The sequence below is a fragment of the Podarcis raffonei genome, chromosome 2, assembly GCF_027172205.1.
Source record: "Podarcis raffonei isolate rPodRaf1 chromosome 2, rPodRaf1.pri, whole genome shotgun sequence".
Classification (NCBI taxonomy): domain Eukaryota; kingdom Metazoa; phylum Chordata; class Lepidosauria; order Squamata; family Lacertidae; genus Podarcis; species Podarcis raffonei.
The window spans coordinates 66,099,706-66,170,428 of record NC_070603.1 but is presented as its reverse complement, the minus strand read 5'-3'; the positions used below and the strand labels follow the sequence as shown (position 1 = coordinate 66,170,428).

The following is a 70,723-nucleotide window of genomic DNA, read 5'->3' as shown; positions in this document are numbered from 1 at the left end:
AAAGGACTTCTATACGCTCACAGAGGTCTCTGGGACATCCTCTCATTTAGCACGGGAAATGTTTGTCATCCTGAGGCATCATCGGGGTTTATATGTGACTAGTGAGATTTTGGTCAGGAAGGAATCTGGTCCCCAAACAGGTTGGCTGAGGAGTATCAGTTGTAAAAACCCAGCATCAGCTTAGATAGTGCTAGTTCATTCATCTGGAATAAATACATTTCAAAAAGGAACTTTCATGCCACACTCCTGAATCCAATTGCCTGGAAGTCTAATTCCATTTTGAAAGGGTCTATTTTTTTACTTGAAGCATAACATTGTTCTGCAAAAAATATTATTATTATTAAAAACACCTTTTTATTCTAAAAAAGACAAATTTGTATCCACTGTCTCTGATGTGCGGAGTGCACTTGAAATTGGGTCTTAGAAAATTAATCTCGAGGTACTAGACCTTAGTCTTTTTAAAAGAACAGATTGATTGTGCCATTGGATCATAAAATCTCATTCACGCTATATTGACAGATGTCCTATTTATCTTCTTGCAGCACAGCTTCCCATGAACTATGCTCTATGGAGGCGGCAGAGAGCAAATTCATTTCTGCGATCAACGCACCACTTTGTTTTTGTTTTCTACGCACAACACCAGACTAACTGTAGCATTACAGATGGATTGGCTGGTTGCCAGCTTCCCACCTTACCATTGTGTGGGCCATGCTAGAGGAAGAAATGAGTGCTATTTACAACTATGTCATCATTTTGGCTAGTGAGGGCTTTTTTTTAAAAAAGTGATTTGTTACCGACTTGGGCTGACCTAAATATACCAAGTGCTTTAGCCAGCAAAATTGAGCTGGAAATGTCCCCAGAATCGACTTCTGATTTTCTGTCTTGCCAGCATCAGCCAGAAGCACTGTGAAATCAACTTTAGAGATGCATCCTTAATAATGAATAGGTGGATGATGTGGTGATGATAAGAAGAGGAGAAAGAGGAGGGAAAAGATTGTGAAACATTTCAGCTTTCTGGAATATATTCAATAAGAGAATATGGTTCTAAATCTGGAGAGTTCTATGTGCATACCTTATTGTGCCCAGTCTGCACTGCCAAGTTAAGGAGGATGGGGTCAAACAAACTGGCTTGAGTTTGACAAAGGAGACAACTTTTTCTACTTCTGTAGGGGTCCATTGTCCATCTAAATAAACCCCTTGGAGAGGTAGCATTTTGATTAGTACATCCCATCTTGTATCCCTCACATACATTGAAAGAAAACCCTAATGCAGAAAGTGAAACTGCTTTGTGGTAACTGCAGACCATGTCTTGAGGGTCCTTTAATGAAATAGAGTTGCTCTGGTCTGATTTGTTTTTCATTTTTTAATTTAGAGGCCAGAGGGGCAATGCTGTTGCTTTTGCTATTTCCCATGGGAGAGTGGCTTGAGGTACGCTGTATGGAATAAATCAAAATAGGGAAGGTGGAAGATATTTTCTGCTGTCTTAGCAAAGTAAACACACACACACATTTTAAAGTCATTAGGTAGCACAGGGAATGACTGAATTATTAAAGGACTCAGGGACAAACCCAATCCACACCTGTTATCAAAAATGGCCTTGTTTCCAATGCACCCTTCCTTGCATAGGAAGCTGCCTTATACAGTCCACCTAGCTCAGGTTTGTCTGATGGGCAGCTGCTCTCCAGGGATTCAAGCAAGTGTCTTTCCCAGCTGTCCCTGAAGTTGCCAGGGACCAGCAAAGCTAATGCCACCAAACAAGCTATGCCCCCTCCTCATCCTTGATATCACATAGGCATGATATCAGAATGTTTTGCATTTCCCTCTATCCCATTTCAGCAGTTCTCAGTGCTTTGTATCGCTGAGTATCAAAGGGTTTTGATCAGTACCAATAAAGGGTTTTGAACAAGATACACCTGTTTGGGCAAGCATTCCCCTCAACTGAAATTGTGATTTGATTATTTCAACTGTTCCAATTGTTATCATAGAATTGCAGAACTGGGTGGGATCTCAAGGGTCATCTTGAAATGTAGGAATCCCAACTAAAGCATCCATGGCAGATGGCCACCCAACGCCTGCTTTATAAACTAAAATGAAGGAGAATCCACCACCTTTCGAGGGAGTCCGTTCCACTGTTTCTAAACTGCTTGTTTTAATGTATAGTTTAATTAAATGGTGTTTTAATATTATTCTGTATTTCAACTGTAGATTGATTTGTAAACTGCTAAGAAGTCATTTTGACATAAGTGGTAAATAATAATAATATGCTCAAAACCTAAGCCCAGAGCCAAATATAAGATTGATGGTGTGACCCAATACAATTTACATACAGTCATACCTTGGATCCCAAACGCCTTGCGAGTTGAAGGTTTTGGATCCCGAACGCCGCAAACCCGGAAGTGAGAGTTCCAGTTTGCGAACGTTCTTTGGAACCCAAAAGTCTGACATGACTTCCGCGGCTTCCGATTGGCTGCAGGAGCTTGGTTTCTGCACATTTCAGAAGTTGAATGGACTTCCAGAATGGATTCCATTCGACTTTCGAGGTACTAATGTACTAGTAAACCCAAATGGGGGTGTAGTTAAATATGCATTTGGCAGCATTACATATTTTAGTGGGAGGAAGGAGGGCAAGGTGAAAGATCCTTTTTCTTATAAAGAACGCCTTTGGAGCATGCATCTAGCCCAGTTTATAAAATATTCAATGTCCACAGCCATGGGGTTGGCTATTAAACTAACAGGTCCAGGATGGAGCCATTATGAGTCCTCTGCTTCATGGACTGGAGTGTAATTATGCAGTGTACCAAGTCACCATGGTTCATGCATATATCTGGATGTTCAGTCAACCCCCCCCCTCCATCTGTTTGCAGGGTTGGGGGAACCAGTAGCAGAACTAATGTGGGATTGTCCACATAATCCAGGATGCAGTGCCAGCTTTGGTTTCTGGAAGCAGGAGAAGCTCCCAATCAGGTACCCTGTAGCTTTCATCCTAACTTAAAAGCAACAGATTCTAAAGACTTGCCTCCCAGGATGATGGTGTGAGAATGTAGAAGAGGCAAAGATTTCCATAGCCCAGCATAAAAGGGTAGCTGTATGCTGATATTTAAAAAAAGGTTACCAAAAGCTCTAGGATTTTCGATTTCTTCATGTAATTCTGCCTGGTTTGGTTCCAAGGAATGTTGAGACCTAAACATAAGAGTGTAAAGGGTCCTGAATGGTTTCTATTGCGTTTAATAACCACTTCATCTCTGTCACAGGAAGGAAGTAGTACATCAGGCTGTTTTGCTGCTGACAGCACTGGGGAGCTGGAGGACAGTCTTCAATTAGGAAGATAATGCCATTTCCTTTCCCGGTTGAGGAAGGATGGATTATGCGAGTCAAACGGGAACAGAGCTAGGCAGTTCTCAAGGACCTCTCAGTTATATGCTTGTCAGTTCCAAGAGGGCAGGGATGGGGAACCTCTCCCTGCAGCCCTCCAGATATGTAGATATATATATTCATCCATTCATTGATTCATTCATATCTTGCTTTTTAGCCCCCAAGTGGTTAACAGATTAATATGAAAGAAATGCAATAAAAACACAGCCACTACAAGTAGAGAAGTCCAGTAAATAAATACAACAGATCAATAAAAATATGGCATAGCAAAAAACAAACAAAAAACAGATTTGCCATCAATCACATACATTTGTGAACTAAATTTGTGCTGTCCCGCAAACACACCTCTAGCACTGACTTGGAAATCAGATTGAATCAAATTTGTCTTCACCCACCCCGACTTCTCCCATTTCTTATCTAGGAGCAAGCCGACCCACAAATAATTGTCCAAGGGGGGTGCCCTCACTCTGGTTACACACAGCCTCCAAGTAAATAGGCTTCTCCCTGGAAACAGCCGCAACTGTGGCAAAGTTCAAACGGACTCCTCAACAGGCTGCTGTCATTTACGTCTACCCAGAGAAAGGTCTCTAATGATGAATTAATCTTGCTGGCCCTCAACACACTGAAGCCTCTTACTTTTGCAATAAGGAAAGTGATGGCGGAAAGTGCTGGATAAGACTTGCTCTTGAAGCAGTGTTGTCTAGTCTCCCTGCAAACAAATCAGAAGAAATCCTCCTCAAATAGTCACCATCCACTAATCTCCCTGCATACAAATCTGGGTGAATGCTCAATAAACAGGCTGCCTGAAAGAGCCCCAAGAATGTTTTCACAGAAAACATTAAATAGGAGTGATTTTCCATCTATTTCCCATTACTTGAGCCATGCAATTATATAGAACACCGGTTCCCAGTCTTTTTGGTATGGTGACCCAGAAGTCCAAATTCACTTGGTATGATGACTTAACATTTTATTGTCCCATGAATTTGGATTTAAGTCTTCAGCAGCCATTGGTTTTGTGCATTTTAACTTCAAGATTACCTATTTTATAGCCGCTACATGAGGCGAAAAAACTGTCTGCGGACAAATGTCGGCTCCCTCAGCCAGTAAAGCGAGATGAGCACCACAACCCCAGAGTCATTCGCGACTGGACTTAACTGTCGGGGTCCTTTACCTTTACCTTTTACATGAGGCATCCAAGCAAATAATGTCCTTAACACCCTTATTAAAAATGAAATTTGTTGAAATAGTTATAGTACTTACAAAGTTATTCATTGTTCTGTTAATTATAATATGCCAGTTTGTAAAAGGGATTCATCACTCCAGTTAAAGATTGCAAGCCATTATTTTGGGTTTACTTACAAAGTGGGATTACCCACCTGCAGGGGCTCTGAGATTCACTTGTAGGCTGCAGCCCACAGATTGAGAAATGCTGGCATAGAACGTAAGAAAGGGAAAGGGAATGTATGTTGTTGCCAGTGCTTTGTGTTTGTACAGTATTACACAGGTGGATTTAAGTCCTACTTGTGAAAACGCCCCAACCATAGCAAAGAGAAGCAACAGATACCATCACAATCTATTAAGACACTTCCTCCAAGAATGATGAAGTGACAATCCTACAAATGCTATGCGCCTAATTTGAAAGCATTTGCACAGTGACCCACACCGGCTGGCAGGGCACTCAGAGCCACATCACACTGATCTCTGCTAACAATCTGATCAAAACCCTCCACCGAAAGAAGGATGAAAATCCCTGTGCTCTCCATCAAGACAAGATGCAAAAGCTGGCTAAGTTGCGGGGAGATTACAGCTATCAAATGAATAAGTCTAGCATGTGATAGATAAAACAAATACTCATTAAAATATAAATCTCTCCACACTGAAAAGAGGGGGGAAATATCCCCAGTCTACGCGCAGAAGGCCCCTAAGACGCAAATATCTGGCAGAAGAACAGATGGGGAGAGACAAGCAAAGTAATTTGTTCAAATCCAACTACCCCCACAGAATAAAGAAATATGGGACCTGATGTGACACTGATATGCTCCAAAAAACGGTACAGAGAAAAAATAGCTCATCTCGTTGCTGCTGGAAACAGGCAGCAATTTCCAATTTTCAGTGTAATTCATAGAAAAGTAAACCAGACTGGTGAAGTCAACCTCCCTTTCTCCCCCTTTTATTCATTTCTTCTTTTCCTTTTCTTTTTTCTCTCTGCATGCTTAGACCATAATTTAGATCCACATGACCAGCCAAGTTTAAAACTATGGACAAGAGGCTACAAATCCATTCAAGGTGCAGATTGGAAGGAGGCAGAGGGTTGCAATAGCCAGAGAAAACCCAGGATAAAACCCAGGTCATCCTTTAGGCATAAGTAAATGGGATCACCGGATTTTGGTCTGTTGGCAGTTTTCTTTCTCAGAGAGGAAAGGAACATGACAGAAATGTGATTGGATATGATGTATATACTCCAGGCCCCTCTCCTCTCACTATTGTCTCTGGAACTACATGGTGGAAATTAGCATGGGCAAATCATAGAAGTTATTGATGTCTCCCATCACAGCAGTTTTCAAACTGTGCTCCCAGGAACCTCTGGAGCTTGTCAGAGGTCTTATATAAAAGGGTTGGTGATGGTAAACAAGCAGCCGTAAACATCTTCCTCTGCAATGCACAGCTGCCAGACCCAAAAGCCTCCTCATGATTTGGCTCCCAAATCGTCTCTAACATACAGGACTTCCATGTCAGATGTTCAGGAGTTTCTTCTTTGAAAGGCGTTCCTTCTTTGATGTGAAAAGGTTTCCATAAGGATAGAAAGTTAGAAAGCCAGGTGCTTTAAATGTATGGTGACGATTTTCCTGTTACAAAGCAAGGTAGGAAGGATGTTTGAATAAGTATGCTACCCCTAGGGCCCTTCCCCTTTTTATGAAGATTACTCGCTGTGGGATCCTCACTGGCCCTGGTCTCCTCGCTGGCCCAAATAGGACTAATTTAGCCAGCTATCCCTGGTGATCATCTAATGTTTCTTGGATAGATTTTACCCCTAAACTGATTTTTGAATTCTGAATTTGTTATTCACGTTTTATGCTGTATTTTAAGTTGTTTTTCGTTGCATCAATGAAGTGTTTTAAATTGGTTGTTAGCCGCCCTAAGCCCAGTTTTCTGAACAGGGAAGGGCGGGGTACAAATAAAAAATTATTTATTTATTATTTAGAGCAGGGGTCAGCAACCTTTTTCAGCCATGGGCCAGTCCTCTGTCCCTCAGACTATGTGGTGGGCCGGACTATATATTTTTTTGGGGTGGGGATGAACAAATTCCTATGCCCCACAAATAACCCAGAGATGCATTTTAAATAAAAGCGCACATTCTACTCATGTAAAAACACGCTGATTCCTGGACCGTCCTCAGGCCGGATTGAGAAGGCGATTGGGCAGCATCCGGCCCCTGGGCCTTAGATTGCCTACCCCTGGCCAAGAGGCAAGGAGGGACCATTATCGGCATAATACAAAAGTTACTCATTTCTGGTCAGAGAATCAAGGCATGCTAATATAAAAACGGCACTGATTTTGGACCTCCGGTTGTCCATTGGTAAACCAAGATGAAAGGTTCTAGACCTCACACGATGTTAAGCTGCAAACACTGCATTTCACAATACATTACAATTTAAAAAATCAGAGCATTGGAGCTGGGCTTGTTAATGCCTCCTCCGTCTTGAGAAATCTAGCACAGCATGAAGCACTATGGCTCATGCTCTCAAGCTGTTCTATTATGCTTGATTTATGGCATGACAGCCCTTGTCCTAACCCATAACCTTGAGCTTGTAAAATGCACAGGGGGGAATTTACTAACTACAGCATTCATCTTAATGCCCTATTGGGAATTACTGTAGAGAAGAAGAAAAAGCAGAGAGAGGCACAAGGTGTGCGGACACCTTAACCAGTAAATTATGAAGAGCAGTCCTCTAACAGCCAGTGTCGTAGATCATGCAGTCCATTCTATTTTTCATTTAATTCAATCTTTATTTATGCAGGCAGTTTACTGAAAGAAGGGATTGCATTTGCCATCTTCTGAAGCAAATAATTAATGAGAAAATGTTACACTCGGGGACTAATCACGCAGGTACAGAAATACTTTCAATGCTTTTTATCTCGTTTTTAGCAGTGTCGTTGAAATATATGTGTGCATGCATATTTATACACATAGCCACTTATGAGTTGGCTTTCTAAAAATAATAATATTCAAAATGGATAAAATATGAACTAATTTAAGTTAAAGCATTCAAAAATATATAGAATGAAACAAGATATGTGGTGTTCAGTCTCGGGCAGCCATGTACAGGATTGTATCCAAATCACTGAAATAGCCAAATAGCTAAAATGAAAGCACAAAATAAACAGATGTAAAAGCATGCTTAGCAACATGCCATCAGTTATTTAACAGATAACCAGCTGAAACGCAACCCGAAATAAAAATGCTTTAAACTGGTTAGCAATAAAGATCAAGGGAAGAGAATGAGTGGACTTCTCAAGGGCTCCTGAGTCTAGAAATTGGGTAAATGGTTGGTGCTGGATGAAGGTTCACATGAAGGAGCAGGTATGTAGTTTGGGAGTCCACCTCAATTCAAAGTGGTCAGAAAGTAGCAGGTGTAGGGGTGGGAATGGAGGCACTTACCTAACCTCCCAGCAGGTGAATAACTACTGCTTAATGGGAAGGGCAAGGTGGGAATGAGGTTGGTGTGGTGTGAACACACAAGTGGAGACAATGCAACTGACCTCTGTACCACCTCATTCCTCTCCCTTGTGGTTAGCAGCAGAGGCTCCTCTGCTAGGAGGTCTCCCCCCCCCCCGGCATCTGCTACCGGCTGCCAATGAAGGTGCAGGTGTGCACTGCCCATTTCCTCTTGCCATTCCATAGTGAGACAAGACCAGGGCTTCAGCAGGACCATCAGCTTTCTGGGAAATCTCCCAGAGCGTTCAGCAATCCACCAGTCTCTGGGGGCAGCCCATCTGAACAGGTCTACTGCCCTTGCAAAGCGGAATAGCCGCCGCCAATCCAAACTTCAACAGAAGTTGGTCAGAGCACGACAACAGGATGCACTACACACACACGCCAACCTTCAGGCCACCCCTCATATCACTTGGGGCAAAGACTATATGAATTGTATGCCCTACCTGGGCTGTTGACCATTTGAGATAGACCCTGTATGGTTATCATACAGGCCATTAAGTCCCAACCCAGCTACAGTGGAAGTTATGGAACTCTCTCCCTTTAGAAATCCATATTTCTCCCACTGTACATGCCTTTCAGTGGTCTGTAAAGACCATTTTAGTTCATGGGGCTTTTGGTTTGGAATTATTTGTCCCCTAGTTCTTTATTGTCTTCTTCTTTTTTAACATTCTATCTTGTGTTGTATGCTTCAATTTTACTTCCTCGCTGCCAACCCCCCCCCCCCGCCACCCACCATGGATTCTGTTTTGTTTCAAGTTGATTTTAAATTGTTTACTTTGTAAGCGACTTGGCAGGCCCTCAGGTTGAAAAGCAGCCTAGAAATATTAATATAAACCAACACAGACTTTTTGTGTAGTGTACAAATGTGGCGACAAACAGAAACTCAAGCTGGCAGCACCATTTCCAGTCCCACAGACTGACGCATCAGGTCTGGGGTAAATCAGCAAAGAGGTGCTTAGACAGAGATTATTTTTCTCAGTGAGAGTCCTCTGAGGTGGATGGCAGACCATCGAGGAGAAAGCACAGCTGTCCTGTGCCTGCTCCAGTCAATGGCAGCCTGCCCTTTGTATCTGGGCTTGAATTCTTGAAACAAGAAGAGATTGTTGATGTTGTCCACAGAATATAAAATCAGTCCTGTTGATGCAGCTCATGCCTTTGAGATATTCCGGTTCTTATTTGAGTGTTAATGTTCAACAAATCAGTCTCTGGCACCAGCTCCAAAGATTTACATTTTGTTGTTGTTGTTGTTCCCTTTCTTTTAAGTTATTTTCCCCAGGAAAGTCTCCAAGCAGTGACTTGGGTAATAACCAAAAGCTGCACTGATTATTATTGTTGTTATTATAGGCTCACTTTTATTTCTGTTTAATTAGTAATTATTTTAAATTACATGTGGTTGAAGTGCAGCTGGATTAATGTGGCTCAGCCATCAGGATTTTGTTCTTGAGCGAGCCAACATTACAGGAGGATATATTTCTGAGGCTTGTGGACTGTGTGGTGACAGTTGCCATGCTTGATTTCTGTTGTTCATTATGGATATTTGAATTGTATTAACCTTAGTTCTCTAGTATGAGGAGAGAAGCAAATGTTGCCGGCCCATGAGGGGCTGAAAGAGTAGAAGTATTATAGTAATTATAATAAATATATGCAGTATTTATAAGTAAATAAACCAGCTATGCTGGTTGCCAACTGCTTTGCAGGACCAATTCAAGGTGCTTATTTTGATGTTTAAAGCCCTAAATGGTTTGGGACCCTAATATATTATAACCTAAATAACTGACTTTGCGTACATGTGTAAATAAACACACTACCACATGATTTGCATAAGGCCTCTTTTCTGTAGATGTACTAGCTCCCATTACTAGGAACACAGGGAGCTGCTTTCTATCATGTCAGACCATTGATCGCTGTAGCTTGGTAGATTCTGGCAGTGCCTCCCCAGATTTTTGAATCAAGATCTTTCCCAACCCTACCTGGAGGTGCCAGATGGAACAAGTGAGCTTCTGCATGCAGAGCATGTGATCTACCACAATTTGGCCCTTCACAAAATTGTGCTCAACAAGCCAGTGATTATTACATTCTATGTACGTGAACGGCTGTGTATTAATACCTAGTGGGGAGAAGAATTTACACTTGATCTACAATAATCAGTGCTGAAACTGTTGAACATCTGGTAACCACCCACTAGAGTAGTTGTGGAGATATGACCTCTTTCTCTCTCTATGGCTGAACTTTTGCTTTTCCTTTCCAGACACTAATGCTTTATATCCTTGGATCTTACTACTGTCAGTCACAGATACGAGCTGTAATCAAGGAAGCCAAAGACAACTCTTAAGGCCAGTGCATTTAACAAAAAAAACCAGCCCTGGCTGCTGAGAGAATTCACTGTGCATTAGAGCTTGCTGCACAGCCAAGTAGTTATCTGATTGCTCTTTTGTGGGGCCAAATTGATTTTCAGCCCATGACGAAGTGTGTGGGAAATACAATCAGTATCATTAGCAACTGAAAATAAATCTGGCCATGTGTTGTACTATAATGTGCATTAGGCTCTCTCTGTAGCCAAGCCCACTTTTCAGCTACTCTGCATGTTGGCCCTTAATTAGACAGGCTCACTAAACTTGAACAGGAGTCAATCCCAGCGTGCCACTCATTTCTAGCTAATTTGGGTTGCAATGATGAGAAGCAATGGAACCACCAGGAAAGCAAACTAAAATGCCAGTATGTTGTGGCCCATCAGTACCTTCTAGGGCACCCATGGAAGGTCACAGAAGGTCACCAATGGAAGGCCAGTGTGAGAACAGGAAGCTGGACTTGATGGGCCATTGGCCTGATCCAGCAGGCTCTTGTTATATGTTCTTAATATGCCCTCAAAAATCCACAGTACAAGAGAGACTGTTTGTTCTTCCTCCTTGGTTCATGTTTGCATGGACTCATACACCCCATAAACATGACCACATTTCACTGGGTGCCATGACTGAAAGCCCACCTTCCCATCTAGTCTGAACAGAGGAAAGGTGCAAAGAGCACTTTGGGTGTGAGCATGGTGGTGGCTTATGCAAGTGCCCTTTTCCTACTGATGGGCTCCATGCTCACTCCGTTTTATTCTCCTCTTTTTCTGCTATTTTAGATGTGCCACCTGTTGGAGAAAAGTAAATACATTTCCTTCTCCTGAGTTTGTAGTCTATGCATATGTTACTTTAACCCACAAGAGGGCACTGTTGGTCTAGTGATCTAGTCACCCCGTTTGTAGCTTTTCTGTCTGTTAACTTCATCCCTAAATGTTGAGCCATTTTGTTATTCTCTCCAGACAAGATGTCTGCTATTCCTCTTTCTCATCTCTACCCATCCTATAAACAGCTTCTGCATGAGTAAAGCCTTTGAGCCCCAGAAACTCTTTTCAATCCAATTTACCCAAGCTGCAAAGTCTGCTAAAACCACCTCTTGGTGGCAGCCAATTTGTTTTATGTCATGCCTCACAGAAGCCATTTTGTAATACAGTGGTACCTCAGGTTACATACGCTTCAGGTTACAGACTCTGCTAACCCAGAAATAGTGCTTCAGGTTAAGAACTTTGCTTCAGGATGAGAACAGAAATCATGCTCTGGCGGCGCAGCGGCAGCAGGAGGCCCCATTAGCTAAAGCGGTGCTTCAGGTTAAGAACAGTTTCAGGTTAAGAACGGACCTCCGGAACGAATTAAGTACTTAACCTGAGGCACCACTGTATGCTATTCCCCTGTGGCAACCAAGTTATGACTGGCACCCACAGCACTTTTTCAAATTTTCAAATGTGTCCACTGACCCAAAAGGTTTTGTGCCCAAGCTACCTCACTGGGCTGTTTTGAGGATAAAATGTATATTAAGGTGATAAGTAACAATGATTACCAGTTAAGAATTGAAAATTGAGATGAGATCCAACTAAGTCCTACACTGAGTTGTTTAGTCATCTTAGTCATGTTCGACTCTCCGTGACCCCATGAACCAGAGCATACCTTGGAAATCTCACTTTCTTCTCAAAGCTTCTCCTTTTTTATGTCCATGGAGTTATTTTGGCATAATACTGGAGTGGTTTGCCAGTTCCTTCTCCAGGTGGATCACATTTAGTCTAAACTCTCGGCTATGACCTGTCTGTCTTGGGTAGCCCTGCATGGCATAGACCATAGCTTCTTGGAGTCATTCGAGTCCCTTTGCCATGACAAGGCAGTGATCCATGAAGGGGCCTACAGTGAGTAGACCCGCTGAAATCAATGGATTTATGTTTTGTGTTGGTAAGTGGTTAACAGTGTAATCTTGTAATAGCTATGCAGAAGTAAGCACCATTTAGTTTGTTGGAGGAAGAAGAAGAAGAAGAAGAAGAAGAAGAAGAAGAAGAAGAAGAAGAAGAAGAAGAAGAATTTATTATTTATATCCTGCCCATCTGGCTGGGTTTCCCCAGCCACTCTGGGCGGTTTCCAACAAAATATTAAAATACAATACTCTATTAAAGATTAAAAGCTTCCCTAAACAGGGCTGCCTTCAGATGTCTTCTAAAAGTCTGGTAGTTGTTTTTCTCTTTGACATCTGGTAGGAGGGCATTCCACAGGACGGGTGCTACTACCGAGAAGGCCCTCTGCCTGGTTCCCTGTAACTTGGCTTCTTGCAGCGAGGGAACTTCCATATAGTTGTGCACACTACAATTCTGTATCAGTTTACTTGGGATTATCCTTCAATGGGACTTCTAAACAGACTTGCATAACATTGCATTGTAAAGGACCCTGATTTTTTTACTGGAGCATTTAAGAATGTTAGAGTTAGAGTAGATGGATGGCGGCTAATAGATTGAGGTTGAATCCTGACAAGACAGAAGTACTGTTTTTGGGGGACAGGAGGCGGGCAGGTGTGGAGGATTCCCTGGTCCTGAATGGGGTAACTGTGCCCCTGAAGGACCAGGTGCGCAGCCTGGGAGTCATTTTGGACTCACAGCTGTCCATGGAGGCACAGGTCAAATCTGTATCCAGGGCAGCTGTTTACCAGCTCCATCTGGTACGTAGGCTGAGACCCTATCTGCCTGCAGACTGTCTCACCAGAGTGGTACATGCTCTGGTTATCTCCCGCTTGGACTACTGCAATGCGCTCTACGTGGGGCTACCTTTGAAGGTGACTCGGAAACTACAACTAATCCAGAATGCGGCAGCTAGACTGGTGACTGGGGGCGGCCGCCGAGACCATATAACACCGGTCTTGAAAGACCTACATTGGCTCCCAGTACGTTTCCGAGCACAATTCAAAGTGTTGGTGCTGACCTTTAAAGCCCTAAACGGCCTCGGTCCAGTATACCTGAAGGAGCGTCTCCACCCCCATCATTCTGCCCGGACGCTGAGGTCCAGCGCCGAGGGCCTTCTGGCGGTTCCCTCATTGCGAGAAGCAAAGCTACAGGGAACCAGGCAGAGGGCCTTCTCGGTAGTGGCGCCCGCCCTGTGGAACGCCCTTCCAGCAGATGTCAAAGCGATAAACAACTACCTGACATTCAGAAGACATCTTAAGGCAGCCCTGTTCAGGGAAGTTTTTAGCGTGTGATAATTTACTGTATTTTTGGTTTCTATGGAAGCCGCCCAGAGTGGCTGGGGAGGCCCAGCCAGATGGGCGGGGTATAAATAATAAATTATTATTATTATTATAGAGTTGGAAACAGACTTGAATGGAAGTTTCATTGAAGTTTCGTTTTTCCTTCCATTAAACTTTATTATACCAAGCACAGTTTACAGCTTTAATCTGTCTCTTCTCAAAGCCTAGTCTGCCTTCATGCATGCTTGCTCTTCAATTTTTGTATGATCAGCAGATATACATAATGCTGAATCTACGTTGTACTCTGCGTCTGATTAATACAATTAGTAGGCAGTAGAGACCCAAAACACTGACCCCAGTAGGATCCTTCTTAAAATAACTCCTTTATTGGAGGTCACACTATTAATGATCACCCTCCGCTAAAGGTCTGCTACCATTCTTAGCAGAGGATTTTCTTCCATAATTAGGACTCAGATACTCAACTCAGATACAGGCATGTTAATGACTGAGAAATTAGAACATCAGGAAACCTATCTCTGTGTTATCAGCTAAAGTATATCACAAGGGGATAAAATATCTACAACAAGATTCAAGATAACTTGTTCCCTTGTCAGTTTAAAGTCTTCCCCACTGACACTCCTGCTGAACAAGCTATGCTTTGTCATTGTAGGTTAAGAGCCATATGTTCTGTAGTTCAGGTTTGAACATGATACACAGGAGCGTATTCATCAGGAGGGTAGACCGGTCATGTATACAAGACGTGTTGATTATGATTTTCCTAAATGCAGCTGCAAGGCTTTGGACCAAGACCAAAAGGTGGGAACACATCTCACAGATGCACTTGGAGTGCCATCTTAAAACCTCATAATCACATTTATGTTTGCACCACTGAGAATCCAAGCTTTGCATTTTTCAACATTTCAACTCAGGGCAAGATGGCAAAATTGCTTTTACACCGCTTGGTTATTTTAAGCTTTTTATCCCATCCACGATCTATTTACATTGGCTTTGAGATTGGAATACATTTCACAGATTCTTAAACTTTAGCCACTGGTGCACTTTAGTGCACAATTTATCATCCTCATCATTTCATTTTGTATGCTGCCTTTCCATAGTTAAAACTATGCTCCATAGTTCAGTTGGTTAGAGTGTGAGGCTAATAACGCCAAGCTGTATGGGAACAGCTATATATTCTTTCGTTGAACTAGATGGTCCTCAGGGTCCCTTCCAACTCTACGATTCCATGATTCTATAACAATTTAGAGTGGTGATGCCCACATGGGTTGGGAACAGGGTATCTGAAGGTATGCCTGCCTCCACATCAGCCTGCTCATATGCTGAGATAATAAACTGAGGCTTCCGCTGTTAGAAGTGAGTTAGGGTGGCAGTCGTAGAGAGGACTTTCTCCATGATGGAATACAGAATACTCTACCCAAGAAGGCTTACCTACTAGCAACTTTGCTATCTTTTTAGGAAAGAACTTTTTTCTGAGGCTTTTGATAGTTAAGACTGTGGTAATTTCATTCCTGCTAGTTTTTATTCACTCTTTTTATGTTTTTTTTATTTTTGTTGCCTTATTTTACTTGTGTAAGCCTCTCTCTCTCTATATATATATATATGATTATACATGCTTTTATTTAGAAATAGAAAAATTTGAAATAATAGGCCAAAAAAAAATCTAATAAGAGATGCCTCCAAAAGCTATGAGGTTCTCATCCTACCACATGCAAGATTTTGGAAAGCTTTACCACCCAAGTGGTATTCCATTTATCTGAACCTCGTCCTCATTTGCAGGTTGCTTTTCATATTACCATTACGAATACCCTTTTCACACCATGTATATGCAGGCAAACACATATTCTGGAAAAGCATGGGCGTAGCTACAGGGAGGAGGGGGCAGCTGCCCCCTATCAATAAACGAAAATAACTAACTGAGCAATTGTGTCACAGATAACTCAGTTCTGTCGCCCTCCCCCCCAACATAAAGTCTGCCCTCCCTCACAAAAAATAAATCCTGGCTACACCCATGTGGCAAGCTCATATAATTTAGAAAACAATCATATTGTGTGATATAAACAACTTTTCAATGTTGAAGTGAACTACGAGCAATAAACTACAGTACTGGTTAATCAAAGCTTATCTGCCTGACCAGTGACTAAAACTGTGCTTTTTAGTTGCATAAGAAGCACTTTAGACAACTTTCTTCCCTTGACTAGAGGATGCTAATAAACGCCTTAGGCTAAATGGGCTGGGTAATTTGATGGAATGTGATCCTCTTCCTCTGAAGTCTCATCATGCCGAAATCTCTCTGAGGTATGGCAATGCAAAATGACACAAGGAAGCTTGGCACTTCACGTTTTTCCATTTTTAAAAATGTAAGTAAGAATACAATTTGGGGCAGAGATGTGCTTGTTAAATATAAACTAATCACATTCAGAGGAAAGATATTGCATGCTTAAGCATCTCTCAGATGGAATCAGCAGCCCTGACGATGAAAAAGTGAAATATACATGCCTCATCCAGATAGAACCTACCCATGTGGCAAGAACATTATAAAAAATATTGACCACTATTGAAGATAAGCTCAATGTATGTCAATATCAAAGAAAAATAGCTGAACCTTCTGAAAATGACTTTGAAAAACTGGATGATCAAAGAAAATTATGGATATTGATTGACAAGCAATTCCTTGCCGGAGCTGTACTCATTAGGGAGTTTTTGCCACACGTGCACAGAAAATACGAACAAATTGCCTTTGCTTTCTGGCAAAATTGCTTTAAATAAAACATAGCCTAGTTTGTGGGTGATTATTAGAATAAGAATGCAGGAAGGAAGGGATCTGTGAAAATCCATGGGTGGTACTTTCCACCACGATTAGCCTTGGGCTGGAAAGGAGAAATTGCTTTTTGGGGAAAGGATTTGGGCTCTAAGGATGCAGCCAATTATTCCCATCTTCACTTTACTGCTTGGAAGGCTCTTTGACACCAAAGTGATATTTTGGTGGAGGTGATGGGAGACTTTGGATTCTTAAGGATATGCATCAGATGGCACAAATCCTCAAACACCAAACTCCTCAAACCTGCCCAATCCTTTTTGTATGAAAAGGGTCAGGTCCCCAAAGCAGCAGTGGTTAATCTGTGGCCCTCCAGAGGTTGTTGGCCTCCAGCTCCCATCAGCCCTAGCCAGCATGGCCAATGGTTAGGGAGGATGGGAACTGGGAGTTCAACATCTAGAAGGCAGCAGGCTAGCCTCCCTCCCGCACCCCACTGTATAGGATCCTTTTGCAGCAAAACAGGTGAGAGAATGCAGAGTCCTCGTGGCTGGTTGTATTAGCGGAGTGCAAAATCAGCACCAGACAGCACACTTCTCCTCTCACTGTAGTCTTGAAGGTTTTTGAAAAGTATTTGTTTTCCCAGTAACAACACAAGCAAGCAAGATGATGCAACATTATGCCTTATGTGTGCTTACTGCCTTCTGCTGCTGGGGATATTTTGAAGAGGTGGAGAGCTTGTTTTTACCTATTTTTCTGCAAGGATAACAGGTCTCAGTTGAACCAGGTGAGTCTCAGTTGAACCAGGAATGTAGATCAGGTCCCGGCAGTCTGTAACTGACTAGATGATAGCTAATAAGCTCAGCCCAGTCAAGATGAAGGTACCGTTGATGATGGGCTTTAGAGATTGTCTTCAATCTGCTCTTGAGCAATGAACTCTCCCTAGAATCAAGTATGCTGTTTGCAGATGCTGTTAGATCCAGTGCTTCACTTATATTACCAAATAATATCCATGGCACAAATTGCCTCATGGACAGAAGTCTTGCTATGGGTATCTATGATCTAGTAAACATTTGAACTAGGTTGCTTCAGTATATTGGAACAGAGGGGAGGAGTGGACCTTAAAAGCTATTTAGAAACTTAGGTTGGTTCAAAACACAACAGCCAGGTTGCTAACCACCACTGGCTATTTTGAACAGAGCTTGCCAGTACTAAAAAATCTTGACAAATTCTAAGTTTGTTTCCACATTCAAAATGTTGGTATTAACTTTTAAAGCCCTACGCATCCATATAATCACCTAGCCCATATAAGCCCACCAGTTTGTCAAGATCTACATCAGAAGCCCTATTTCAGAGATGGGACCTTTTCAGTGATGGTACCTCAGTTGTAGATTGTTCTCCAGAGAGACACTTGGCTGGCAATGATTTTGCCTTCTGGCACTGTGTAAAGAGGTCTCTACCTTTCCATGGATAAATTTTACTTCTACCATTTGTGTTTTATTGCTTGTGTTTTGCCATTTTAAAATTATTGCATTGTCTTGTCAGCTTCCTTGGAAGCCATCAGATGAAATCAGCCTACCAACGATTAGCAAATCAAAAAACCACCAAAGATTCTATTTTTTCTGCCTCATGTTTAGGCAGCAGCAAAACTACAGACACCCCACTTTAATAATAAAGGAGAGCTATTTACAAAAGGGAGGGATTTTTTCAGTGGTCTAGTAGGCACTTGGCGAGGAGCGATGGAATAAATTCTTTTCCCTCAGACTTTGAGAAGCTGGGTTGTTTACGAAAAATGAAGGCAACATGGAGCAATCTACAACTTTGTTGGAAACCAGTATTTAGCTTATGGTAGCTGGAAGGAAGGAGGTGGGGAGAAGAGTGTGGTTCTAGCACTGGATATAAAGGCTTTCTGTGGAGGATTCTAGCTAAAGGCCCGGAAGGTTCCATGGGAACACAGTGAAACTATCTTTGCTTACTCTCCCTGAAGCCCCTTCCACATGTTGCCTTTGGTGGACGCCAAAATCCAGCGGCCTCCCCCCTCTGAGCCGTCAATTGGAGTAATAGTGTTGGCGCCTGCTCCAGTGCCCCAGAAGCTCTGTACCTGGTGCGACTCCCCTAGAACTGTCTCTGTTTGAGGAAGTTTTAAATCCTCAAAAATCAAGTTACCCGAGCCAACTTTTGAGGATTTCAAGCTTGCTCTAGACTAATAAAGGTCACTCAATAATATATAGGTCACACAAATTTCAGTTCCTACAGCTATACGTTTTCTTTAAGCCAGCTGGTTACAATTAAACAAAAAGCTAAAAGTAGAGTAGATTACCTCACCATCCAAAACAGGAGTTGGAAAACTTTTTCAGACTGAAACCCACATTCCCGTCAGCGTGGTTGGAGCCCATGGCAGTTGTGGGTGAAGCCAGAGGCAAAAGTAGGAAGAGCAACAATTGTAACCTTTGTGTATTAGGTTAGTTTTACACACGCCCTGCTCTATCCTCCATCCAGATAAGCAAGAGGATTTGTCAGAGTTCCAGGATAGATTCCAGCCAGGCAAACACTCAAAAGTAGGGCTGGTAGGAAGTGGGACCTAGACAGACAGGTGTGGCTAAGGAAGTGTAGCCTAGGGAGAGTCACAGGGGCCCGATAGGCAAGCTTGGTGGGTTGCATTCGATCCCTAAGCCTCCTCACCCCTGACCTTAAGCAAAATGCATCATTATCCGACTTTGGAGCTGGAAGAGAAGGCTGCTCTGTAATATGCAGCTAAGAGCACAAAATGCAGAGTAAGTTGCTTCCCATCAAAAATAAAGAACTGTATAATCACTGACAATTTCCTTTTGTAATCTAGGTGCACATGCTCTATTACTGCTAAGCATGTCATTTCCTCAGAGATTAACTGGCTTCTGCACATATCAGGGACTTCTTAGTGCAACTGAGTGCCAAGAGGCAACTAAGAAGGGCTGCAAGTTTTCCATATTTCTTTATGTACCCCCAGAAAATGAACAGTAGCATCATCTGCAGTTACATTGTACTAAACTGAAATTTCTGCTCATTACTTGTTTACTGTGCAGCTGCTCGGAAACACCCCCCCCCCTTCTGTGATGCATGAGAAGATATCAAAAGCAATCATCAAACCAAATGCATATTCTCTGCCAATTCTTGTCAGTGAACAAAACTGACTGCCCGTTCCATATTCTTTAATGAATTATTATGCAAAAGAAAAGAATGAAGAAAAGGCAGTTGCACTCACAGAGCTTTGCCTGCTAGCTGAACACAAACAGTTGGCGTTTTTGTGTTTTTTATTCCCTGCATTTCCTGTTGGAATTCAAATCGTGTGTACATACAGTTCCTAGGCAAGTCTCTCATCCAGGTGCTGACAATAACCAAAGCTCCTTGCCTACAGCATGGCAGCTGAATCATGTGCCTTCAGAAAATATTGTAATTTGAAACATTCACCCCTCACAAATTTGTAACTAGAGTTAAGCATATGCCCCATGTTCAGGCTGGGACGCTTTAATGAAGTAGATCTATAATGCTTTAACAGTGTTTCAACTACAGGGCGGAAATCTAAAATAGCTACAAACCCAAAACACCATTAATTGAACTAGGGCAGAATCCATTTACTATCATTCCAGTAGCTAAAAGCACTTCTGTCGATGCAAGCCCCCTTTAGATTGGATATCCCATTAAATCTTTTTTGCATTCTCAGCATGTGCTAAAGCATACTTGCAGACTAAAAGATCAAGAAAGGCAATACTCCCAGTGAAAGTGCTACTGGGAAAGATCCAAACTGAAAAATCAGATTGTAGCTTCCTCATTTGGGACCACTCCCTACCACTTTTCTCAAGTATCATCTAGATCTGAGGCACTGTACTTGCCTAGTGCTTGGTATGCTTTCCTAGTCACCGTACACATTTTTGTGTCTATAGGAGACACCTGAGCCTAATTAGAAACTGATTTTTAAAATGTACTTTATTTACATGGTTATCACAAAAAAGGGAACAACGCAGTGGGGAATATTACAATGTGTTAGTAATAGTTCGGCTACGCAGCTGCTGCACATATTCCTTTGCGTGATCTAAAGCAGTCTTTGGTTTCTCTGGAGGTGGAGGTGGGCCTTCGACTAATTTCACAAAGTAATGGCACTTGACTTTGTCCATAATGCCAAAAAAGCCTTTGCCATGGTAACGGATCCTTTTCAGGTAGTGCCCTTTTCCAGAGAAGGATTCAGCTAGAAGACATAAAATAGACGTTAAAAGAAAGGGAGAATGCAGGCCATAACATAAATTCTATTAAAAAAAAAAATCTGGCTCACTCAACGCCTTGACAGACCTGGATTTCTCTTTTTAATGTGCCACATCAAAAATTACAAAACAAACCACAGAAAAATGTACCGGTCCTGTTTATTTATCTGGGCCTACAATAAAGATATATGCAAATCCTTTACCTTCAGAATGCCCCAACCTCCATTTAGGCAGGCCACTAACTTTATTAAAGAAGTGTGGTAACAACATGGCATAGAAGAAATTAGTACACAAGAAAATATATATTTTTTAAAAATGGGTGAAAAAACAGGACCTGTGACAACCAGCAGCAAAAACATTAAACAAATTAATGAAAACTACTACTGTTACTCATTTTTCACCAAGTATTTCACTAAGTATTTCTTCTATAACTCTGAGTTTCATCTATCAAAGGTTTTTGTGAAGCCAAAACCCACCCCACCCATTTTAAGCCTTCCCCTAGGAAAGCATAATTCACTAAGCTGGTCAGTCACTTTGCCCTAGAACGTCCACTCGAGGCGTTATGAATCATGACGAAGTGACATTTTATTTCCCCCTTTGCTAGAAGCCATTTCTATACTGCTTTTTGTCATCATATGTTTAAAAGAGAAATGAGCTTCCTATGACAGCAGCATTATAAAGGTAAGTTAAAAGGGTCCATTTGATATGGAGAACTCAGAGGGCTATACCTAAATGCCAGATCTAAATGCACTTAATTTAGAACCTTTTTACCTCAATTAAAGGTTGAAAGATGACCAGTTGCTGGGAAGTGAAGTATGAACTGCTGGCTAACCTGCCACAGCAAAATGAATTACAAACCAACAGAAATGGGCTGATGATGAAAAATGGATTATTGTGTTTAAGACCTATATGGAATAATGCACTTTTCATGTATACAAATGCTAGGGCAAGTAATGTCAAACAACCACAGCTGCAAGACCTGAAGTTATACTTAATCCACATGCAGGTTGAATAACTTTTCAAAGGTCTCTCTACTTTTTATGCAGCTATCAGTAAAGTAAGCTGATTGTAAAATTGCTGCTATCCTCAACAGTGCTAGGAAATTAGAAGCCTATCTTTAATCTATTGGAAGATGTCATCAGGCAAGTCTACTCCTTGCTAGAATTTGAGAAATGAAATATATTTGCTCCAAGGAATCTGTACTCTACATAAAATGGCTAGTAGGCCAAGAATTCCCATTGAAGTTGAAAGTACTCCAGTATAGCTTGTGAAGTATTGTGTATATAGGTAATCAGTAGGCTTTACATGTTGTGTTGATTAAACCTTTCCCCTATCTAAGCACACAGATACTCAAAATCCACACAATGAATCTGACATCCTCATCTTAGACATATCCCACTGATTTTTATGTAATAGCTGTCATGACAGTTCAGTACTTAATAAACCAAGAAACTGCAGGACACTGAGAGACATACAAAACCCTCCATTTTGAAGCTGTCATCAAATTTTTGTGGGATTTTTCTTAGTGAGGGGGGCAGGAATAAAAAATCACAACATTTTCTGGTGCCCTTAATCACCTGGGATCAGTTAGGTTGTATTTAGTAAGCAAAACTGGGGGTAGGTGGGTATGCCATGTGTATTTTACTTGCTGTATAAATGGAAGTTTTTCCAATAAACAATAATATTTGAACCAAAATATTTGATTGGAATGGGAATCAATCAATCATCCTTAGCATGAATTACATTTTTTAAAACCCAACATTTAATTTGAATTTTTTTAAATGTGACCTTCCAGTAGAGAAATTTTCTCATGCCAAGGCTATTATTTATTATTATTATTATTACTCGGAGATGCCAAACTATGGAACACATTGGATACACAAAGCTCTGGTTGGGCCTTGTTGAGCAAAGTTAGATGGACACAGGAAATGCCGAGGGGGACGGACTTTCCTTACCTTATCAAGTTCACTTTCAGGACTCTGAGCTTTCACCACCCTCCAAACCTTATGTAACCCATCCCTAATTGTTCAGAATGGAATTGCCAAGCTTCCAGAGAGGCTTTTCTAGGGGCAAAGGTGGTTGCAGGGCAGAGAAAGGGATGGCCCTTTAGAATATGTCTTCTATAAAAATAAACTATTTACCAATGTGTAAGTTGGATCTAAATTCTACATTATGCTTCCTCACCGCCATTTCTTGGGCTTCCAGAAGGACCTATTGTAAAAAAGGAAAAATTACAAATTAAGATTATGTAAATTTTTAATCCTGGAGTTTTCATATGCACAGTAATACCTACTCACCTTTAAATTAAAAAAGGAAACAATGTATTTCTTCAACTTCCTTGCCTTAGGGTACTTTGCTTATTAGCTTCCCTACCTCATGGCAACATGTCCTGTGGCAGATTTTAACCCCAGCCAAACTAAAAACGTTCTTTTCCCACACAGAAGTAGGACTGCAAACAGTCTAGTTCCCCAAATCTCTCTACATTCTGTGCCACTGCATCCGGAGTCAGAGGCTTCCCTGCCACAGGTGCCAAACAATATAATTACACTTTTGCCAGCACAAAAGTGGAAATGCCATTTCAGGCATAAAAATCCTAACAGGAAAATTAGATATACCCACATCAACTAGCACAACACTGAGTGAGGATGAGAGACTTCTGCAAGATACTATGCAAGCTCTCAGCCACACACATCCATGTGTGTGTGCGTGTGTGTTGCATTTAACACAGTTCTCTAAGCAGTTCACCAACTTGTTCAAAAATACAGCATACAATCCAAGGCTTATAAAAAAATAAACCAGTTATAAACAATATGAACTAGCCCAGAAATATCATCTAAAAGATAGAAATATATGGATTTAATAGAGAACGGTAAATTAAATTCTGAAGAAACTTGTAACATACCTCTTTTATCACTTTTGCTCCTTTTTTGTCATTGAATTCCAACTGAGCTAGTGCCTGATCTATGGACATGCCTCGTATCTGAAATGAAAAGAAACACAGAGATGGGAGAAATTCTCAATACAGTATATAATTCATATATAGTAAAACAACCCACATTATAAGCATCAGTTTTAGTGTAGAAGAACTATGCAACACTGAGTTGCTTTACACAGTTTTATATAAGTGCTACGGTACAAAAAACTAAAACAAACAAAAACTCTGACAAAGAGCATTAAATCGATACTGAGAAGAAAAATTCCTAATCTCAAATGCACTGCAAAATAAATAAATAGAAAGCTTCTGATGAATAAGGCTTTCAAATCTATCGTGCACATATGGCTAAACGGTGGCGTGCCAAGTGCTGAAGGACTGCAACTCCTGTTATCCCTGACTGTTGGCCATGCTGGCTGGGGTTTTGCAGAAAGGAAAAGGCTATTTAAAACTACTTTCACCTGCAGCTGCTTGACACAGCAACCTATGCAATTGCTGTATGATCAGCCCCCACTATGCGGCTTGCCTTCACCTGGCATAAGCTATCACTAAGAATTTTTTTCACACATAAATAACAGTTTAGGGCATGGAGAAAGTTTCAAAAGGCTTCCTCATGGAAACTGTAACATGGGAAAGCCATAGTCAACAGATACAGGTGGCCTGACTTGACCTCTGCAAATGATCCTGCAATGCTTTTTGCTTTTCCAGAGGAAATTCAAGCAATTCTTCATTTTTCAGTATTTGCTACACTCCATGCATCCCACCAAAAAGTTTATATTATCTAAATCTCCCTAAATATTCCCCGCCCACCCCCAACCAGGACAAAATGGCAGAGCAGGATCTTCTTGCACAGTAGCGCAAAGCATCCTCTGCTTCTTTAAGTAAACTTACGTAACATTTTATCCAGGGATTTTACAAGGAAAGAGGGTTTTTTTAAAAAATCAAATGCAACCCCATGTAAAGAGGGCACGAAAATACAACCATCACAAGGAAAGAAATCTCATAATCCTAACAAGATTAAGCCTACAAAAATCAATCCTCTTACCAGTTTTGCCAGGTACCACATCTTGTCCTTACTGTATTTAATGTGTCTTCGACAGTGGTATATTTCCTATATAAAAGAGATGTTTATGTTCTGGGGACAACAATGTCTTTTGTTTTCTCCCCACCACCCCCAGTTCCTCTACTACTTTGAAAATAGAAAACATTTCCTCCTTCACCTGCCAAAAATTATGTCAGACAGACTTTACATGGCAACAGGCAAGAATGGAAGCAGCGAAAACTACCGTATTTTTCGCACCATAACACTCACTTTTTTCCTCCTAGAAAGTAAGGGGAAATGTCTGTGCGTGTTATGGAGCGAATGCCTACGGATGGCGGGGGGATCTGCTGCAGTCGTGAGCAGAGGATCCATGGTTCCCCTTCCTTTCCTCCCCGTGGCTCGCTTTGAAACAGCAAAGCAGGAGAAGAGCCACTGAGTTGGGAGGAGAGAGGGACAGAGAGAGGGACAGAGAGAGGGACAGTGTAAGCGGCTCCTGTCCGGTTGGCTCCTTTAAAGCAAGCAGGCTCTCTGTCCCTCTCTCCTCCCCACTCGCTAAATAGCAGCAAAGTTTTTCGCAAGCAGGCTCTCTGTCCCTCTCTCCTCCCCAATCGCTAAATAGCAGCAAAGTTTTTCGCAAGCAGGCTCTCTGTCCCTCTCTCCTCCCCACTTGCTAAATAGCAGCAAAGTTTTTCGCAAGCAGGCTCTCTGTCCCTCTCTCCTCCCCACTCACTAAATAACAGCAAAGTTTTTCGCAAGCAGGCTCTCTGTCCCTCTCTCCTCCCCACTCCTCCTATAAGAGCCTTCTCCTCTTATACCCCTCTTCTGCATTATTAACAGCATGCTTCTCCACCCACCCCACGCGTGTTCCTTGTCCCTTGAGTGCTTTTCCTTCCCTCCCCACTTAAAACGTGGTTACAAAGCACGGATCCACATGGATCCTCAGGATTTTTGCACTGGGTCACCCCAAATTCACCATCAGATCACATAGCATGTCCATGGCTACAGCTTGCACCAAAAAAATCACGCACCCACTGTTGCCTGGGGCTGCAGTGGTGCAAAAACGTGGTTACAAAGCACAGATCCACATGGATCCTCAGGATTTTTGCATTGAGCTACCCCAAACTCACCGTCAGATCACACGTCTGTGGCCACAGCATGAACCACAAAAATCATACATCCACTGTTTCGTTTAGAATATTTTTTTTCTTGTTTTCCTCCTCTAAAAACTATGTGCGTGTTATGGTCGGGTGCGTGTTATAGAGCGAAAAATACGGGAGTTCCAACTATGTTGTGTTATTTGTCTCTTACTACATAATAAATAATGCTTAGTATTTCACATGAGCAGCTTTATGGTCACCAACTATAGCCTGGCTGACTTGTTCCTACTTTTAAACAGTGCTGTGCAATGACTTGGTACAGATTAAAAAGGTATCAGAAATGGTGCATCATACTGCTGTCTCACCTACCCTACTTGGCAGCACCTCTCCAGGTTCTCAGGAATATATATTTTCTGAGCTTGCTAGAAAATACCTTTTTTTTTTAACTGGAGGTTGCCAGGAATTGAATTTGGGACCTTTTGCATGCAAAATATGCGCTCTACCTCTAAGCTATAGTCCCTTCTCAGATGGGCACACATCAGTACAGTGGTACCTTGATTTGCGAACAGCCTAGTTTACGACCATTTTGGATTATGACCAATTCAAACCCAGAAATGCGTGTCCCAGTTTGCAAAAAAAAAATTGGATTACGGCCCGGTTTTTTAGGATTACAAACAATTATTTTGGTTTACGAACAAATTTTTTTGGATTACGACCTGTTTTTTTGGGGGGGGGAGGCCCCATTGGCGAAAGCGCGCCTTGGGTTACAACCTGTTTTGGTTTACGAATGGACCTCCGGAACGGATTATGGTTGTAAACCAAGGTACCACTGTATACTGAAGCAGTGAAATTTAATACAGACTTACAGATAACATAGGGAACAGCTGACCAGCTGCTTGCTTTGTCTAGCTATGCACTGCCATGGGTCTTCCCTGACCCCACTATCTTCCAGTACTCTTCTCCCACCACAGTGCTGAATGGGTCTGCTTGTCTCTCCCTCTCCTACCTGCAAACACCTGTTGGTCTTTGCAACTGGCCATGGACGGAAAGGATCCATGCTCCACACACAGTTCACTCCGTGTTGAAATGAATTCATCCTTTCCATTCTCCAGGTGCAAAAATTAGCCAACGGGCCTTTGACACAGATTTTTCTAGCATTGCTCAACACAAAGCTGTTCAACTACCATACTAATCCTCAGCTGTGCCTCAGTCAGTCTTCATAGGTGAGATACATTTCATGAAATTAATGCACAGAACAGAGGGTTGGCATATGTCTGGAATTTCCCGGACACTGCCAGGATTCGGCCATCGGAAACAGTGTCCTGGCAGTAATTGCTGAAATGTCCAGGAAAATCCAGATGTATGGCAACCCATGCTCAAGAAGCTCAATAATTTCCGCCCCCCCCCCAAAAAAAAAGCTCAGCAATTTATTGTTCTATGGCAACCCTAACAAAATAGGTCAGTGCAGGTTAAGTTCTCAATATACAACTGATTAAAAAGCTGCTTATACTAATCCCTTCACAACTATTATTTTGCTAACACACGCAAGGTCCAGTACCAGCTACAGAATGGGAATGCATTTTTATATATATTTTTTAAAAGCTTTGTAAAAGAGAAGCAATTTTCACCCAGATACATTAATCATTTGAGAAGTGAAATTTCGTGTGCGCTTTGTTGCTCAAAAATATAGTGTGTATACTTCAAATCATATTGCTCGCAGAGCCGATAAATGCGCACAGAAGACAAAAATGAGGAACTTAAAAATAAATACTGTATTTGTCTGCAGTGAAACCATTTTTCATTTTAGCTGCGCTCAGCAGCAAGCCAAACCATCTGACAGTAAATTCATTATTTAAAGGTAAAGAAAAGCTGTAAAAAATGCAAGACCAAGATTACTATACCTGATGGGAAAACTTGAAAGAGTTTTCATACAAGTCTCCCAAGTGCCCCATATATCATGCTACCAGCTAGAGATTTCAAGCTTTTTTAAAAATAGCATCTCTTTCCTGCAGTGACCAGCCTTTTAATATTTAGTTTATCTAGTTCCGCACACAATGGAAGCTGACAAGGGTACCACTACGGCTACAGTTTTCTAAGTACAGCCCAAGGCAGGAGAAATAAGGATGCGATCACAGTGAAATTCAGGCCAGAATAAACCCATTAGCTGTACACAGCAGACAGAATGAGACTCAATTTCTACAGAATTAGGGATACATATGCCTTATCCTATGATGTCTATTCAAGATCTAGCATCTATTTTGTTTACCAGAGGGGGGAATAAAATAAATGATACTTTACTTAGTATGATGTGCTTGGCCATCTAGCCAAACACACATATCCTAGATACTAACAGCAAACTCAATTTCCTGAGACTGGATCCTTATGTAGCTAAAATGTTTCAACATGTTCAGGAAAACCACAAGGTCTGCAGAAGTGCAGTACATCTTTAGTGAAACAAAAAAGCACACACAAAATAACGGCCACTGAGCTTTTTATTAATATAAATTCTAAAGTACAAACAAACCAGAAAAACATAACCACAGTTACTAAGGAAAGTTACATCGTTTGTACTTTTGACCTTACTTTTTTTTAAAAAAAAAACCTTTAAAAAATCTTTTTAAAAAACCAGCCAGTGAGGACTGACATGCTAAATAGCATGAAAATGCTGACTGGCTATTACGGAGGACAAAATCAAAATTGGAGGGCTGGAATTAATAACAACAACAACAACAACAACAACACCCTGTCTTTTTCCCTGACAGAACTCAAAGAGGCTTGTGGATGAAAACTGAGTAAGGATCCTGAACAAATCATGTTTTATTTCAGTCATTAATTGTGCGAAAGAGCTGCTGGGACGTGATAAGTCTGGGAGTCACTGCTTCCTTTTTTGTGAATTAATTTTTATTGCTTTTCAAAAAATTTAACAAATTGTTGTTGTTTTTTAAATGGGGGTCATTGCTTCCAACATTTAAGCCTGTGTTTTTGATACAAATGCAGTGCTAGCCTTGTTCTCGGAAATTACAACCTTGCAAAAATAGACAAAATGAACCCCTGTTCACTGCTCTACAATTCTGTAATATATAGATGTTAAGTCTTACTGCAGGTCTTCGAGGTTCTCCTGGTTGCTGTGGAGGATAAACCATCCTATTCTTCTTTTCCCATCTTCCAATATCCCCAAGAGATGCACTTGTATGGATATTTGACAGAAGAGGAACACTGCAAGGTGCTAGTAACCTGCGAGACAAGAATTTGTCATTCCACCAAGATTATAATAATCACTTAAGAGGTTGATTGCTAGATGCTTTTCATCCCAACTTATCAGAATGTGCTCTTTCATTGTCTCTCCTAATCAATGAGCAACATACTCCAAAATGGCTCAATTGCCCTGCTGGTTTGAGGGGCAGTAGGCCTATTGCAAGGAACAGGGGCAAAGATAGCCCAATAGGCAGCATCCATAATGCTATCCTATTTATACATTATGGGCATATGCTCCTAATAATATATTCAATATCAATTACTAAATGAAGTGGTATTGATTCAGTTAGATACACTATATGGGAAAAGCTGAGCTTGAAGTAACTAACAGAAACCACAGACTAAATGTTTTAATTTGGGCATATGTCTCCCAGTACTTCTCTTATTATTCCAACTAAATGATTTAACTTCTGGACTGGGATTGGAGGCAGGAAAATAAGAAAGCTGGGTCTTTCTGGGGGGGAAAGGAAAGAATTTCAGTGATTAGCAGTTTTTATAATTCAGCTTTGCTTACTTCCTTGAAAAAGATTACACGCTGGTTAGTTGTGGGAGGGACACTAAAGCTGCCAGGCATGCATATGAAAGGTATTATGAGAAGGCAAATTTCCAATGCATATGGAGTTTACCTTATTTGGCACGTACAGGTGCCGTGTAGAATATATGCAAGTTATTTATAATTTTGTTCAGATAATGACACAGACCTAGAATTTGTTAATGATTCAAAGTGTGCATGGCATCTTCTTAAGACTAAGGCCCTTTAAGTTTCCCTCTGGAACACTGTAAGAACTTATTGATGCCCAAAAATGACTATGCAAGAATTCACGCCCAGTTGTTCTTTGCAGGGCTACATCAGTTCTTGCCACTTGCAGAAAGAGGGAAAGGTCCCTAGGCTGAATAAAATGCTCACATGGGGCCATAATCCAACACTGCTGCTCCACTAGTGTGGTAGAATTCCACTTGCACAATTGAACATTTCCCTCCTTCCCCTGCACACACACCCTTAAAATCTGCTCCAGAGGGTTGGAAGACCCCCCCAAAGCTGATTTTAAGGGTGCCCGGGGAGAGCAGCAAAAAGGGAAGTCCTGTTGTGTGAGCAGAACTCCCCACATCCAGTGTAGGATGCAATTCACAGGCTGTGAGATGCAGCCAGTAGTTCCATGTGATCCATTCGCATAGCTGTGACCCATAGAAAAAACTAAGGCTTCTGCAGTATCAATGGCATTTAAAACAAGCAAAACAAATCCACTCGTTTCTGAAGCACAGAAGCTTCTGGAATATTGTAAAATTCTTCAATTTCAGAAGCAAGGTGGCATATAGCATAGGAGAATTTCTGTCTGAGAAACACAACTTGGGCACTGGAAAATTTATTTTGTCTTCAGTTTCTGTCCACTGTCTCCATATCCAGCCACATTTCAACAGAAACAAATTCCCCATGTGCAAGAAACTGTTAGGTGATGGCACCCTCTAGTGCTCAAGACATCCCTATAGAGAGAACACAGGAAATACCTATTGCTATTCATGTTTACAGATACATATCTTTTAAATTATTTTCATAATTAAAAAGCATTTATCCACCTTGGGTCTCAGCTAGTACTATCAAATCATGTTAATGTCCATATATATATATATATATATATATATATATATATATATACACACACACACATATAATACATATCAAGTTTCCTGAAATGTTCAGTTTTTCCATCTGTAAAAATATGCACATGCACATTTGTATTTTGTGTCTTCACAATGGTATTCAAATACCAAGAGTCAGCCTGTAAAATTAAAAGCAGGCACAAGCTGTCTCCCAGCACAGCCCAAGTTTGTTAGATCCTATTGGTTGGACCAGTAGCAGAATTATTCCAGAAGAATTTCAACTCTATAATTAACTTCTCCAAAGGAAACAAATGGAAACTATTGCTTATTTTTGCGATTAGGATGCAAAATACTGGCTTTGGATTATACTCATTAAAGCCAGCTTAAATAAAGGTGTGATTCATTAACCATGCAGATAAGTGTAATCCCACTGAAATAAAATAAAATAAAAACTGCGCATGTGTTTTTATTCTTCCCAAATCTTTCCCCTATGATTCTTCATTAACGAAGATCAGAGCCCTACTGTTCCTCTGTAATACCCTACTGAATGAGAATGGCTTCTCATTGTGCGGTAGAAGTGTGCTCCCTCCTGGTCACCTAATGAAATGCTGGCCTCCACTTTTCTTTCCTAGTAACTCTGCAGCTGAGGGACAAGGAGTGAAGTTTCATAAACATTTTTGTACCCTATCAAAGGCTCCTGTGTTCAGTGATGATGATTGGGGGGGGGGGGCTTTCCAGAGTAATCACCTGCTGCATGTCAACTTGAAGAAAAACCTCTAATACATATCTTAACCACACGTGGGGAGACACAATCCTTTAGATATTCTGGTCCAAAATTGTGAAGGGATTTAAACTGAGCCCAGAAACTGATCAGCAAGCAGAGCAATTGACTTATAGTGCCTGGTCCTTTCTGGCAATTTGGCAGCTATACTGTGAACTAAATGAAATTGTTGGACTCTCTTCAAAGCAGTCCATTCTAGAGGTTACCAAGAAATGATGTCCAAGGCATGATAACCTGAGGGTGAAGACGTTCTACACATACCTTCATTCACTTAAATATTATCTGTACTCAAGCACAATCTGAGGGTGTTTCATTTCACCATCAGGTGGATACGCCTATTGATTGATTGCATTTATATACTGTCACTTCAAGGCTGCAAATTCCTCAGCCAGGCAGCCTAGTAGCTGCTGATGGAAGATGTTTTCTGTTCCTGCACTGATTTAAGAAAGCAGACACAGAGAGGTTGAATGGCCACCTGTCATGGATGATTTAGTTGATATACAGTGATACCTCTGGTTACGTACTTAATTTGTTCCAGAGGTCCATTCTTAACCTTAAACTGTTCTTAACCTGAGCCACCACTTTAACTAATGGGGCCTCCCACTGCCGCCGCCACGTGATTTCTGTTCTCATCCTGAAGCAAAGTTGTTAACCTGAGGTACTATTTCTGGGTTAGCGGAGTCTGTAACCTGAAGCGTCTGTAACCCGAGGTACCACTGTACCTGCATTGCTGGGGGTTGGACTAGTTGACCCTCAGGGTTCCTTCCATCTCTACAATTCTGATTCCATGATTCTAGAGGCAGGTTGGGCCTTGGAGGCACAAAGAGCCTAGCCCTTTCTTCTCCAGCTGACGGCAACAGCACTGCCTAAGCCACAATCCCTATACAAGGCTGTTAAGTACGGGAGTACTTTGGAAGATTTGTTTGTTAAGTCTCAGTGGTCACTGCTGCTGGTCATGCGCTCGAACTCCTGGATACTGACTACGACCAAAGTGCTGCATTGGGCGCCATAATTCTACACCACCAAATGCACAAAAAGTGCCCTTAAAAGAAGAAGATGACAGCTTTAAAGCCACAACAGCGACCGGCCCCAAACCCTTTCGCAGGGCAGACTCACCTCCCGGTCCGGACGGAGTTGAAGAAGCTCCACAGTCGGGCGGCCCCTGAAAACGAGAAACGAACCATTAAGGGGAGGAAGCTGGTGGTTTTGTTTTGTGGGGTGGTGGAGAAATGGTCAGCCCCCCTGGGCACATTCCACCGTCGTTTTCCTCTTCCTCCCTCCCCACCGCCAAACTCACCCCCGAGCATTGCGGGCGCCGCCATCTTCGCAGCCACAACCCGTCTGTCTATTTTACGACAGCAGAGAAGGGCGCTTCTCCAATCCCTCCCCTCCGGAATGTCCTCAAACAGCCGCCGTAGCTCGGCGCGAAATGCTTTGCGGCACACGCGAGGAAGGAGCTGCAGCTGGGCGGCGCTTTGCGGCGGCGCGGGGCGACGGCCGCTGTGAGCAGCGAAAAAGAAAACGTGAGGGGGAAGCCGCCCGGGAAGAAGGAGACAGGATGGCGGCGGCGTGGCGCCCCGGGGCACCCGAGCGGGTGCTGACGGCCTCGCCCAACTGGTACTGCAGCCGCTGCAGCGACACCTCCCAGGACGGGCGCCTCTTCGGCTTCGCGGCTCGCAACAGCGTGTGCCTCCTGGAGATCCGCCCCTCCGCGCCCTCCTTCCACGGTACGGAGCCGGCACCTCCGCTGCCTGCATCCTGCGCGGGGCTCCCTTCAAACTTCGGGCTTTTCCTTCCGTGCCCGAGTTCTCAGGGCGGGCTTTCAATTCTGGGGGAGCGGCTGAAGTAGAGCCTCCTTGTCCAGAGGCAGTATACCAGATACTTGGGATCCCTCGCCAGCGGGTGTCTCTCTACAGTGCAGCAGCCCTAAGCACACTTAGGACCGCATGCGCCTTCCTTTGTAAGTGTGGAAGGTCTCTGGTTCAGCCCCTGGGGGAAAGATCCTGCCTGAAACTCTAAAGCGTGGTTCCCAGCTGGGGGAAGGGGGCAATTTGATTTTTAAAGGGGGGAGGGCAATTCGAGAATGAGATTAACAGTGAATGGAATATAGAATTAGTCAAACCGATGTGGGGAAGGGTAAGACGCACTGTATGAGAAGACTCATTGAATAGCTACTAGAGCAAGGGTTTTTAAGTTGCGGTCCATGAACTCTCTAGGAGTCCGAAACCAAAAGATTAAGAATAACCATACTAGAGCAATTGCATAATTGTGCCTCCCTTAGCAGGAGATAGGTTGTAACTTTTCACAAATAATTTTTAAATAAAAATTAAGAGAGAAGAGAGAGTGCAGCTTTAAACATAATTTGGAAGTTATGCTAAAAGTGTGTAGACGATAGGCCTGTGTTAATAATAAGCTTTGTTTCCCCCCCAAAATGCTTGAAACCAAACGTTGCTTTATTTTACAGCCATAATGTTTTCTCATCACAGGGGAGCTAGTCGGCCACACCGAAAGAGTTTCGGGTTTCTCGTTTTGTTCCTATCCTGGTCAGAACAGCTTCTGCGCCAGCAGCTCTGATGATGGAACCGTGAAAATCTGGGATACGCAGACATTGACTGTCATGACTGAACATACGTTGCATCAGGTAAAGCAGTTGACTGCAGTGCCACTGTCATTTGACAAATGGAGAATCAGGCGACATTCTCCAGGGAAACTGCTGCTGATGTCTACTCTACAGAACAGTGTATATACAATATACAATAGCTTTCCCAAAAGCATCCATGTTAATCTTCTTTCTCAATTCTCTCCCCCGTCCCCAAGAATACAATTTCTGCAGTGCACTGGTCACCGAAAATGAAAGACTTGGTTGTGTCTGGTGATGAGAAGGGAATAGTAATTTGCTACTGGCATAATCGAAATGACAGCCAGCAGTTCTTCCCAGAGCCCAGAACTATATTCTGTCTCACCTGTTCTCTGCACCATGAGAATTTGGTGGCCATTGGGTAAGTATACTAAGGCTGCATACATGATTTACTATAGTCAAAAATCTCATTATTTTATCCGGGAGCAACTCATAGGCACTTACTTCTTAGTAGACATACAGAATTCTGCTGTTAGATTATTTACTTGGCCCTGCAGAAAGAGGAATACAGAATAAATGAAATTCTCACTGACTTGAGTGATTACATGTTTCACTCAGTTTTCACCAGGGGAACGTAGATGAAACTACGGTAGTTTGATCATCAGTGCCTGAACTTAAGGACTCAACTCTGTTCTTGGGATTCCCTAATTCATGAATAGTCTGTGGTTGCCTTTTTTTGCAATGACTTTTGCTTTTTGAAGATGCCTATAACACATGTGTTTGTAGCTTCGAGAACACTGTCCAACTTTCTCGAAGCTACAAACATGAGCCTGACCAAACTGTGGGAGGCAGTGGAAGACAGGAGTGCCTGGCGTGCTCTGGTCCATGGGGTCACGAAGAGTCGGACACGACTAAACAACAACAACAACAAATAACACATGGGGGGGCATTGGTAGAGAAAGAAAAAACGATTTGAGAGAAAATAATTTTCACATGTCACATTCTAGATATACTTATATATTTTGCACCTGCTTTTGGATTCTGTAAACTACAGTGAAACTTTTCAGAGTTAATACATCCTGCCAGTTTACTAAGTGGTAACTACAGGGTGGTACAGTTCTCACCTCATTTTCCTCAACATAGATGAAAAGCAAAAACATGGCAGAAAACTATACCATTTTGCAAGTGGTCATCTGTATTATGCCAGGGTTTGTTCAGATTTTGTGTCACATAACACTTATAGAGTGTTCACTCCATCATAAGGCAAGCATCCTCTTCTGGGCCAGGGTAGTAAGCATTGCTCCAAATAACTCAAAGTAATTTTCTTGTAAACCACTTGGAGTTTTTACTGCAGGCAAGCAGTATATAAATTTTGTTAAATTAATGGTTGATTTTAGCATTCTGACAGACCAGGGAAACTTAAGGTAGCAACCCCATTCACACTTCACTTTGTAGCAAATCCAGTTAGTCACAATGGGACTTAAGTTGCAAGTACTGTAAACATTCATGAATTGTGTTTGTAGTTCTTCATGAAGTGTTCATGAGCTGTTCTTCATGTTCTATAAATTTTTATATTTGCATCCTCCCTTATTGGGAACCAATGGTTCCAAAGTCTTTGCACCAGTCTGTGGGAGGAGGTTTGGATTGGGTGGTGGTGCCCCTTTGCCAGGCTAAAGAGGTCACCACCAACAAAGTGTCTGTATCCTCTGAGTGGACTTCGAAGGGTAATGGCTGACCAGCTGATCTTTGGGTACATCAAGCCCCTTTGAAGGCACTTGCTGGTTACAGTGATCTCCTTTGAATGTTGACAACTGTCAGTTGCCTGGCATCATTATTATGTTGGGTGGTTGGCAGTATTTTGTCCATGAACAGCGGGGAAATCAAGTATACATTCCACTGGCTGTATCCAGTTCCCCACCCCTGTTCTAGACATATGTTGCTCTTTCTTTCCTTGTATAATGGGAGAGGAGGAATGTGTGTGTGGAGGAGGGACAGTAGACTGCACAAAATATTTATGGGTTGCATCTTGTGCTGACCTAACTCGGTAAAGCATTATCGATAGCTTGAGAATTCAGGCATCCCTCCCCTAATGTATGCCCTTTCTATTAAGCTATAAAGATGGAATAGTGGTTGTGATCGACATCAGCAGAAAGGGAGAGGTTGTTCATCGACTGAGAGGCCATGATGATGAAATACACTCTCTGGCTTGGTGCCCTGAGCTTGGGGAGGAAGGTATATGTGGTCGACAAGATGACTTCCAAGGTATGTTCCTGTACATGGGGCAAAGGGATAGTGTTTGTTCTTGTGATCATCACCCTGTATGTATTGGGTGCTCTAAGGGTGCCTGAAGACTATGTAGAAGATCTTTCATTCAAGAATAAAGTAGTACTGTTTAACTTGATTTCATGGTACTCTTGGAAGAAGACACTGCTGTTGGAGGTGTGACGGAAGAGGCAGCTGTAACAAAAGGCTATTACTTGGCATCAGGAAGCAAAGATCAGACTATCCGTGTGTGGAGTTGCACCAGAAGCAGAGGTAAGTGTATAAAAATTTGATTTGTTTTTCTTTGGCAAGGCATGCTTTGTGCGTGTTTCTCAGTTTGCTTGCTTTGTGCATCACCATTTTGACAGTTCACAGCATAGTACTGACATGTTGTAACTGCATTTAGCACCCCTGACATTCAATGTTTTGCTTCCCTAAGCAAGTATGACAAAACCTCTTCTGATGCCATGTAATTTCTGGCACTGTTGTCATCCAAGACTGAGTGAAACATGAAGACAGAGCAGTTCCTTGGTTGAAGTGAAGGAGACTCTTAAATTGAAAATGCAATCCTTTGCATGTTCAGTCAGAAATAAGCATTCTATGGATTTTCTTCCTTCTAAGTGTGCAAGAAATTGAAACCTACAAAGTCTGGCCTAGCCAGTCCTAAGTTTTGGTGCCTTGTACTCCAGATAAACAAGGGCCAGGAGTTAGATTGGATTCTAAGAACTGAGGCAAGAACATTTCATAAAGTTCCTGGTTATTCATAAGTGCACATCAAATACATGTGAGGAGTCAGCTTTTCATTTTGGAAGATAGTTGTTTTGAGCTATTCTCTCCCTTGTCCTGATATCAGTGGAGCTTGGCAGCACTTGTGGGTAAGCATGCTGTAACCATTCCTTCTGTTTCTGCAGTGGTAATGACTCTGAAATTGCCTTTTTTGAAAAGAAGAGGTGGAGGTGTTGAAACACCTGTGAAAGAACGCCTCTGGTTAACACTACATTGGCCCCCAAGTCAGCCCACACACATCTTATCCAGCTGCTTTGGGTGAGTACTAAATGCAATGCAACAGTAATAGAAAACTCAATGCAAGCATGGAATTTGGGAATAATTCCTTGGCATTCTGTAGCCTCCCCATTTCTGGAGACTTCCTCCTTTCTCGGCAGCCTGAGTCATATATAGAATGTGATGTGTGAAACTTGGTATGATGCAGTCTTTCCCATTCTTAATGGAAGGATTTCATGTATATTACCATTACCATGCCTAGGTTTTTTTTGCATGTCTTGCTATTATTTTCTTAACAAAAAAATTTTTTCCTTCCAGTAGCACCTTAAAGACCAACTAAGTTAGTTCTTGGTATGAGCTTTCGTGTGCATGCACACTTCTTCAGATACACTTATTTTTTTCACAGAGATATTATTTTCTTCACAGAGGTGAGCTGCTGCAGTGGGATTTGACTCAACATGGGAAGCGGAAATGGGAACTTCTGGGAGCTTCATCCGAAGGACAAAACCACTCCAGAATAGCGTTCAATTTGTGTTCCTTGGAAGTAGAGGCTAGGCAGTTACTTCTCTCCATATCAATGGACAGGGATGTAAGAACCACAAGTCTTTTAAAATACTCCAGAGTTTTATTGTTTTGGTGGGTTACCCTGCTAAGTTGCTGTCAGTAGCCATGAATCTGCTCCTAGCTTGCACCTATTCTAGCATTATGTAAAAGCACACAACATCTCTCCAAAATAATTACAGTGGTACCTCTGGTTATGTGCTTAATTCATTCTGGAGGTCCGTTCTTAACCTGAAACTGTTCTTAACCTGAAGCACCACTTTAGCTAATGGGGCCTCCCGCTGTTGCTGTGCCGCCGCTGCCGCACGATTTCTGTTCTCATCCTGAAGCAAAGTTCTTAACCAGAGGTACTATTTCTGGGTTAGCAGAGTCTGTAACCTGAAGCTTATGTAACCCGAGGTACCACTGTATCCATGTATTGCAAATAACTCCGGAAGGGGAGGGTGCTGAATGAATTAATATGGTGTCTGTCAAGGGCATTTGAGGGTTAACTGTTCCATAATTCACCTTGACTCACTTTCCAGCTTTATTGTCTCATTATCATTGTCTCTGGACCTCCCATGATTTGCTCTGGTCTTTGCCTTCTTCAGCCTTCAGTTGTTAATAGCTCAGCTATCGGTGCAAACAGCTATCTGTCTTTTGTGTTACCTGTGGTTTTGGAGATTGTTTTCCGTCTTCTGAGAATTAATTTCCTTTATAATGTCAATTTTATAGAAGCGAAAAGTGATTGAAAGTCCTGTAATCTTTTAAGTTTATCAGATGCTCCCCTTTTGTAAACGGCATGCTTCTGGAGAAATGTTTTGTTAATTCCCCCCAAAAACCTTTAACTCCCCCCCCCCAATCTCTCTCTTTAGGTGAAGTGCTGGGACCTGGCAACTTTAAATTGCTGCTGGACGTTGCCTTCTCTTGGGGGTTTTGTGTACTGTTTGGCCGTTTCCCCCGTGGATACAGGCTGCCTTGCTGTAGGAGTTGGGGATGGCATGCTTCGGGTGTGGAACACCACGTCTATCAACAATCACTATGATGTGAAAACCTTTTGGCAGGGCATTAAATCCAAGGTCACAGCTGTAAGTGTGTGCTTTGATGCTTCTCTGTTTTTTAAAAAAGTTCTTCTGATTCCGAGATTGATATTGGTAGCAACCTAATTGGGGTACGACTAATGCTTGCTGTACCAGGAATGTATGGAAGCACCTAGAGTAGCAGAGTCCAATACCTGGCAGATTTGTAATAGTAAAAATAAATACATTTTCTAAAATGGCAAATCTGATTTAAAATGATTGGCTTTCCAATTAAAATTTTCGCCTTTTGATAACCTGACGAATGTGGAAAGCAGCACCTTGTATGGATAGAAATGAATCCCAGACATCCACAAAATGTTGAAAGCCTTGTGGCTCTTTCTGTTTGCAGTTGGCCTGGCACCCAAAGAAAGAAGGCTGTTTAGCTTTTGGAACAGATGATGGGAAAGTCGGCATCTATGACACCTACTCCAACAAGTAAGAAATGACTTGGCTTTTGTTGGACAGATTATAACTAAACTAAAAAAAAAAAAATGGAGGAAATGTTACAAAGGTGGGGGGAGTATTTTTTAAGGAGATTATAGAAGGTGGATATGATAGAATTCACATTCTAATGCAATAAAAGGAACTGTGTACTCCTGAAATGTCATGCCGAAAATATTTACAGATATTCCAGTAAACATAATTTTCTAAATAAAGCTTTGAATTTGTTTTGAATATAAAATGTAAACCTTTTTTGTTAAGCTGATTTACTTCATTTAAAGTCATTCATAAGGTTAAAATCTGAGCAAAACTGACATTGGAAAGCTCACAGTGATTTACTATTCTCTGAATTGAGACTCGGCATAAAAAATTGCGTATGCAAAATAGAGCACCAACAGTCTCCTAAAATTTGCCGTGGAAGAATGCAAAAGTATCTTGAAAAGTTCTGCCGTTCTAACTTTTGCTTCCTAACTTGCTTAGCCATTTTCACACTTTGATTTCTGTTTGCAATCTTTTTCAATTATGCTTTGCATTTTACACTAGATAATGCATGCTCGGTAAATATGACACCCAAATTCTCCTTTAGGCCCCCACAGATCTCCAGCACCTTCCACAAGAAAACAGTGTACACGTTAGCCTGGGGACCTCCCGTCCTTCCGTTGTCCTTTGGTGAGTCTGGGGAATCCGTCTAGGATCGCTGAAATAGCCTTTAAGAAGCTAACTAGCAGACAGTGGGGTGTCTATAGTCTCCAGTGTTAAGAATCAAAGCATAGTACAATACTTATTTCCTCCTGCTCTGGAGGGTAGGACTTGAGGCAATGGATTCAAGTTACAAGAAAGGAGATTACGACTAAGCATCCGGGGGCGACAGACTTTTTGACAGGAAGAACTGTTAGACAGTGGAACAGACTCCGACGAGAGGCGGTGGACTCTCCCTCCTTGGAGGTTTTTAAGCAAAGGTTGGATGGCCATCTGTCGTGGATGTTTTAGCTGAGATTCCTGCATGGTGGGGTTGGACTAGATGACCCTTGAGTCCCTTGTTTTATTACTTCTGATACATTCTATGTACTGTATGCCTGTCCCTGCATTCTCCAACATTACTGTGTGCAAAGAAAAACAATTGACGTTTAAGGGTGGGGCAGTAGTGCATCTGGCTTAATTCTTCAGTGATTTTGTTGTCATGGGGAGAAGAGCCCTGTTGCATTAATGTAAATCATTGCATGGGGTTTTGCTAGCAGGATTTAGTTAGTTGAATCCCGTCCGATATGTTTTGCTAAGCTGGTTAGCACACTTCTTTCTGCCAGTTGTATTCAAGGTGTCTGCTTTTAAAAAGACTAACAGGTTTAATTTCTTTGTTTCTCTCTTGCAGGAGGGGATGGTGACAGACCTTCAGCAACTTTGTATAGTTGTGCAGGAGAGGGGATTGTCTTTCAGCACAATCCTTGGAAACTTGGTGATGAAGCCCATGACATCAACAAACTAATCAGAGAAACTAATTCAGTCAAAGTGAGTAAGAATTTACGGGCCATAGGTGAAATTCACCTGTTAAGTCTTCTCCATCTGTTCTGTGTTGTGCTCATGGCAGTGCAGCCTTTGATACTGATGGGCTGAGTTAGGTGTGCTGCTACTCAGGGAACCGAACAATTTGCAGTACAGTTTCTGAAGGAAAAGAGAGTTGTCAGTTCAGCTGGAATTAAAACTGTGGGCCAGGAAGAGCCTCCAGGGGGTTGGGAAGCTGAGGGAGTCCAGAGGCAAAGAGGCTGAAGGAAGGACAAGGGAATGGCAGGGCCTCTGAAGACCTAGTACGCTCAAGTTCAGGAGGTGGAACAATGTGATCTGAAAAGCAAAGACCTAGGAAAAGGATTGGGGTTTGAAACATGGAACTGAAGAAAAGTGAAACCATGATTAAATTAGAACAGCAGGGAAATAGCGTAGGCATGAGGGGGAATGGGAATTGTGTACTATTGGAGGAAGGCAGTGGGAAGGAAAGGGAGTAAAAGGATCAAAGGACTGCTAGGAATCTGGAATGGGAGTTTGATGGAGGAGAGAGTGTGCACACAGTGTCATCGCCATGAGTGTGAATGGGGCTCTGAGGAAAGAGAACCATCTTTTCCTTCCTTGTTGAGCAATGAAGAATGAAATCAAAGAAGAGGTGCTGGGAGGAAGGCAGCCACAATTGAAGTCAAAACTGTCTAGGTTAATTGTAGGGACACTTTCTGGAAGACATCTTTTTGGTCTTCTGTACTACTTTTTTTTTTGGTCAGGCTTTATTCTAAATTTTAAGCTATGGAATTTATTCTCACAAGAGCTAGTGATGACCATGAACTTGGATGACTTTAAAAGAGAATTAAACAAATTCATGGCTATTGATGGCTGCTGCCCTTGATGACTATGTATGTCTCTGAGGCAGTATGTCTCTGAATACCAGTAGCTGGGAAACTGCTGGAGAGGAGAGCCCTGTTAAGCTCAGGTCCTGTTTGCAGGCTTCCCATAGGCATCTGGTTGGTCACTGTGAGAAGAAGATGCTGGACTAGATGGGCTACTGGACTGATCCAGCAGGCTCTTTTTGTGTTGTTTTTCTCTTTCCTTTCCAGCTTTCAGCTATTCAATTTATTATTAGTTTATTTGTATTTTATATAGCATTGCATGGATCAGTTGTTTTGTTGTAAGCCACTTTGAGCATGGTTTTTGTGTGTGTGGAAAACCAGCATACAAATAAGATGTATGACTGATAAACAAAACTTTGAGGTGTTGTTTTTCACTATATATAGGGTTTTTTTAAAAAAAAATGTTTTTGCCATTTATTTGATACATTGTGGACCATTTGGGGCACAATCTTGTGGAAGAAAGCTATGTACAAATAGACAGATGAGTGAATGAGAGCAGAATGCCATCAGCTGTCACTACAGCGCTATGACAGTAACCCTGAGAGGATTACTGCAAGAGCAAAGTAAGAGGTTGCTGGCGAAGGGGCTGAATTTCACACTTCCAGTTCTTAAGCTGCTGGCTGCTACTCTGATTTCCATCCATCCCACAATTGCAAATCTGTTGTAGATTTAGCACACTTGAAATTCCAAACCTTCAATTATGAACTTGAGCAGATGTTTTAAAGACCTCCCCAAACCTCAGCACATCTGTCTCTTGTTGGGGTTCTCTTTCTGCATGTTGGGGCATTGCATCGTCTCTTGTGGTGAGGCTGCCATCCATTGTTCTTACTCTTCTGTAACCTATTTGCACAGGAAAGCCTGGATGAACAATTGACATGACTTTGGCTTCTGGGCCAGCCATGTGTTGGCTGGGGCTGGCCTGAAGCTTTTCATAGTCTATAAGCACTCATAATTTAGTTTCAAAGCTATAGCGTGTGCCTCCTTCTTGGCGTGAGCAAATGTCGTTAACGCCGTTCTGCCGAATTAAGGAAATAAGCAAGGAATGAGAGGCCAGAGAACAGGGGTAGAACAGAGGTTTTGAGTTCCCCCCTTTTGGCTTGTCGGACAATGGTGTGTCTCCTGAATTTTCCTGTTTACTTTTGTCATAGCATTCTACATTCAGGGAGAAGTTGCAGTTGCTTTATAGGTTTCACACATCTGCGGCAAGATGTGTGGCTTGGAAATCCAACTACAAATGGAAAAACGTAATCAAATGGTTTCAGGAGATTGTAGGGAGGCGGTAGTCATATGGCCACAAATGGCTTTCCCCCGCTGGTGTATCTTGTGCCAGGCCATGTTGGCTGACTGAAATTGTTCACTTGTGAAAATTGGTGCAGGAATTTCATGGATTCCCATCTCCTTTGTGCCCCCGCTCTTAACCCAGGCAATTTTGGAAGAAACTGATTTTCTGGATCCATTTCAGTCGGGGTTTAGGCCTGGTTTCGGCACAGAAACTGCTTTGGTCGCCCTGTATAATGACCTCTGTCGAGAGAGAGAGACAAGGGAAACATGTCCCTGTTCTCCTCAACCTCTTTGCAGCTTTCAATACCATTGACCCATGGTATCCTTCTGGAGCGACTGTCCAAACTAGGAGTGGGTGGCACCGCTTTGTGGTGGTTCCATTACTACTTGGATGGTCGTTTCCAGCGGGTGTTGCTTGGGGAATGCTTTTCAGCCCCGTGGAACCTCCAATGTGGGATTCTTCAGGGCTCAATCCTATCCCCTACATTGTTTAAATCTGCATGAAACCGCTGGGTGGGGTTATCTGGAGGTTTAGAGTACGTTGTCAGCAGTATGCTGATGACACTCGGCTCTATTTCTCCTTTACATCTGCAGGTGAGGCAGTGGAAGTGCTGGACCTAGTGTCTTGCCTCAGTAATGGACTGGATGAGAGCCAACAAACTGATACTCAATCCAGATAAAGCTGAGGCACTGTTAGTGGGTGGTTCTCTAGACCAGATAGGTGGGAGATCACCTGCTCTTGTTGGGGTTACACTTCCTCTGAAGGAGCAGGTTCGTAGTTTGGGGGTCCTCCTGGATTCTTTGGTGTCGCTCAAGGCTCAGGTGGTCTTAGTGGCCCGGAGTGCCTTCCATCAGCTTTGGTTGGTGGCCCAGCTGTTAGGACAGGGATAGCCTAACTACTGTTGTCTATGCTCTGGTAACTTCAAGGTTAGATTACTGCAATGTGTTATACGTAGGGCTGCCTCTGAAGACAGTTTGGAAACTTCAGCTAGTGCAGAATTCAGCGCCAGGTTGCTCACCAGAGCCAGATGGTTTGAGCATATTACGCCGATCCTGGTCTGATTGCACTGGCTACCAATTAGTTTCCAGGCCCAATTCAAAGTGCTGGCTTTGACCAATTAAGCCTTAAATGGCTCAGGGCCGCAGTACCTCACGGACCGCCTCTTTCCATATGAACTTACCTGGTCCCTGAGATCATCTTCTGAGGCCACTTCTTCGTGTGCCTCCTCCTTGAGATGTCAGGAGGGTGGCAACACGAGAACGGGCCTTCTCTGCAGTGGCTCCCCGTCTGTGGAATGCTGTCCCCAGGGAAGTTCACCTGGTGCCTTCATTATCCACCTTTAGATGCCAGGCAAAAATGTTCCTTTTTAACCAGACCTTTGGTTGATTTGATTGACATCCTATGCCCTTTCAAGATGTGGGGTGTGGTTTTTGTTTGGGGGGGGTTATTGTTTTCATTTTGATTGTGTATTTTGTGGTTTCATACATTGCTTTTATTATTTGAACCGCCCTGAGACTTCTGCATATAGGACAGTATATGAATTCTAATAATAATAATAATCAGTTCTCATGTATTTTATTTTTTGCTGGTTATATAAAAAGAGTGTCGGGACTATTGAGGTAGCTCTCTACTTCTTTGTCTATTTTATTTTAGCACAAACTACCAGCACACACAGAGATCAGCTGGAAACCAGATGGCAGCATCTTGGCTATTGGTAATGAAGATGGGTATGTACTAACATTTAAGTTCATGCTAACTTTATATATGCAGTAGGCATTGTGGGTTTAAGGTCAGCACAGGGTGTACTTAACAACCTTCCAAATCTAACTTGATTTTAAACATGACAAAAATAGAAGTGGCTTACTTGGACGTACTAAGCTGTTTAATTTTTATTTATTTTTTTGCTAGCCTAAGGAGTTGCATATATTGTTTTGGGAAGGCAGGTGGCAAACGTTTTTGTTTGCCACATTATTCAACTTGTTAATTGATCATCTCTTCCTTTCTCCCCCTCCTTTATTTTTAATATTGCAGTTCTATTGAAATACTTCGGGCTCCTGACTTGAAACTCTTGTGCACCATCCAGCAGCACCACAAGCTCATCAATGCTATTCGCTGGCATCACGATCATGGGGCACAGCCAGAACTGAGTTACATGATAGCTTCTGGCTCAAACAATGCTGTCATTTATGTACACAATATCAAGGGTGTCATAGGTAACTCTTGCTCATGCTTTTAGAACCTGCCATCAGTCACTCTGTTCAGACAGCAAACTGGCGGTGCTGCTATTTCTCCTCTTCCTGGGCATGTTGGCTCCTTCGTGGCTTCAAACACTAAAAGGTTCTTCCTTCTCCGTTTTTTTGAGCGATGCTCTGTGTGTATGTGCATCATTGCACAGATCTGCTTTTATGGACGTGTCAAGAGATAACAGCAGCCTCGTTTTTTGTGTGGTACAGAAAACACCTGTGTTCCTGTAAAACTATTTTCTCAGTGAAGTTTGGCATTCATGGGAGATTTCTGAAAAAACTGTAAACTATATGATAAAATTAGCCTTAATATTAGCATGTTGTCTTGGGTTTGGGGGGCCACTGGAACTAATGGGGTAACGGAGAACTGAAATGATGACAGTAACACAGAACTAGCATGTTCAGGAGCTGATTGCGCAGTCAGAGATCCTAGATTTGACAGAAATTAGGTTATGCCCAACCAAAATGATGATCCTGGTCTGGTAATACCTGTTCAGATGAAACCATGAATCTTGGTAGATTCAAATTTGCTGAGCAAATAGGATTCAAGGAGTATATTGTTATTGAGTCACCATTAGCTTTGACCAGGCATAGGCAAACTTGGCCCTCCAGATGTTTTGAGACTACAACTCCCATCATCCCTGACCACTGGTCCTGTTAGCTAGGGATGCTGGAACTTGTAGTCCCAAAACATCTGGAGGGCCGAGTTTGCCTATGCCTGGCTTTGACAGTACGCTTTGCTTCCCTTACGTTGTGATGGTTGCATTTCCCCCCCAGTATTGTTGTGTTAAATCCACTGAAGTCAAACTTCAGAAATTCAAGCATTAATATTGTTGCTGTCTTGAGAGAACTGTGCAAGAAAACTATCCTTGGGAACACATTACTTAACAGCACATTGGTGTGTACGGCATTTGCCATTGTGACAGAAGATTTCTAGAGTGTGGACATGGGCTACTGTTCCCTTGTGCTTGCACTGCCGAGGGTCTCTGACCAAATAACATTGGCACCTTTTGAAGCAATTTTTATTCTCTTGATATGTGTTTAGGAACATTTGTCCGGCTGCTTCCAACACCATGTATTTTGTCTTTAGAAAACTCCCCAGAGAGACCTGTGACAATAACTGAACCCTTCCGTACTTTGGCGGGGCACACAGCTAAGATTACTAGCTTGTCTTGGAGCCCACATCATGACGGGCGGCTCGTATCTGCTTGCTATGATGGCACTGCCCAGGTATGATTGTGAAAGGGTTGTGATTTTTGTACAGTTCTCCCCTCTGCCGCCGCTAATTAAACAGATAAGGGATTTAGGGATGCCTATTTTGCTCTTCTTTTTAATCAGGGAGAGTTGTATCTTGAATAGTGGCTTCTTTTGCTACATTTTGTACAGAGTACGCAATATGTATGTGCTTTGTTAGGTGTTAAGGAGGCACGTGTGTAAATAAATGGAGGCAGCTGCCATGAAAGGGTCCTGCTTTAGGATATTTTGTAGGTGAAGTCAGCACTTTGTGCATTCTTGTATTTTGTCTTTCTTGCAAAACATAAGTAATAAGAAAAAACAACATAAGTTTCTTCCTAAGTGTACTTTGGTGGGTGTGTGTGTGTGTATAGAATACAGGAAGTGTACTTTGGGTGGGGGGGGTGTACACACAGAGAGAGAGGAAACTGACCTTGTACAAATGCGCCATGAGCAAAAAATGCCACATTAAGAAAAATGGGATGTGGGTGAAGAGAATGCGTATACATATAGTAGGCAACCTTTGCCTACAGACTCTGTTGGAAGGGCTGCTTGCTGTACTCCAAAGTGGGGTCTGGAGACTCGGATGCCCCTCCTCTGAGGTGACCCAGTTGCATTAGCCTTCTTACTGCAAACAGGAAAAGTTTTGACTGCTTTTCTTAATGAGAGGTTATTTTTACAGGTTTGGAATGTTCTGAAGGAAGAGCCTTTGCACAACTACAGGGGACACCGGGGCCGGCTGCTTTGTGTGCAGTGGTCACCTGTGGAAGCGGACTCCATTTATACTGGAGCAGATGACTTCTGTGTTCATAAATGGGTAGCTACAAAGCAAGAGCACAGCCGCCCTCCCCAAGGTCAGTAGATTGCTGATGTGTTGCCACCAGGGGCCTAGGAAGGGGGTGAGGGGAAGTAGATGCATTTGCTTCTGCATTTAGTTCAGTGTTTCTCAAACGTAGCCCTAGTGAGTGTTCCTCAGTCAGCAGGAATTGAGGCCTCATGAAGTGTGATGAAGATGAGAGCTCACCTGGCAGCATAGACAGAGCTCCAGAGAATGATGGTGAGCACAGCTCATCAGTGCAATTCGTCTGGTGCACCCTCCTTGAGTGAGGGTGTGTGACTATTCTCCCAAGCGCATTTTGAACGCACACAGCTTTTATTTTCAGGACATTCCTGTTATTTTGTAGGTAAGAAGAACATTGAATTGGAGAAAAAGAGAAACACTCAACTCAAACCAAAAGCCAAGAAGAAGAAGAAGCCCTTGGGAAAGGTGCCTTCAATACCGGATGTAAGTGACTGGGTGAATGGTGGCGAGAACGCGAAAGAGTCTTTCTTAGAGGAGAATGGCCTGTCAGACCAAGAGGGAGAAAAGGAGCAACAGGAGCAGGAAACAGTAGAAAGGATTTCCATGGAAGGTATCTACTTCGTTTGTACGTTTTCTTACACCATCTGTCCAAAGATTCCCCAGATCTTGTTTAAAGAACAGAAGGTCCCTCTCTGGTCTGCAAATGAAACTGTGGATATAATCATTTTAATACCAGTTCAAAGAGCGGAGATTAACTTTTAAGTGGTTATGAGAATGGCTGTCATCTTTATTCATTTTATTTGAAATTTGAATACCGAAAACAAAGTAGGACGAACCCTTGACATCTGGCACAAGTAGGATCTCTGCGCTCTTAGTTTCTGTAGCTCTGAAATCAGACTGTGTTATCTTTGAGGTAAACTAAACTGAACTGGAAGTTGGCCTACACTTCTCAGCTCTCTTACACTTTACCTGTTTTTCAACCAGCATTGAAAGCCAGAGGCCATGAAATATTTCATAGGAAATAAGAAGCATGTGAACATCAGTTCTATTTTGCCCAGCTTTTATTTATTTTTTCGAGTTTCTGTTTCCATAGCATGTATAAAATTGGCCATTTTTATGCTAGACGTTATGCAAATGTAGTTTTGTTATTCACTGTAGTTCATAAGGATTCTCCAGTGTGTTCACCGCTTGCCTGTGTGACCGATATTCCAAAACCACATGTGATCCACAAGACCCCGCTTGTGAGGAAGGATCAGTTTAAACCAGGTAGGTATGTATTCTGTAGGAGAAATCTAGGGAGGCTACATAGGATGGGGACTTGTTAAGCCTTCTTTGCTTTAAAAAGGAAATACATTTGCTTGTATTACTAATTGTGGTTTAGCGCACCTGACCGTCAGCCATGCTGCTTGGGGCTTATAGGAGTCCAAAATACCTGGCAAGCACCAGGTTGGGGAAGGCTACTTTAGCTCTCAAATGATGATACTTTATGGTAGGCAAACCTGAGGTTAGCTATTCCCATTCAGTGAATATGTCAGCATGCTGTGCCCATAAATCCTGTCCAGTGTGTTTTGGAAATGAATTTCTTGAAGCCTGTGGCTAGAGATTCCCACTTGTAGCCTAGAACAATATTATGGCAACTCTCTTCTCAGGAACAGATTCTTCTATGAAGAGGAAAAAGCCTCGCTCCATCCTACCTCTCAGCACATCTATGGACCATAGGTCAAAAGAAGACCTGCACCAGGACTGTATGAGACTAGCAGCTTTCTTGCACTCCAAAGGTATGGGCAGCAAATTCAGTAACGATGGCTACGCTTGACTGTGCTCAGCTGAAATGTGTGTACTGTTAAATAACACGGGTTGAAAATATGCAAAGTAGGCCAGGGTGTCTTTAATAGATGAATACATATGAAACAGTAAATTGCCATTCCAGAGATTAAGCAGAAAATCTACTTGCGAACAAAAGGACATCAAACTGAACATAAGAAGAATGTATGTATGGGAGAACCTCAATCTGAGTGGTCACCTGGAATCTATTCTTGGGGGGGGAGGCGTTCTTAAAGTAATTATGGTTTTAGGCCACAAACTTCACTGAGTTCTTCGTATATTAATAGTGCTTTATAAGTAATCGAGAATTGTAAAACTACTCAAAATATTTTACCCTGTCATGAGGAACATAAACATATATGTGAAACAGAAGGTGATCGTCTTTTGTTTTCTTTCTTATAGCTCAGAATGAAGATATATCCTCTTGTTCAAAGGATCCTATCCATTTGGGGCTATTCACAGACAGACCTGCCCTGTACAGAATGATAGAAGCAGAAGGTTAGTCCTTGAATCCTAACTCAGGTTTTCCCACCTTCTTTTTTTGGGTGGGGGGGTGAAAAACATGGTGGGATATCTAGATATTTGTGTGGCTGTTTAGTACCTAGTGAATCCATCAAGCTTTAACCTCGAAATAAGTGGCTCCTCTAAATTCTCTTGTATGACAAATTGCCTAATATTCATTCCAACTACAGAAAATAAGGGTGGTGTGGGTAGGGTGGGTGTTTAAGGGGCTGAGGTGGCAGCATGGTCTCAAAATTTCACCATTAAACTGAAGAGCTCATAGTAGAAAGCCAGTTGTGTTCCAGCGGTGACTTGACTATTTTATCGTTGTTTTGCTGTACGCATTTTTCCGTTCTCCTTCTGTGACGCTAACCAGGGAACACGTTTGGTTTCCCTCAGGAAAAAGCCACTTGGAGAATGGACACCCGGAATTATTTCAGCAGCTCATGCTGTGGAAAGGAGATCTGAAAAGTGCTCTTCAGTCCGCTGCAGAAAGGGGAGAGCTGACAGACCAGCTGGTGGCCATTTCGCCAATGGGTATGTTTTGATATCCCTCACCCCGAAAGAAGCACCTGCTACTTGGCTACCAAGCAGGCTTAATCCAGACACAGCAAAATCAGGCAACTCTGAGGGCTTAGTGGCTGGACTCAGGAGAACAGAATAATTCTAAAGTGGTTTCCTCCCCCACAGTTAAGAATCCTGCGTTGTCTTTTTTTTATATAAGATGTTTATTAAAGTTTTCAATATTAATACAATAAGAAAAAAAAATAGAAAAAAAGAAAAAATAGCACAAATACAAAAAATAAGAATGATTAAAAACACACAAAATTTCCATTACTTATTTTCCATTAACTTGTTTCCCAGACCTCCTCGTACCTCCTTTTTTTGTATTCCAATTCAAATTGTTAATTCAGCAAATCCTTATCGATAAATTTTAACCTGCTTCTAAACCTTTTTTTCATATTCTCTTAAAGCATTACAGCCAGAAACCACTTAATTTCTATCCGACATCATTCTAACATTCATTAATTTTACAGTGTTTCTGTAGATAGTCCTTAAATTTCTTCCAATCTTCTTCCGCTGACTCTTCTCCCTGGTCTCGGATTCTGCCAGTCATTTCTGCCAGTCCCATATAATCTATCATTTTCATCTGCCATTCTTCCAGAGTGGGTAAATCCTGTGTCTTCCAGTACTTTGCGATGAGTATTCTTGCTGCTGTTGTAGCATACATAAAGAAAGTTCTATCCTTCTTTGACACCAATTGGCCGACCATGCCCAGGAGAAAGGCCTCTGGTTTCTTCAGGAAGGTATATTTAAATACCTTTTTCATTTCATTATATATCATTTCCCAGAAAGCAAGAATCCTGCGTTATCTTTACACTACAAGACAAGAATGTTTTTCCGCTCTTGTAGGAAGTCCTTTCTTGTATGTGTTCACTTCATTGTTGTATTATAATTTTTCTGTCACTGTTTCAGCTGGCTATCAGACCTGGGCATGGACTGTAGAAGCCTTCGCAAAGCAGCTCTCTTTTCAAGAGCAGTACGTTAAAGCCGCGTCCCATCTCCTCTCCATTCATAAAGTGTATGAGGCTGTGGAGCTGCTGAAATCACACAACCTTTTCAGGTTACTATACTCCTGTTGTTTTGATGGGTTACAATGTAGAACATCCCCCCCCCCCGGCCGCTTAAAAACTAAAATACATTAAAACCTAGTTATTAAAAGTCCTAGGAATAGTGAACACTCAGATCCATTCCTTCAGTTGCATTTCTGGATATGTAACGAAGGAAAATGTATTGCCAGATAAATCCATAGCTGGCAGCTTTTTAAGTTGCAGTGGGCAAAGATGGATATCAAGTTTAGCGCAAGGGTGTAATAAACGGTTGTGTTAGAGCTGGTATAGGAGCTGATGTAGTTACATTTCTCATTTTAAATAACACTGTATTCTATCCCACCTGGTAAAGAACCTGGCCCAATTCACACATGTGTTCAAGCCCCAAAAGATCAAGTGATTACTCGCTTGTACATGAACCATTGCAGGTGAATGGTCATAGATAGGTCATATATGCCTGTTACTATGCAGATAAAATCCTTCCAGTGACAGTAATTCACACATACATGAAAGACTTGCCAGCTTTTGAGCAATCGTGTGATTTCTCTACTGCTGTGCATGTGTATGTGAGCCTGTAATGTTCACAGATAATGCAACAGTGCTACAAGTCATTCAAGTTAGACTTGCTGGTTTAGTGAATGCCTTGGCATCTGAATGAAGTAGAATCAATTCATGATCATTGTTAGGATCAACTTCCTTTTGAAGTAAACAGAAGCATGCTCGTTTTTCCTGTGCATTAGTGTGGTGTATCTAAATGGTTTTCTCATTTCCTCCAGGGAAGCCACTGCAGTTGCCAAGGCTAGGTTGCGTCCTGAAGATCCCGTTCTAAAGGATTTGTACACCAGCTGGGCAGCAGTGCTGGAGAAGGATGGCCATTATTCCATGGCAGCCAAATGGTATTGGTGCAAGCAACACTTTTCTTACTTTAAATGAGAGCACTTTTGAACCTAAGAGCCAGGATCTCCTAAATAGTTTGGTTGTTTTGGAGTGCCTTCCTTCCAACATGAGATGATGGAGGGCACAATCATTTAATTGGTGCAGAGTACTGTAGAACTGTGATCCACAGATTTGGGAATGTGACAGCCAGCTCAGTGCTGTTCACTTCAACCTGATCTTTGCCATTCTCAATGTGATGTGCAGTAATGGCCATGGTGAATATTGAATCACTTCATAGAATCATAGAGTTGGAAGAGACCACAAGGGCCATTGAGTCCAACCCCCTGCCAAGCAGGAAACACCATCAGAGCATCAGACATATGGTTGTCAAGCCTCTGCTTAAAGACCTCCAAAGAAGGAGACTCCACCACACTCCTTGGCAGCAAATTCCACTGTCGAACAGCTCTTACTGTCAGGAAGTTCTTCCTAATGTTTAGGTGGAATCTTCTTTCTTGTAGTTTGGATCCATTGCTCCGTGTCCGCTTCTCTGGAGCAGCAGAAAACAACCTTTCTCCCTCCTCTATGTGACATCCTTTTATATATTTGAACATGGCTATCATATCACCCCTTAACCTCCTCTTCTCCAGGCTAAACATGCCCAGCTCCCTTAGCCGTTCCTCATAAGGCATCGTTTCCAGGCCTTTGACCATTTTGGTTGCCCTCCTCTGGACACGTTCCAGTTTGTCAGTGTCCTTCTTGAACTGTGGTGCCCAGAACTGGACACAGTACTCCAGGTGAGGTCTGACCAGAGCAGAATACAGTGGCACTATTACTTCCCTTGATCTAGATGCTATACTCCTATTGATGCAGCCCAGAATTGCATTGGCTTTTTTAGCTGCCGCGTCACACTGTTGGCTCATGTCAAGTTTGTGGTCAACCAAGACTCCTAGATCCTTTTCACATGTACTGCTCTCAAGCCAGGTGTCACCCATCTTGTATTTGTGCCTCTCATTTTTTTTGCCCAAGTGCAATACTTTGCATTTCTCCCTGTTAAAATTCATCTTGTTTGTTTTTGCCCAGTTCTCTAATCTGTCAAGGTCGTTTTGCCCAGAGCCTCGTAGTCTCTTTTGACTTGGGTGGTTACGTTGTCTTGAAACAAAGTGTCTGCTGGTGAAATAAGAGTTTCTTTTGTTTATGGTTCCCTTTCAGTTACCTGGGAGCTGCCTCTCCCTATGATGCAGCCAAAGTGCTGGCTAAAAAGGCTGATACCACCTCCCTTAAAGCTGCTGCTGAGCTGGCTCTGATAGCTGGAGAGAAAGATCTGTCAACAATGTTCTCCTTCAAATGCGCCCAAGAACTTATGTCTTCCAAGAATTGGGTTGGGGCACAAGATGTCCTCCAGCAGCATGAGAGTTTGTTGGTCAGTGTGTGTTACTCCTTTTACTGTTGCACCATGGATGACTGGAGTTGTATCACCTGTTCAGTCCTGTGCATATTTGTTCAGAGGGAGATACTGGTTAGCTTTGCAAGCCCAAGTGATCATTCCTACTCAGGGTAAATGTGAAAAAGTGATTTCTTTTTCAAAAAATCTGAATTTTAAAAGTGCTCTTTTTAATGTATATTGTGTCATTTAAAATAATTGGTTTAAATAGTATATCTCTTTGTAATTCAAAAAACTTATTAAAATTTACCATCTTAATTGCTTGAAAACAGAATCCATGACTACAAATAGAGTTAAAGCCTGCTTTTTCATGGAAAAGTTATCAATAGCACAACTTATGAGATGAAGTATCTCAAATGTGACAACAAGTTATACAATACAGTCAACCATTCAACATGGTAATCTACTTCTTGTTTCAAGTAGAAACACTGTTTTCACAACTATTGACACTTGCCTCTGAAGTGTTTTTTAGTTTAGACATTTATACTTCATGCAGGTCTGCTTAGTTGTTGTACGTGTATATATACAACTAGAGCCAAACAGAAATCCTTAAGCTACAGTCCAAATACATACTTACTAAGGAGTACTCTTCTTTCAATAGAGTGGTCTTATTTTTTCCTTACTGTTGTAAAATCAGAATTTCAGTTCCTGCCATAGGAAAATTCTGCTAATAGGAAATACCTTCATTATTTAAGTTTCCTAAATATTCCTAACTCTCCCAAGAGACATTTGTATTTGTGATATGACATCTACCTTTCAGCCATATAACTCCATTGAATACATTGCATCAAGTTTTATGAGAAACATTCTGGGTTGCTTTTAAACATTCTGGGTTGCTGTTTAAATGAATCGGTCCCTGGGTGCCTTGTTCCTCCTGACTATGGTTTTAATCTATAGGGACAAAGGCTGGTGTTCTGCGTCAACGAATTGCTCCAAAAGTGCCTTACTGAAAAGAATCTGGTGGAAAACCGAAGCCCATCCCTACCTTGCTACCACAGCTGGACAGTGAAGCAAGAATGCTCTTTCACAGAAATGGTGGCCGATGTGTGGCAGAGCATATTTGGTGTCGATACTGCTGAGCAGTCCAAGAACCTGCTTGAACAGCTGAGAACTATTGAGTATCCTCCCGCTACTAGCCATAGTCATCCTAGGCAGGTAATTTGTGTGTGGGCTCTGCCTGTATGGTCTCTCTGAATTGGAGAGAAGGTTGAGGAAAGGTGATCTCACTGGCATGAATACAGTGCAGGATTAATCATAGTTCTTAGCCATGCTTTGCAAAATGGGTCAAGAAGTTAGTTCTGTAAATCCCCATTTCAATCAATCCATTTTGTTCCTGCTGTATTTAGGAAAAGTACTGGTAGGACGACTTTATGCTTCATGGTGTATGCATTGTGTGCTTTGAGAGAGAGCTTGCATCAGTTTTCTTGACTTGCATGTTTTCCATCATTTGGCATTGTTTGCTAGGCAGGGGCGTCTTGAAGGAGTGAGCCGAGTGAAGAGACTCTCATCTCCCAAGGACTAGATGTCCCACTGGGCATTCAGCATCCTGTTGAATTAAGTGGGACTTGCTTCTGAGTAGGCAGGCATGGATGTTGCTGAATACCAGGCTGGTTCTTTGGTTGCCAGCCCCTTAAATTAATGGTGCAAACCTTCACATACTGTCTACTGTGGACAGGCTTACGTGATAGAAGTTCATGGGGTAGAGTGACAGCTAGACAGATAGGGCTTCATTTCCTGCTTCAAAACCGTATTTTTTTTGGTAAAAATGGTGCTTTTAAAAACAGCCCCTGTGATCACCACAGCTAAAAGCATCAAGCCACTTTCTACAGCAGGGGTGGCTACCTTTTTTTGGTCCACATTGACTGACCCACGGTCAACCAAAGTGTCAAAGTCCACACTCTGGAGCTCCCAGATTGCCACCAAATGCAAACTTCACTTGCTAAGGAGCAACTGGGGGCATATGTTAAGGCTCCTTGTTGTTCTTTTGGAGCCTGTTTCACACATGACATCACATGACACTGGGTCTGGGGCAGATGGCTATCACTCAGGGGGAGGAACCAACTTGCGGAAACCAGATTAAGACCTCTGGTGGGCCTGATTTGGCCCATAGGCCAGAAGTTCCCCATGTCGGATCTTCAGAAACCTTTTGTGTTTTCACGGTCCCTCCCACCCCACCCCCCTCTCTCACTAGGTTTTGTTCCATATTTCCCATGATCTCACACTGGCAATTCTGAGCCATCAGACAGCTTCCTGGGAGGAGACAGTGAAAGCCACTCTTGCAGCTGTGACCCGTAGCTACGATGCTGGAAACTTCAGACTTATGCAAGAAATCTGCAACCTCCTCCTTCCTACAGGTATAAAAACTCATCCCACATTTAGGTCAGTTTTTATATAAATCCATTGGAACAGATCAAGACTTCGAGCCCCCCAACTTACAAAGTTCCTATCCAAGGATGGTATTCTGGTAACTTTCCTATAAGAATTTTGCTTTCTTGGATCCCGTCATTGGCACCTCTGGCTTCCCTTTTATTCGTTAAAAGGGCATAGTTCAATTTGTCACTTAAGCAATATTGAGCAGAGGCTGCATTTGCATGTAATGGGACGCCAAGGTTCTTGGGTTAAGAAACCGTACTCTGCATGCAACCATGTTCCTCCAGCTTTGATGCACGTTGATAAGTAAACCAGGAAAAGGGATAGCTGTGTTGCATCAGAAGCTAGGACCATGAGTTTGTATCCATCTCAATCATTGCATACACAGAACACCTACTGTTGGGGCATCGGAACTTCCCCTGTGAGGGCACATGGAGGAGGAGAGGGAAGGAAATTTTCATCATGCTCACATAATGATTTAGTTGGATACAACCCATGACTTTTTGCCCTGGTACACCACAATCCATAAGCTTAGCAGAGAATTAAGCAGTTGTACTGAACTGTTGAAAGGGAGAGGACTGCTTACGTCCTCCTTGTTCTATACAGTATGCAGATAATCAGTGCGGTGTTCTGGAGAAGTTCTGTTGTGTAAACCAAGGCATTGTTTTAAAAAATAACTAACATTCCACTCTGTATCTGACCCTGATTAGGCTGGCATAGTGAGGCATCTACAAGGCCACTTCCAATGACACTTCTTGTATTTCATTTCCACCAGTCAAAAGGGAACTGGCCTCTGCTTAGTGACAGGGATGTCTTCTGTGTTCTACTTCTTTTGGATACTACTAAGTTGGAGCTTTGTCACAGATGAAAAACTGGGAGGGTATCTAGGAGGAGGAAGTGCTACATTAAATCACCAGTCATGTAGTCCCTCCTGAGTGAATCAGGGCAAGCAGCCCATCACATGGCTGCCTTCCTCACTGTGCCAGCCTAGAAGGTATGGTAAGTGAACGCATGTTCCTTTCCAACTGTGCATATATTATGTTTTGACAGGTTGTGCTCATCTAAGAGAGAAGCTGGACAGCACAGATTTGCAAAGTATGGCAGCCTGCAAAAGCCTGGAGGCATTTGTAGCTTATGGGCAACTATACGATCTCTGGTGGAACCCGGAACCTGTGGATTTGCGTGTCGTGGAACAACCAGGGCTGACCTCTGAGGCTTGCACTTTTGAGCTGTCCACTCCTGGCCAGAGTAACAGCGAAAGAGTCTCATTGCCTGAAGAAACTGAAGTTGAAGATCCGCTTTCAAGCGGGCAAAACAATTGCACACACTCAGAAACTGATTCAGTAGCCAGCTCAAGCCTATTAGTGGAAAGACAAGCAAAACTGAGGGGCTGCAGAGTTCTCCTTTCAGAAGAATATGCTGCAATCCAAAGTACAAAGAGAGAGATCTCTAGAATTCAGCAGACTTTGGCAGACATGATCAACCAACATCAGAAAAACAACCTCCACCAAAGTGCCACCAACAGCCAAGATTTAGCGGAATCCCCAGCAAGCCAGAGTCAGACGTAAGTGGTACATTTTAGTGATGATGGTAGTGCTCAAAGCTGGCTGTGGAATCCCATTGAACTAGGCCCCAATTCATAAATTTATGTTGTGTGATAGTTGTAAAAAAAACCAAGCAAACCCTCAGACCTTCTAATGGTGTGGTTGGGATTACTAGATGAGAGAAGTTCTGTTGTACTTGCAGAAGTTGTTCCATGTTTGCATTGATTTAGTTGGGTATGACACATGGGAAAGGTGTTAATAGTCTCTCCACTCAGTGTGAGCTTTTCAGGGAGACCTTGGCTGTGAATATTTGATACACTAACCCTGAGAGAAACCTTTGACACACTTCACAAAAAAATGATCTGATTTTTTTGCTTCAGACAAGTTGCTGCATTGCTTCTATAGTGGTATTTATTATACGGAAGTCAGTTTCATAATGTTTAATGACAGAAAGTTATCAAGCCTTACAATCACACTTTAATTTCTAAGTTAAAGTGAGTGGCAGGTTGGGAATATTTAACTTTTTTGTATTTTTGAAAATGTGATCTCTTAAAACTTCTTTATAGTAAGGAACAAGTGGATGAACCAGTTTCTCTGCTAGATTTGACAAAACAACTAACAGAAGCAAATCAGAAACTGGCAGAGTTCCCGGATAGTATAAAGGTAAGTCTGACTTTAACATGGAGCAAAATCCTTGTTTCCCTGCTTTACTTAACAGCACAACTTGTAGGAAACCCAGCCAGATGGGCGGGGTATAAATAATAAATTATTATTGTTATAACTTGACAGAAGGAAATCAAGAGATTTGGGTCTCCTTGAAGATATGTTTGAAGATGCTTGTTTTGTTGTAGCAGTAGGTGGCTAACCTGTGGCCCTACAGATGTTAAGATTCAATTTCACCAGGGAGAATGGGAGTTGTAGTCCAGCAACAGCTGGAGGGCAAAATCCTGGTTTTTACAAGATCAGAGTGGTTTAAAAATCTGCATAGCACTCATTTCAAGCTACCCTTTCAATGATGTCAATGACTGGTTGGCAAACAGCTGACTTGTACAGCTTCAAGTTGGAAAAGTGACTGAATTCTAAAATATGTGACCCCAGAATATACATGTGTGATAACCTATGAGCAAGCTATGTTCACCTGAAATATGCAGCAGTCATCACTGAAGATACCCATGCAGCTGAAAAGCTGCTTACTGCAGCAGCACAGTGTAGCTTTAAAATATTGTGCTCTTTGGAATAGCACTAAATCTGGCAGTTGTTATATTGATCGTATAATGCAGCTGGGAAATGTGGTAAGATATATCACCTCAGCTTGGAGTTATACATAGGATTTTCCAGTGTGTAAAAAAAATTCTTTTTTCCAGGTTTCTCCCTTCCCCGACGTACTTGAGTGCTGTCTTGTTGTGCTTCACATGAGTGTCCAGCACCATGAAGTAGTTCCAGAATTACAGGAGAAGTCATTAGAACTACTTAGAAAATACAAAGGAACTCACATTTGTAAGGACGAAATATGTCTCATTCTAGAATGGATGAACAAGATACTTCTACATAGTCATGCCGGTCCGTGAGAGCTTTATGAAATAATGTGCAGAAAGAAAACCCAACCTACCAGAAGTACCCATTTTTTTTGTAGTGCTGTCAACTTATTTTTTTATTTTGAGGAAATACTCTGTGGAAGGATTCTCTAATGTACATTCTCTAACGTACATAGTTTCCATGAACTTTCTGTGCACGACAATTGACCATTAAATAGTATATGTTCTAAAAATGAAATTTATTTTTTCATCACTGCTTTCATAAGCAAATTTTGCAAAGATTTGAGGATGGATGCTGCCTACTGCACGAAGGGACCTGCAAGGGCACCTTTAAAAAATGCTAGTATGGATGATACAAAGCACAGTTGACCGCTCATCATTGCAACCTTGTGAAGGTATCTTACACCAAAAGTAGGATGGGGAATAAAGAAAAAAAACATGCATGGATGGTGCTAATTATAGTATGCGTATCAATTAATCTTGAGTATAAGGTAAGGCAAGATATTCTTGACCTTCCAAAACGTTCACAAACCAGGGCGCGGCTGACTGGCCCCGGAAACAATGCCGACAGCCAAAATGGATGTTTGGCTTCCAAAAAATGTTTGCAAACCGGAACACTTCTGGGTTTGTGGCATTCAGGTACCACTGTACATTATATTTGCCACAAGTCTTAGGAGATCTAAGGAGACAGAAGCCACTAGCTGAGGGTGGGGTGAAAAACAGCAGCCTTTTAAGACCCCCAAAGATCCCAAAAACTCGCTTGATATCACTCATTGGCTAAAACTACTGAAGGGGGGGGGGCTAGCTTATCTCACAGAAATCAGTTGGTGGATTAAGGCATGCTGCCAGCTTTGCTTTGTAGCTTTTGATCTAGGAGACCTTTTTAAAACACAATTTCAAAAGAAGTGTGGAAAAAGTCAAAAAGTCTCATGCCTTAAGAAAATTCTTTATTTTACAAAATTAAGAACCAATCATATATACATGAGCATTTAACTGCAACCAGTGAATACTTTTACATAATGGGGAGTTATTAAGCTTGTTAAAAATACCACACTATCAGGATTTTGTCTCTCCCTCAAACAGATTTTGGTTTTCAAGATTGTATGAAATTTGCTATTAAATGCACTTTTAGTCTGTAACCATTTAACAATTTTGGGTTGCTCTTTAAAGTACTATAAAAGGGACATCTAAAAGCTGAACTAGCCTTCATTGGTAGGTACGTGTGATTTTATCCATTTACTCAACAACTTGGTAGAAGGGTAACTTGGAATTAATTTTCGGTCCACATTGTTAGTGTAGTCTCAATCATGCAGGCAGTTTTGATTCTATGGTAGTTAAGATGAAGCATACTGCTATATGACACATGGCCCGGCAATCTAAAAGGAGAAGCTAGCTATAATACAAGCCAGCACAACCCTTACGGCTGCTACTAAGATGTAAGCATCTCATGCATTATGTCTCCACCACCAGGGCTGAATGGATCACTTTCACAGAATTACTTACACAAAAGATAAAAGCTAGCAGAGGGCTTAGGAACACATCACCCTCACAGAGAGCAAAAAAAGTTTTAAAATAAGCTTTCAAAAGCTAAATCTGCAAGTGCATGAGAGAACTGCAGCACTGCTGAAAGTTCTGAAATGACCTGCGCCTTGCAAATTCAGCATGTTTTAAAAGAAAACAGAGGTATATACACTGTAGTTTGTATCTGTTTTTACTTATGAGCATGACACTCTACCAGCCGTTATGAAACTGCTGATTAGAATCAGCCAAGATTCATAGCAAAGATGCCTTTTGCCCTCTGTAAAAACGCTAGTTCTTCTGCCATGTGTTTGAGATGTAACACTTTAAAGGAGGAAGCTTGCCCCCATGGACCCATGTTCTGTTGAACAGCATTCTGTTGTCACTGCTGCAAATTGTTGATAATAGCCAGAATACTCATTTTCTCTTGAGCTGCTTCTACATCTTCACTCTGTTTCTGAGCCACTCCCGTACCAAGGCCATAGAGTCTCCCACAGTACTTTGCATCATCAATTGTGTCCTCAAAGAACAACTGCAAAACAGAAAAAATACACATCACAAGTTGTTTCATATGACTAACCAACTGCAGAAACCATGGAAAGGGAAACTCTGTCTAGTCAAAGGAAAGCTGGAGATACCAAGGTGGTTAGAATTTGCTGGCAAGCTACTGCACACTCTCACTATTTGGTAGGAGACAAGAGACGCCTACCTCTTTCATTCTGAAGAATGCCATCCCAGTGAGTAGTGAGTCTGATCCAGCTTGGTGCTGCCGTCCAATCCGCTGTAAATCCAGCTGGTCAGCAACTTCCTGAAGGCCTCCCTGCAAGAGAGAAGAAATCAGACCTGATCCACCTCACTTCTTGTCTTCTCTGCCTATGACAATTAGAGAGCTCACAGCATTTTACAAGAATTTCAAATCGAAGGCCAAGGGTTAGACTTGTATTTATTAATAAGGTTAACCTTGGACAAGAATTTATAGTTACTATACCAGCAAGCTTTAGAAACTACAATACAAACACAGAGCTATCAAACAAGTTCAATTTTGCTATCGGCATATCTTGGTACACGCCTCAGGATTGGCATTTGGACATTTGCCTCCAAACTCAATTTGATCAACCCATGAGTCATAAATTTAAGTGAACAGTAATAAAAGTGCAGTTCACAAAATGTAAAACAAAACAAAAAAATTCTAGGTCGCCAGAGGCCACTCACAAACTTCTTTCAGAGTACCACATCAGATCACAGGAAGACTCCCTGTAACACTGGTGTGAAAACAGCTTGGTGAATGAGGCATATGTGCACGATTATTCACACAGAGCAAGGATCGAGTGCACACTTCTGCCATTTGTATTGAATGATACCATGGTACAGTAGGTTGCCACTCACACAATGGTTGTTTATTGCAAGGAGTATGTGACACTGGTCATCAAATAGTAGGCCAGTAGCAGGGAACCATTTTTCTGTGGGCCATATTAACAGTGGCTGAGGCTGAGTCAGTGTCAGCTCTTTTTCTCCATCATTGTTTTCCACACCCTATACCCATCTCTAAGAAAGCATAAAGGCAGCTTGGTTTTATCTGCTTTCAGCTGTCCCTAACCCCCAGTCTCTCTTTCTGTCCCTTCTTCAGCTCTATTCAACCCTCCATTGCAGTTACCAGCCCACACTCCCTCTCAATGCAAGGAAGATTCCCACACACACCCCTCATCTTGGCAAAGCTCATCTGCTCTGCTATCAGGGAGATTTGGTAGTCTGGTTAATAGGAAGGAAGTGATGGAACACTGTGAAGATGCTGGTCATGTACCCAGCCCAGCAGTAAGAGGGAGTTGCAATTCAAACCAATTCTACTAACTATTTATTATTTTAAAAGCCATAAACCTACCAAATAATCCATATTTCAGATCACTTTGTTTACATCTATACAAAGCAGCAACCAATGTATCTCAAATTTTGCAATTACAGTAAAATCAAGTACTGTACCTTCAGGTTTTTGCAGCTCTTCATGAGGTACTTAACGTCATATATAGATGGAAAGAAAAGGTTCAAGATATGAAAGAACTCATGTTCTTCTTCTGGAAGCCTTGAATCTGTCAGAAGTTTTACCATATAACCGAAGTCATAGCCACTGAGGAAGGAATTATGCAAAGACAGATCAACCAATGGTTTAAATGCATTATTTTCAAACCTGGCTGGTACTACTAAAATGCTGTTACTAGGAGATATCCTAGAAGCAGTTACTAAAAAGCACCTTGAAGCCAAGGTTATCATTATTATCAACATTAATTAACAGTACATGCTGAACGCTCAACTACTGCAGATTTCTGGCAGGGAAAGAACATTTCCCAAATAGGGTCTTTTTGGAATTCATAGTGAATCATGTACTTAATTTAATCAACCAGCAAGCACTTGAGTACTGGTAGTTCTGAAAACTAAAAACAAGACAATGCTTCACAGAATTGAAGGCATTGTTCTGCAGGGGGCCGACTAATAAGCTTATATTTATTTGCAAAGGGCACAGAACAGAGATGCAGAAGACTACACTGTGGAGTCTTACTTTAGCACAAAGAATTTCATCACCTTTCCCATCTCTCATAATTACCTCACTCAATAACCCGTTCAAGTTAAGGGGACTTAAGAAGGGAAGGACGGAAAGCACTTGCTCCCAGCTTCTTTGTCAAAGGCCCCCAACTTAAGTTTTATGGGATATGCAAACTCTACAATCAAGCATAAATTTTTCACAACATAACGTAAAAGTGGCTAAATGTTAGAAGTGAAATGCTATTTGACAAACCTGTGAAATGAAAGCCACTTGACATTGTCACAAAGCACCACACCAGAGGTCATAAGTAGTTCAGCAAAATGCAAGGTATCAATCCCTTCCTCTTCATGCTTCTGAAACTGCAGTCCAGAGCTTGCAAGAAGGTCTATTGAATCTTGAGAATACATATCTTCCCTAGTGAGAAGGGCAAATAAATGTTATATGTCAGGTCTTCACTGTGCCTAAATGAATCAATGGAACTTTTATAATATTTATTTATAACCCTCCTTTTCTCCCAATGAGGCTCAAGACAGATTACAGATAAAAACAAAAACCACTAAAAACACAGGAAAAAACCAATCATTTAAAAGCAATTAAATATTAATAGAATTAAAACTATATACATATATAAAATCAGTATAAAACATGGAAATTATTACAACAGAAACAGCACGACAGTAGCCCTTTCATTAAAAGAAGTCAATTCCCAAAAGCGTCTTGGAGCAAGAAAGTCTTAAACCCACCCCAACCCTGCTTCAGAAGGACAGCAAGAAGGGAGCCAGTCTTGCTTCTCTAGGGAAGGCGTTCCAAAGTCTGGGAGGAGCCACCAAGAAGGCCCTCTCCCATGGCTCCACACAGCATGCCTGTGAGGATGATGGGCCTCCCCCTAAGATATCAAAACCCAGGCAGGCTTGTATGAGGAACAGCTGCTATCCCTGTGCAAAGTGAGAGCACACTTCCAGACTCTCCAGCATAAACTCCTCACTGGGGAATGAGAAAGGAAAGTCCACAAAGAAATAGGAGATTGGGAGTGTGTAAGTACAAAGGCCCCAGAACATTTGAGTAAATGCAGGGCCACTATGTGTACTTTTACCATAAAAAATGCCAGCTTCTTGCCATATACTTGGGGTAAAAAAATGGAAGGCATTTTTGTTTTGACAATATTTTCCAGCTGGATAAAAAAGTATCTCCTTTAGGTTTAAAAACAATAAACATTTGCCTTGAATTGTTTTTTGTGCTGCTTGTATGGCATATTTGCAAACTACCATGAGAAGCATGTAAAAGGCAATTTGTAAATTAAAAAGTTATAATGATACTTACAAGAAATACTTTTTCCTGATTAGGGTGAAGGGCAATAATCCTAGGTTTAAAAGTGACTTTTAATAACATTTTGCCAAAACCCCATCATTCTGTGCTGGCACATTGATTTGAAACATAACCCCTTCATATTGGGATGGGATTTTTTCCTAGCTGGCAAGCAGCTCTTCCTCCTATGTGGGAACAACCTTTCAGAGAAAAACTGATTCACACATTCCCCAACTTTGAAGACTTACGTAAGATTGAACTTGAAGTTAAACTGCCATGTGTTGATCCCAGCAGGGTATTCGCCTTTCTCATTTGTGAAGGTCAGGCCTAGCTGGATGATTTTCAGCAGATCAACATTGCATCGGAGCAACTGATACTGATAGTCTATAGAGCTGCGAAATTCACCTATTGGTCGAACAACCACCCCAGGAAACTCTGTGTCCTAGAAAAACAAAGAGAAGTCCAACCCAAACCTTGTAAGTTCTATTCACAGATATAACACACACCAATGCAATAAACACCACAGACTATCTCCTGAATTCTGCAGTTGCCGGCTTCCTGGCATCAGCGTCACAAAAAATTAATTAAGCATGCATAAAATAATGCCTATAGCCAACTGCAGTTTCTCTTTTTGTGGCCCTTTTCCTTCTTTGGTGAAATATCTGCCCCCCCCCCCGCCATTCTAAAATGGGAGATAAAAGTGATAGAATGCCTGCAGCACTACAACTGCATAGCCACTCCTCCCCCTGGATACGGAGGCACATGGTGATCCAGATGCCCTTGGCAGCTGTTTTTCCAGCCTGTTGCATGCACTATCTGTACACTATCTGCAAGTGAATCCTTAATGTGCCATTGTCCCTGAATTCAACAGAAGGAGTAGAGATACAAGGTGACTGGGAGGGACAAGGGAATGAAGGACAACAGGAATGCAACAACAACAAAAAAAAGAGGTTTTCTTCGCATACAATTTAAATTGTAGTAGTCTAATTAGCTAAACAGAAGTAAAAAAGCAAACCTCAGACTGATTTGAGTCCTGCTCCCCCAACTCTAAGCCATGTTCCGAAACATGTGAACTGTTCCTGACTGAAATACAATTTTTCAGTTTCACATAGGATTTGCATAAGCTAAAGAGGAAGGGACATGGCTCTTTCGCACATGAACACTAAATATTTTCAGATTCTGGAACAGAAGAACCCGTTATCTTAGGTTGTGGTCATGCAGTGAACTAGAGACTATTTAATCTACATAAATTCTACAATCTTTTAATAACTAGGCTATGGTGCACACTAAAGGCATCTTCACATACCATGTCTTTTATCAATCTGGGCTGTCATATGAGTTGGCTGGGAAGGAGCTTCTCTTAGGTTTAACCTCATTGCAAAGGGAACTTTATTCTTGCTTATAGCTTCATCCCCTACAGCCCAAACCAATGAAGCTAGGCATTTGCTCATCTGATATCTCAATCTGCATTAAGGACACTGAAAATCCCCCTAAATTTCATCAGGTGATATATCACATCTACCAATTAGCTGAACATACTAATTTAAGCTATAATAACTCATTTGTCTACATATAAATCCTATATTTAGAAAGCTGAATACTGGAAGACATATTTACCATTGCGATGTAGCTGTAACTAAGAACTATTTCCCGAATTTTTCTCATTTCCTCTTCTAGATTATTTGCCCATACTTCGCAGATCACCTGACTGTTTTCTGCAAGTGCCGCTGGCATCCTGAGGGATTTGCACCACAATCACAAGAGCAGGGTGGGAGCGCCAAGATGTCAAGATAAACCACCCTAAATATGTAGGAAAAATGACAAGTGCTTATTCCAGCAAGATATTCATTTCAGAGAAAAACAGGGAGAAAAACATCAGGGACAGGGAGTCCAATCCTATACATGGTTACTTAGAAATAAGTCACAGATGGCAGAGTTCCACTCAAGACTTCCCCTTTCTCTCCCCGCATACCCTCAAAATCAGCTCTAGGGGGTCTCCCCAACCCCCAGATCAGATTCTGAGGGGAAACAATAGCAAAGCTGTAGCCACTGTCTGGTGAGCACGGTTATCAGTGGTTTATTACAGTATTTTGTATCTTCCTTAAGGGTGTAAACACTAAAACTATTGCATTTTCTACATTTGTGTTTTGCTGTTTCGAAACAGGCGTTTGTGTAATTCTTATACTGACTGGAAGACAGATCCGCTTTCTCCAGCAACTCCCCAGATACTATGCATAAGGCTTGTGCCCTGAATCCTTGTAGACTGCAGCAACTAGAGACAGAAACAGGACATATTCCTTCAAGGCTCCATATATTGGCCACAGGATGTTCTTTTTGAGCAGGCCACAGCATACACATTTTCCAATGCATCTTAGATATTACAATTTAAATAGATCCATTCCACACAATGCAGGAATTGGGCCTTAAGTGTTGTGGCACTTACCCTTTGGAATTTCCTCCTCTTGAATATTAAAGAAGTCTTCAGTAGTCTTTTCAGTGACTACTGAAGACCTTCTTTCAACAGCCTTTTTAAGTTGAGATCTTTTCCAGTCTGATTTTGTGCATATCAGAACTGTTGTTAAGATATTTTTGAAGATATTTTTGCTGTTTTGCCTCTTGTTGTTTGCTGCCCAGGTTCCTCTGGAACGAAGGATAGGATATAAAATTAGTAAATAAATATGCATCTTGACCAGAGAATGTACAAAAAGACTGTTAAGATATGCACATTCCTAAAAGACTGGTGTTTTAAAAAAAAGAAATTCAAAATGCACAAGGCATGCATTGCTGCTTCTGCCTCCTGAAAAAGTCCATTGAAAATCACTCTTATTTCTTCCCATGCAAAGGCAAAAGGCAAAGAACTTGGAAGAAGAATATTTATTTTGGGTTCACAGAACAGGGTTATTCAATGTGGCCAAGTTTGTGGGTAGCACCAATTTCTTTTACAGTAGTGAACACCAAAACAGATCACAAAGCATTTCAAAAGGATCTTTCTGAATGGAGTGAAACAACAACATAGGAATTGGCCTCCACAGTCACTTATGGACTCACTATTAAGACCATATTCATGGAAGACAATCTTACTCAGCTACAAGTGATCGCCAAAGAAGGAGGCAAATGAAGTTGTTAAGAGTAGTATGATGAACTTTGGTGCAAAACATATCAATTTCATATATATACCAATGGAGGCTGAACTGGTAATAACTAACCAGGAAAAAAATATTTCCATTTAGAAAAAGAAAGATGAAACATAATACAGGTTTATAAAAACTAAACACAGTATAGAGAAATCAGAAATAAAAACACATTTTTCCCTCTCTTGTAATACAGTAACAGAATGTTAAACTATGGAATTCACTACTGTAGCAGGAACCCCCCCACCCCAATCATTCTGTTTGTACAAACTTCACACACACACAGACTCACACACTACATACGCCACATTTCTGTTATAAATTCATAGAAAATCAACCATACATCGGATTTGCACTGTTCCATTTTATTTTACTCCATATGACAAGAACTATCAAAGGGGGGTGGCTTGGTCCTGGTCAGCCATAATCCCTTCACCATCTCAGCACATCCACAGGAGCCCTGCCCAGTTGCTATGCCAACCTTGATGATCCCAGACAGAAGACAATCAAGATCACAAAGAACTTGCATATGGGAGTGGATTCAGCATGGACTGAAACAAAGGACAATGATCAGATCTTCCCTCTGGGGGCAGGAAACTGCAAACTCTCTTTGTCTCCTGGAAGTAACTCATGGGGAGGGGGGAAAGGAGGAACTAGCCAGGTGACAAGACACTCAGGTTACCACCAACTCCTCCCTCAACCCCTCCTTTCTGTAATATATGCATGATGTTTCTGGGGGTGGGCTTGACCTAGAGGAGGGGAATTTCAAAAAGTTTTTATAAGACCTTGCACACTATTTTTCTGGGTCTTTCCTCTCTCTTGCAAGTGAGGGGAACACCCTGTTGCAACAGTTCAATAAAGGCCAAGCCTACAGGCTGCTGTTTTGCTCCAAGTTATCCTGGTTGGTGTCTTTACTTTTTGTCCAAGGGAGCCCTCGGATTTTTCCGGTAACACTACCACAAGATTGGTGACGATATTTACTTCCAGTCTCAAGGTCTAGTAGTAACTTGGCTTCCTCTCTTATGGTGCTATATTTCACACTATTTTGTCTAACCTTTTGACTATGAAAACTTTAGGCTTCTCAGAATTGCTTGTTGTGAAACAAGGATTTTGTTTTAAGCCTGCTGCTCTGAGTGTCCCTAAACACAACCAAGTGAACATTCTTTTCACTATTTTATATGAATCTGCCAGCATCTTTTTCTAAACCCAAGTAACCTTCAGTAAAATTATCTGCCCTAAAAACCATGCCATTATTCTGAACATTCTTCTTGCATTTCCTTAATTACATTTGCTTTTCAGAGTAGCAGTAACAGTACTAAAATATATTCTCTCTATGAAACCAAGTTATATCTTAGATATTAAGAACTTTGATTATGTATAATCATTTTTAACCCAACAGTCTTTAAAGAAAACCTCATGTAACAATCTCAAAATTCTTAAACTATGTCCACTAGTTCCAAGTATATTATTATATTTGTTAATTATGCTTCACCACGACACTCCAGAGTGTTACATCTAAAATAGGCAATACAATACTGTACAGTACATCATTTTAATCAGACTGTTCCGCCTCATCCAAACAGCAGGTAATACTGTTTACTGATTAATCTACTTCACATTCTGCTTTCAGTGAGTTATACAAATCCAAAAAAGCAGGATTTCCAAATTATGCTCTGAATCATCCCTCAAACCCCTTTAACAAGGCAATCCACCCAGACATTTCTTTGCCAGAATTAGCTTCCTATGCTCCACCCCAGAAGTTAAGGAATATCTGTATTTTCTTGCAGCCTTTGCTCTCCCTCTTTGGTTCTCTCCTTGCCCTGGAAGCTTCCACCCCTCCAAGCATCACCCGCATCCAACACCCTCCTCCATTCGTTCACCAGTACGTACTTTTCGGCTACTGTCTCAACTCCCCCGAGCGGGAATACAGACTGGAGTAAAAAAATACCAATTTTCTGCTTAAATGCGAGGCCTCCTTCGATCTCCGTAACAGGGAAGGAGGCCGGGGTTAGAAATGTAAGGAAACAAGGAGGAAGACACAAATTGGCTTAATAAAGAGCACAATATTCTTACACGCAAGAGAGTCTTTTGTCGCGACGAAATCTAGACAGACCTGGACTATGTGACTTCGCAGCAGAAGCCTCTCTCGTCCCTGATCCCTTCCAACAGAGAGGGAATATTCTCTCTCACGAAAGAAGCATTTGCAGGACAACTTGCGTGCGTGTGTGTTTCTCCGCCCGCCCCCTGCGATGCAAGAAATACCTCTCCGCGCGGAAGTTTAGGCCCTCGCTTCTACGTGCCTTGCGCGGAAGGAGGAGGAGGAAACGACGACGCCACAAACCTCTGAGGTGCTGGAGCCCCTGCTCTGCCTTCCCCACCTTGGGAACAGAGGGTTTAAAAAAAACACCACCCACAACCAGGAAATCCGGTCAGCAAACAAAGGAGCTTTCCCGCCCGAGACCCTCCAGAGGCTCCTCCCCCTCCCCGCCCTCTCGGCCCCCAACCTCTCCCCGCCTGGCCTAAGGCCTAAATGCGAGCCCAACGCCTCACCAGGAGCGCGGGGAAACCGAGCGCCGGGCCGTTGCTCCTTTCCGCCGCCTTGGTCTTCTTCTGGTGGGGTCCCTTCTAGGCTACCGATTTTCCATCGCTCGATGGTTTGCTGAGCTGGGCGTCTTTTTCTCTCTATCGCTCTGTTTTTCTCCCGACACGCATGCGCTCTAAGCGAGCCTTTCTGGGGCAGGAAGCATCCGGCTTTCCGTAAGAGACGCCGGAAAGAGGAAAGAGAGTGTTCACTTTTGCACGTGAACACTGCCTGCAGCGGCTCCAACTCCCCGCTGTGTTCCAACTGCGCCTGCGCCTGGGAGGCGTTGGGTAAACCCACTGAGCAACGCGTGTCCTGTCGAAAGGGATGGCTGAGTTTTTTGTTTTATGCGCTATGGAGCAGGACTCAACGGCGGCAGAGCCCGCCCAGAAAGGAGGAGAGGCAGCTATGAAAGCGATCGAGCTGTTTTGTTTTGATTCTGGCAAACTCTGCTTCAGCAGTTGATGCAGCCATCCGAAAAGCACCCTGGTTTGGGAATAATAGTAGGCCCCCTTGAACCCCATGCGATTCATTCCCATAAGATTTATTCCCGAGTGAGAATGCATGCTAATGCGCCATGACAGTAATGTTAAGCACACTTGAGACCTGGTTCTGGACTTTGAAGTAAATCCATTTCAGGTCACTGGGAGTCATTCCCAAGTAATTGCATTACAGTCTTTAACCACAAGGCAAGTGCCATTTTAAAACCATAAGGACTTTGCTTCCAAGGTAAAGCGGGATCATTCTGCGAAATAGAGCCTGCA

General features: G+C 42.1%; 3 protein-coding genes across 7 annotated transcripts; 1 reads left to right on the top strand and 2 right to left on the bottom strand.

The window, feature by feature from the left end:
- Nucleotides 1-20,342: 20,342 nt before the first annotated feature.
- Nucleotides 20,343-32,672, bottom strand: MRPL22 (mitochondrial ribosomal protein L22). Of its 2 annotated transcripts, XM_053377102.1 has the most exons (7): nt 32,455-32,478; nt 31,600-31,773; nt 28,802-28,937; nt 24,610-24,675; nt 23,535-23,612; nt 22,774-22,843; nt 20,343-20,619 (listed from the first exon to the last, which is right to left on the bottom strand). In XM_053377102.1, exons 3-7 carry the CDS (start codon nt 28,844-28,846, stop codon nt 20,408-20,410), a joined length of 471 nt encoding a protein of 156 aa, XP_053233077.1. In that variant the 5' UTR covers nt 28,847-28,937; nt 31,600-31,773; nt 32,455-32,478; the 3' UTR covers nt 20,343-20,407. The 2 variants fall into 2 exon arrangements, with proteins under 2 accessions (XP_053233077.1, XP_053233078.1); XM_053377103.1 differs by lacking the exons at nt 28,802-28,937; nt 31,600-31,773 and adding an exon at nt 32,636-32,672 and having other exon boundaries at nt 32,455-32,500.
- Nucleotides 32,673-32,752: 80 nt separating this feature from the next.
- Nucleotides 32,753-59,126, top strand: GEMIN5 (gem nuclear organelle associated protein 5). Of its 3 annotated transcripts, none has more exons than XM_053377100.1 (28): nt 32,753-33,065; nt 33,825-33,979; nt 34,156-34,337; nt 36,027-36,178; nt 36,341-36,451; nt 37,090-37,222; nt 37,607-37,769; nt 38,596-38,808; nt 39,149-39,234; nt 39,827-39,909; nt 40,610-40,746; nt 44,563-44,636; nt 44,941-45,122; nt 46,243-46,382; nt 47,068-47,239; nt 47,570-47,797; nt 48,346-48,453; nt 48,837-48,965; nt 49,414-49,509; nt 49,912-50,049; nt 50,989-51,136; nt 51,899-52,018; nt 53,208-53,418; nt 54,337-54,594; nt 55,631-55,793; nt 56,860-57,373; nt 57,920-58,016; nt 58,718-59,126. In XM_053377100.1, the coding sequence occupies exons 1-28, from the start codon at nt 32,768-32,770 to the stop codon at nt 58,919-58,921; spliced, it is 4,695 nt and encodes a 1,564-aa protein (XP_053233075.1). In that variant the 5' UTR covers nt 32,753-32,767; the 3' UTR covers nt 58,922-59,126. The 3 variants fall into 3 exon arrangements, with proteins under 3 accessions (XP_053233075.1, XP_053233074.1, XP_053233076.1); XM_053377099.1 differs by having other exon boundaries at nt 36,338-36,451; XM_053377101.1 differs by having other exon boundaries at nt 32,988-33,065; nt 33,803-33,979; nt 36,338-36,451.
- Nucleotides 59,127-59,815: 689 nt separating this feature from the next.
- On the bottom strand, nt 59,816-70,116 carry CNOT8 (CCR4-NOT transcription complex subunit 8). Of its 2 annotated transcripts, none has more exons than XM_053377097.1 (8): nt 69,929-70,116; nt 66,691-66,887; nt 65,865-66,047; nt 64,496-64,689; nt 63,195-63,356; nt 62,384-62,528; nt 61,116-61,226; nt 59,816-60,938 (listed from the first exon to the last, which is right to left on the bottom strand). In XM_053377097.1, the coding sequence occupies exons 3-8, from the start codon at nt 65,979-65,981 to the stop codon at nt 60,789-60,791; spliced, it is 879 nt and encodes a 292-aa protein (XP_053233072.1). In that variant the 5' UTR covers nt 65,982-66,047; nt 66,691-66,887; nt 69,929-70,116; the 3' UTR covers nt 59,816-60,788. The 2 variants fall into 2 exon arrangements, with proteins under 2 accessions (XP_053233072.1, XP_053233073.1); XM_053377098.1 differs by lacking the exon at nt 69,929-70,116 and adding an exon at nt 69,720-69,763.
- Nucleotides 70,117-70,723: the final 607 nt, after the last annotated feature.

Coding starts and splice junctions, on each gene's coding strand:
- CNOT8 (XM_053377097.1), bottom strand. CDS start 65,981: ATGCCAGCGGCACTTGCAGAAAACAGTCAGGTGATCTGCGAAGTATGG. Junction 63,357..64,495: donor AACTTCAAGTTCAATCTTAC/GTAAGTCTTCAA, acceptor CCTTCTCACTAG/GGAAGATATGTATTCTCAAG. Junction 60,939..61,115: donor CATTCTTCAGAATGAAAGAG/GTAGGCGTCTCT, acceptor TCTGTTTTGCAG/TTGTTCTTTGAGGACACAAT.
- MRPL22 (XM_053377102.1), bottom strand. CDS start 28,846: ATGGTTTATCCTCCACAGCAACCAGGAGAACCTCGAAGACCTGCA. Junction 23,613..24,609: donor TGTGGTACCTGGCAAAACTG/GTAAGAGGATTG, acceptor TTTTCATTTCAG/ATACGAGGCATGTCCATAGA. Junction 20,620..22,773: donor TAGATCCAACTTACACATTG/GTAAATAGTTTA, acceptor TATGTCTTCTAG/CTGAATCCTTCTCTGGAAAA.
- GEMIN5 (XM_053377099.1), top strand. CDS start 32,768: ATGCTTTGCGGCACACGCGAGGAAGGAGCTGCAGCTGGGCGGCGCTTT. Junction 33,066..33,824: donor CTCCGCGCCCTCCTTCCACG/GTACGGAGCCGG, acceptor TTCTCATCACAG/GGGAGCTAGTCGGCCACACC. Junction 36,179..36,337: donor TCGACAAGATGACTTCCAAG/GTATGTTCCTGT, acceptor TACTCTTGGAAG/AAGACACTGCTGTTGGAGGT.